At 40.5% G+C, this 62945-nt stretch overlaps 3 protein-coding genes across 5 annotated transcripts in view; 1 reads left to right on the forward strand and 2 right to left on the reverse strand.

The window, feature by feature from the left end:
* mgat3a (beta-1,4-mannosyl-glycoprotein 4-beta-N-acetylglucosaminyltransferase a) overlaps positions 1-7953 on the forward strand; it is a 46675-nt gene extending 38722 nt beyond the window's left edge. The window contains exons 2-4 of one of the 2 annotated variants that reach the window (XR_013816226.1): positions 1627-1852; positions 5027-7256; positions 7542-7953. Coding sequence is in view for 1 of the 2 variants with exons in the window: in XM_079812734.1 (XP_079668860.1) it covers positions 1627-1852; positions 5027-6292 (1492 nt within the window). In the remaining variant the exon portion in view is untranslated. Of the gene's footprint in view, positions 1-1626; positions 1853-5026 lie in introns of both variants that reach the window. The other variant, XM_079812734.1, reaches the window with a different exon arrangement.
* Positions 7954-16746: 8793 nt separating this feature from the next.
* On the reverse strand, positions 16747-34476 carry c1qtnf6a (C1q and TNF related 6a). The gene is made up of 3 exons (XM_079830218.1): positions 34416-34476; positions 30915-31087; positions 16747-17945 (listed from the first exon to the last, which is right to left on the reverse strand). The coding sequence occupies exons 2-3, from the start codon at positions 31081-31083 to the stop codon at positions 17398-17400; spliced, it is 717 nt and encodes a 238-aa protein (XP_079686344.1). The 5' UTR covers positions 31084-31087; positions 34416-34476; the 3' UTR covers positions 16747-17397.
* Positions 34477-43297: 8821 nt separating this feature from the next.
* Positions 43298-59927, reverse strand: il2rb (interleukin 2 receptor, beta). Of its 2 annotated transcripts, XM_079819962.1 has the most exons (11): positions 59714-59927; positions 57078-57220; positions 56548-56638; positions 55447-55552; positions 54918-54987; positions 54736-54823; positions 50179-50312; positions 49792-50014; positions 49590-49689; positions 47144-47228; positions 43298-46246 (listed from the first exon to the last, which is right to left on the reverse strand). In XM_079819962.1, exons 3-11 carry the CDS (start codon positions 56624-56626, stop codon positions 45545-45547), a joined length of 1587 nt encoding a protein of 528 aa, XP_079676088.1. In that variant the 5' UTR covers positions 56627-56638; positions 57078-57220; positions 59714-59927; the 3' UTR covers positions 43298-45544. The 2 variants fall into 2 exon arrangements, with proteins under 2 accessions (XP_079676088.1, XP_079676087.1); XM_079819961.1 differs by lacking the exon at positions 57078-57220.
* Between the last annotated feature and the right edge of the window lie 3018 nt (positions 59928-62945).

Raw genomic sequence — 62945 nt, forward strand, 5'->3', positions numbered from 1 at the left:
ACAATAGTAGCCTATGTATTGTAGATGGTGAAAGATTCTTTGCTATCTTGCATTGAGAAATGTGATTTTTGAATTGTTTGACAATTCTCTCATGAAACTTGGCACAAGATGCTGAGCCATGACCCATCTTTGCTTGCAAAGACTGAGAAGCTCTTTTGCACCCAAACGCAATACCCTCACCTATTACCAATTCACCTGCTAATTGTGGACTGTTTAAAAAACTTTTACTTTGCCTCTGTGCCAAACTTTTTGGAGTGTGTTGCAGCCATAAAAATCAAAATGTGTTTATATTTACAAAATACAATTATGTTGGTCATAACTAGGTTCCTCAAAAATGTTTTCTGTGATTTAATCGTGATTAAACACAATTAAAAACACGTTTTTGTAAGTTTTAATATTTTATAATGTAAGAATTTCACAGTTAATCTCCAAATGAATGCAGAAACAACATAAAGGCCGTATATCTTAAAGTCTTGTTTAATGGCATCTTTTTATGAAAAAAAATAGTATCACTGATACTAATACAGCTACTGATGTCTTGAATTTTTTTTTTGAACATTAACTATAGCCATTCAACATTACAGTGTAATTGAAACTATAATTCTTTTTTTAACATTAGGCTTTTAAAAATATACCAGTGTTTAATTTAAGTGAACTTAAAACAATCCTCACATAAACTGTTAATTGCGTTAAATATTTTTAACACATTAAACAAAAAAAAATTGCATGTGTTAGCGTTGACAGCACTAATATATACTGTATATACAGTTGCAATCGAAATTAAAACAATTCAAGTAAACTATTATAGAAAGTTTACCAATACACATTTGAGTGATTCTGAGAACATAAAATTGATGAGAAATTAAAAAATTATTCAACCCCCAAAAGTCAAATTTTGTGCAGAATCTTTCATTCTTTAATAATCACCTCCAATAAACGCTGCCTGTAAGTGCTTAGAAGCTTCTGTCACGTCTCTGCTGCAATCTCGGCCCATTCCTCGCTTGAAAAAGCTTCCAGATCACTGATAATCTTTGGTTTTCACGTTACGACTGCTTTCATCACATTCCACCAAATATTTAAATGAGATTAATAAATCTGAAGACTGTACAGGCCACTCGAGAACATTCTATGACTGATCCCTGAACCAAGCTTAAGTAAATTTGGACATGCAGTGTTCTTCTTATACTCTGCATTGAAATGTTTTTTCCTCCTTTCATCAGATCATCTTGCAAGTCTTTGGCAGTAAATTGAGGGTTTTTCTCAGTTGCTCTGATCAAACATTTTATTCCCCATTATCATAATGTGCTTTTACTTCAAAACCATCAATGGTTTTCTGGTACAACAAATTAGACTAAACTTATGAATAAGGCTGCCAGCTGAGTCTCTTTTAGTGTTTTGGAAATGTAGTGTTTAGGAACTTTTAGTGTTTTGGAAAACTTCTTGTAGCCATAGACTTTCTAATGTAATAAAACAATTTGTTCTCTGCTGCTATTTAATTCTCTGTTACTTTGACAGTAATACGCTTACGCTGGGACATTTTACATTAGCACCAACTGGATTTTCAACTGCATTTTTGAAATTGTATGTTAATGGCTAAGTTTGTTGTTTTTTTCTTCTGTGTTATAGGATAAGAATACGGAGGCATAAGGTCTTCCTGTTGTGCTTACTGGGGATTTTTGTAATTTCCTTCCTCCATTATTACAAAGCCCTGCACAATATTTCACTGCTGCAGGAGCTCTCATCTCCGTCCACCCATCTAAAGACTTTGAAGTTGTTCAGTGGGATCTTCTGGAGTTTTCCGGCTACTGACTTCAACTCCCAGAATGACATCTACAAACACAGCCACCTGAAGGTAGAGGCGATGAGGGTGAAAAAGTTTCTGGTTGGGTCACATAGTCTCATCTTCAGACTTCAGCTTAATATATACAGTATATATAAACCGATCAGGCATAACATAATGACCCGTCGAGGCATGGACTCCACTAGACCCCTAAAGGTGTGCTGTGGTATCTGGCACCAAGATGTTAGCAGCAGATCCTTTAAGTCCTGTAAGTTGCGAAGCACATCCCACAAATACTCGATTGGATTGAGATTTGAAGGCCAAGTCAACACCTCAAACTCTTGTTGTGCTTCTCAAACCATTCCTGAACCATTTTTGCTTTGTGGCAGGGCGCATTATCCTGCAGAAAGAGGCCACAGGCACCAGGGAAAGCCGTTTCCATGAAAGGGTGTACATGGTCTGCAACAAAGCTTAGCTAGATGGTACGTGTTGAAGTAACATCCACATGGATGGCAGGACCCAAGGTTTCCCAGCAGAACATTGCCCAAAGCATCACACTTTCTCTGCCGGCTTGTCTTCTTCCCATAGTGCATCCTGGTGCCATGTATTCCCCAGGTAAGCGACGCACACGCACCTGGCCATCCACGTGATGTAAAAGTAAGCGTGATTCATTAGACCAGGCCACCTTCTTCCATTGCTTCATGGTCCAGTTCTGATTTTCATGTGCCCACTGTTGGCGCTTTCAGCAGTGGACAGGGGTCAGCATGGGCACCCTGACTGGTCTGCGGCTATGCAGCCCCATACACAACAAACTGTGATGCACTGTGTATTCTGACACTTTTCTATCAGAACCAGCATTAACTTCTTGAGCAATTTGAGCTACAGTAGCTCCTCTGTTTGATCGGACCACAGGCCAACCTTCGCTCCCCCCGTGAATCAATGACCCTGTCGCCAGTTCACCACTGTTCCTTCCTTGGACCACTTTTGATAGATACTGACCACTGCAGACCGGGAACACCCCACAAGAGCTGCAGTTTTGGAGATGCTCTGACCAAGTTATCTAGCCATCACAATTTGGCCCATGCCAAACTCAATCAAATCCTTACGCTTGCCCATTTTTCCTGCTTCTAACACATCAACTTTGAGGACAAAATGTTCACTGGCTGCCTAATATATCCCACCCACTAACAGGTGCTGTGATGAAGAGATAATCAGTGTTATTCACTTCACTTGACAGTGGTAATAATGTTATGCCTGATTGGTGTGTGTGTATGTATATAGATATAGATATAGATATAGATATAGATATAGATATAGATATAGATATAGATAGATAGATATATTAGTCATGAAAAATGAAAGGACACCCTTTTGAATTCTGTGGTTTTACGTGTCAGGACATAATAAAAAATCATCGGGTCCTTGGCAGGTCTTAAAATTAGGTAAATACAAACTCAGATGAACAACAATACATGACATATTGTACTGTGTCATTATTTATTTAACAAATACCAGGCCATTGGATAAGCCATGGGTGACAAAGCAAGTGCACCCTTACTGCTTCTATGGGAATTAAGAGGGTAAGTAGCAGTCAGGCACTGCTAATCAAATGACCTTGATTAATTTATCACCAGCAAGTGTGATCACTTCTATAAAAGCAGAAGTTTTGGCAGTTTGCTGATCTGGAGCATTCAGGTGTGTGTTGAAACACAATGCCAAAGAGGAAAGACACTTTATCTATAGGGAAGCAATTGTTGCTGCCATCAATCTGAGAAGGGTTCCAAGGCAATTACCAAACAATTTGAAGTACATCCTTCAACAAAGATGAATATTATTCAAAAGTGGAAAACATTCAAGACAGTTGCCAATCTTCCCATTGGACGTCCCAGCAAATTCCACCCCAAGGTCAGACTGTGCAATGCTCAGAGAAACTGCAAAAAATCCACGAGCTTTGATGATTTGGGCTTGTTTTGCAGCCCCGGACCTGGGCACCTTGCAGTCTTTGAGTCAACCATGAACTCGTCTGCATACCAAAGAATTCTAGAGTCAAAATGTGGGGCCATCTGTCCAACAGCTAAAGCTTGGCCGAAATTGGGTAATGCAACAGAACAATGATCACAAGCACATCAGCAACTCTACACCAGAGTGGCTGAAACAGAAAAGAATCAAAGTGTTGCAATGGTCCAGTCGAAGTCCAGACCTCAACCCGACTGAAATGCTGTGACGGGACCATAAGAGAGCTGCGCATAAACAAATGCCCACAAACATCAATGAACTGAAGCAACGTTGTAAAGAAGAGCAGGCTAAAATTCCCCAGAACGATGGGAGAGACTGATAAAGTTATATAGAAAACGACTACTTCAAGTTATGCCTGCTAAAGGTGGCTCTACAAGAAATTGAGCGTCAGCGTCAGTTCTGGCAGGCCAAGTAGTCAAGACGCTGCTAACGCTATTGGTAACAACACTGTCTCATCAGCTGATTTGCATCAGCTGTTTCAACTCCCCTCGTTACTAATGGCTACGCTAAAAGCAGGGCGCCTATTTAAAGCAGATCAAGTTCGCTCTTACTACTAGCTGCTCGCTGCTTTGCAACCCGCCACCTCCCCACCTCCTCCTGTCGTGTATAACGTGGCATTTGTTTATGTCATCGTTGCTGCTCTGTTCATAGGGGGAGTAGTTAAGCTCTCCCAGTCCTAAACTGGTAAGCTTTCCCTGATGCTGCTGCTGTCCTCTGACTCTCTGCTATTTCATGGTGCTCATGAAAGGTCAGAGGACTCCCTGAACAGAGCCATACCGCCAAAAACAAATTTAATTCAGAATTCATAAACTGATTGCAATTCAATAAAAATTTCTAAATCATTTTTATTGTCATGTGTGTTCTTGACTTAATGGACCTGACAGAAATTTTATTATAGGGTGTACTTAGTTTGGTACTTTCCATTTTGGCCTAGTCTTTGTTAGATAAATAATGACACAGTGTAATATGTCATGTGTTGTTAAAAACCAGATGATTTTTTATTATGTCTTGATATGTAAAACCATACAATTCAAGAGGGTGTTCTTTCTTTTTCACATGACTGTATATATATATATATATTATATTATTATATTTTTTCACATGACTTAATGTATATATATATATATATATATATATAATATATATATAAATATTTGAGTGTCCAAATAACTGACAGATTAGATAACAATAAAACTATATATAATAATAATCTTCTTTTCCTCCAAACAGGCTAAACTTGACTCAAATGTGATTCTGACAGATCCTCCAGATGGAACACTTCATAAACATCCCTTTGTACTCCATGATGATTCCACACCCTTTTTCATCCAAACCAAATCCGGAGCTGTGTGCTACCGTGAGGGGACGGATATGGACAACTCTGCATCTCACCGCAGGTTACTGCAACATAACAACAAGAAAAACACCTCCAAAGACAACATAATAAATGCAGGCAAGAAGGTGGTTCGGTGTCCCTGTCAGCAGGGTTGGCACGGCCCTCACTGTGGCATACCTACAATTGTGTATCACTCCAATCTCCCGTCCAAGTCAAAAGTAACACCCAGAAAAGTTCCACGTCGAGTCATCAATGCCATAAACATCAACCACGAGTTTGACCTACTACACGCTCGATTTCACGAACTCGCAGATGTCGTGGACGTGTTTTTGGTTTGCGAATCCAACTTTACCGCGTATGGTGAAACGAGACCTCTTTATTTCCTGCAGATGATCCTAAACGGAACGTTTGATTACATTAAGCACAAGATTCTGTACATCTTCCTCGATCACTTTCCAGATGGCGGCCGTGCGGACGGCTGGATCATGGATGATTACCTGCGCACATATTTGACCAAAAATGGAATGTCGAGGATTCAGGGCCTCAAATTGGACGATGTTTTCCTCATCAATGATGCGGATGAAATTCCTGTTCGAGATGGAATCCTTTTCCTTAAACTCTACGACGGCTGGACGGAACCGGTCGGGATACACATGCGCAAATCCCTATATGGATTTTACTGGAAGCAGTTCGGAACGCTTAACATCTTATCTGCTTGCACGGCAGCTATGCTCTTTAAGGTTTACAAGAATGATGGGATTCTTCTTCGGCGCCGGTCCTATTATTCCATGTCGGGATTCCGGGAATATGAGAACTCCACTGGACGCATTCTATTACCGTGGGCCATTGGAAGCCCGGTTCACTATGCTGGATGGCACTGCTCTTGGTGTTTCAAACCAGAAGGGATTTATTACAAGCTCATATCAGCCCAGAATGGAGACTTCCCACGTTGGGGCGATTACGGGGAGAAAAAGAATTTAAATTATATTAAAGAGTTAGTACGGACAGGGGGTTGGTTTGATGGGTCTGTGCCAAACTACCCACCCACAGACACCGAAGAGCATATGTATGCTCCCAAATACCTCCTGGATAACTATAATAAATATAGCTACTTGCTGGAGAACCCATATGCCAAAGAGAAACATACAAAGTTAACCTGATGGTTTGTATCCTAATGGTTTCTGGATTAATAATGGCGATTTTTTATATATCGGGATTGTGGTATAAATTGCATTAGTACACTTTGATTCTCAAGATAGGTCAACACTAAAGCTCCGGAGGTTGACGCCACACAGCCTAAACTCCGCCATTTTGGCAGGCAATCAGGGGAGTGCTAGAGCGGCTGTAGCATTGGTATCTATGAAATAATTTAAAACCGGACTGTTTAAACCTTACTATTTCAACATGATGGACATGATGGACAAAAAAGCTGATGTGCACCAGGATGCCAGAACAGGCGGGGGAACGCAAAGGGGAAATCCTTTTATCGTAGTACGTTGTTGAAATGCCGTGAATTTCAGTTCATTCTTCATTCTTAACTACTTTTGCCTCACGTAACTAATGATAAAAATAAGTTCCCATTACATACGATACTTAATCATGAATAACAGAAGTGCTTTTATAAATAAATAACATTCAGAAACTGTAGGCTTTTTGAAATGAAATTAAGGATCAATAAATAAATACTTAAACAAAAAAATAAGAAATGGCATTTATTAATTATGACATGCACAACACGGACCTATGGAACAGATGCACACAGCAGCGCTGTTTTGGACGGGTTCGTGTTAACCGCTAACATATAACGTTAATCTGTTCACATGTTTTCTCCCTTAAAATGTAAGCGCACGTAGGCCTATCTATATGTCAGCATTATCATATACGTGTAAAGAATTGAAGTCTGTCTGTCACATCGGTTCTGTGTCTGGCACTTTGTGGGACTTTTATGTTGTAGTTTATCTGTGCATTGTCTGTTATCTTTTGTGTCCTGTTTTCTGTGGAGTTTTGTAGTTTTTCATGTTGATTTGTTTTCCGAGGGTTTCCAATTCACCACTACCCTTGTTATCTTGTTAGCCTTGTTCCCTTGTGTATACAGTATATACCCCAGTGCTTCAGTTGTTCTCTGTCGGTCGTTGTTTAATGTTTGCTGTTATGCAGGTGTTCTCGGTTCTCTGTTCCCTGTGTTTTCTTTATGTTGGCTCAGTGTTATTTTGTTCCTGTTTTTTTATATTTTGATTTTCCTTGTGTTCCGTGTCATGTAAAACAAGAGCGTATTGATGCAGTTCAGTCTGCCTGCTATTCTATCTGTTAATGTTACTCCTGATCGGAGGCTTCCGTAAATATTTAGTTTATACATAGATTTCAACTAAGTTTAATGGTGCAACGCAAAAATATTTAGTAGTGCATAAGTTGTAACTTAGTGCCCATTTACATCAACACTAGGTTAGTTGTAACTTGCACACAGCTGTCATGTGAAAAGCGCCCCGGGGGCATTATAGGGATTATGTAATGTTTAATCTATTAAGTTTTGCTATATGTACAAGTCTATGTCTTTTGAATTAAAGTGCGCAGTGAACTCTGTTGCCTTGAAACTCATGCTGGCGCTGACTGTTCCTGCCTGTCAAAATGGCGTCTAAACAGAATGGGTCACGTGACCTCCGGAGCTCTATTCTCTCCATTTTTTACAGTAAAAATATTTAAAATCAGCATGATGTCAAAATGGACAAATTTTCTATGGAATATTGCTGTAATTATCCATTCATTATTTTTTTAATTCATGTGCTCTCATACTCTTAATCAAAATAAATTCCTCTCTTGCAGCATCTCTTCTCTGATGTGTTTACTGGCACGAGGGCGGGGCAACTTGTCACTCACATAAGATCGACTAATAGCAAGCCACAACAATTCAATCATTTCCCCATGGACAAAATCAAGTCCCGCCCTACATTTTTTTTTGTTTGAGAAGTTCTGTCATGAAACTCTAGATGGCACAGGCTAATAGGTCCTTAAAGGTGGCGTAAGTGGTATTTCAAAACTGCAGAGTACCAAAACAAATGTATAGCCAATCAGCAGTAAGGGGCGTGTCTACTAATGACGGGGAGAAGAGAGCGCTCAGTGCACGTCATTATTCAAAAGACACGACGCAGGACGGACAATAGCCGAGCGACGACAGAAAGAGAGAGATGGCAGATAAAAAAAACAAATGTGGAAATGTGAAAGAAGGCTTACGATCAGGCAAGAAGTAGGACCTGTAAATATCAGATCAGCTTTCCAGCGCTGGAGAGAACTCAAGGAGCGAAGGCTGAGGCACCTTTATTACTTCTCAATAGGCGAGTGACATTGATTTTGTTTTGTTTCACAGAACTAATATATGCTGGCTTTTGCTTGAATATGGTCATGTGTCATGTTTGCTTGCTTGTCCATTTGCAATCTTATTGTCGTTCACTTCAGCGATGATAATTACCCATTAATTTCCACACCGAATAAGCCTGGAGCATCTAAACCTCCTCCACTGTCTGTTTCAAGCGTCAGCTCCCAAAGTGTGTCATAAAAGTAAGATAATATACTCCTAATATATGTTTGTTTCCTTTGGTTCCTCTTTTCGGGATCAATATAACCCTCTAATCTTGTCATATTTATAATATGTTTGTTAGTTGGTCTGTCGTGCTCGTGCTATCAAGTTTTTCATGAGAACTGTGTTTGTGTTTTTGCGATGGAGGGGATGACTTTTTCACTGAACATTCGACCTGGATTACCATAGTAACACACATTGCTTTCACTTATTGATGACATCATACCCTCAGCCGGCTGGCACAGCAGATTCCACCATAACCGTTGCCTGGGTTATGTATGTGTGAGGCGGAGCTATCAAAATGGGGCGTGTTTGTTTTCAAACAGTCGGTTACCAGAAAGCACTTACTCCACCTTTAACTCAACTGCTTGCAAACACATCATCTATAGGGCACATCTGATTGGTTCCTGCTGTATCAGTAGCCAATGAGCTTGCATGCTCAAACTTCAAATACTTGGTTAACATTTGCCTTATAGGAATACAACACACTTTCAGAAACCCTCCATCTTCCCCAGCTCCACCTGTATAGATCTGCTATGGGTAATTCATGTACGCTATATTGTACAGCAGCAGGGCCGTGCAGAGAGTTCTTCAGAGGCAGGGGCTCAAATGTAAAAAAGGGGCAATATGTAGCCTAAATATATATATATTAGGGGTGTAACGGTACACAAAACTGACGGTTCGGTAAGTACCTCGGTTTTGAAGTCACGGTTCGGTACAGCAGTTTTACAAAATTGCTTTTTATTCATTTTTATTCAACAGTGGTTTAATGAAAAAAAAATGTGTCTGTCCTTAAATGAATTCAGTTATAACTAAAAGTTTCTTAAAGATAATGCTGTAAACTATATAGGGAGCCCTTACATATTAAAGATTAACAACAGAGCCCAAACTATTAGCCTAAATTCATTTGCTATTTATTTTTAGATATAATAATCAACACTCATAAGCTTCACAAGGCAGTTTTTGCATTAACATCTAAATCTAATCATTATTATTTTTTCTCCAACTCGTTGAAATATAATCATTTAGTGGCTGTAATTTTCATGACAGGTTTATTTAAACATACATTAAATAAACAAGACATCACTAACAGGCTAAGTGGTATATAATGAATATATACATGGCTAATATAACGAATATATAGGCTATAGTGCATGTATTCAGTGAAAGTGTTAATCTCTCTAGTGAACTCACAGCTGTGGACACTGAATGACTTCTGAGGTAAATGTGATTCTACATGACATTGTTTGTTTACAAGCTGTTTTATTGTCTTTCCGCGGTTGAAACACCGATGGAGCGATTACACAACATATAATACGTTTCAGTAAGTTGTAATGTATCCTCAACATACCTTTAGATATTCATTTCTTTAGGAAGAGATGATCGCGTTCACTCGCGCTGCCGCTTGAAGTTGAAATGATACGCGTCTATCTGTCACGTCACATAATAGAGCGTTAAAACGGCATTTATCGTTTGAATTTCGTGATAAAATGGACTGAATACTTAATATGTTCGTGTGGGAACTCGGATTGAAGTGTGTTCCGCGCTTTAAACAGGCCGACTGTTAACTGTTATAGATTGCATTCATAACCGTTCGGTACACGCGCGCACCGTACCGAAAGCCTGAAACGTAGTTCGTCTGTCCATGTAGTTTTCAACCGATTTATGAATAAGAACAGAAAATTACCGCTCCACTTCACATGCCCAATGGAATTTGAACTTGCTTTGCCAGATCACGATTGGTTTGTGTATATACATGACAAACGGGCATTGAATTGTGTAATACTTTAAAATATATAATATATAGATTTGTAATTAAATCAACACATTAGCTCTGATTATGGATGGAAAAAAATAGGCTATTGGTTTACTTTTTTTCCGTAAGGCCACACACTCTCTGAAAGGACCATATTTGGCTCGAGAGCCGCTTCCGAACAGAGGAAAATCAGCAATCAATCAAAACGCACGCAACCCATAGCAACGCGTTATGGCAACGCCTCAACAGAAATTGTCCGACTTTTGAGCCGTTCGTTACTATTGTATACATTGTCATCAATGTCATGTTATAATAATCACATTTATTTAGTTTTATTGACCACGATAATATCATTGATATTTGTCTGAGAGGGGCACTTTTGATTCATTTTGAAAAAGGGCAGGGGCTCGAGCACCCAAAGTCCCCCCCCCCCCCTGCACGTGCCTGTACAGCAGTATCTTGTCTTACATGCTCGCAGCAGCGTGTTGTGTATGTATTGGCAGTAGCAAGTCCTGTACTTGCTCTCAACACTGTCAAATCCATATCCATGCCAAACAGTCAAAAGTTGTCATGACAGAACTTCCATTTCATGCTGACTAGATAAGATGAACAAGATAAATAATATAAAAAAACAATAATTTATATAAACAAAATAATTTGAAGACTTGTTTTTAAAGAATATATCTTTCTTTTTTTACAGCGTTGACAAATGTTGTGCTTAAAACATATTTGATAAGATATATTGGGGGTAAAGAATTATCTTACAAAGTTCTGCAAGTGAAATGTTCTTGTTTATACAAGGTGATAAAACAAAAATATCTTAAATTAATGAGCATTGTTTATAGTCAAATGATTTTTACATTTGAAACGACAATGATATTGCAGCTGTAATGCCCCTTTCATGTCCACTGAACTATAATGGCCCACCAGAGTCTGCAAGAATTCGCTGATGGCTTGAGTTTCAAGGCTTTCACAGGGTCTGTCATGCTCTGTGGGCTTGGATACAGATACGTTAAGCATTAGCCGACAGTATCACTGATGTGAATTGTAGATTGTGCTTTGAAACCGGAACTCCTGTCAGGAACTGAGTTTGCGGTGTCAGCGAAGTTAGCAGCAACTGGAGAGAAATTATGAGATAACAAACATTAGTAGCCAAAGACAAATATGGGAAGTTTTAGAAAATATATGGCATTGAAAAGGGCATGAGGTTCAAAATGAAGTGAATTCAATTGTTCATGCATGTGAATTCAATTATTAGTTCATGCATTCCATGCAAAATCAAACCCATGACCTTAATGCTGTTAGCACCATGCCTTGAGCTGCAGGAATTCTTTCACAAAGTTAACTTTCACTTTGCCAGTTTAAATGCTTAGGCATTAAAAGTTCACTGCTTAATTTAAATGCAGCTTTTTTTAAGTGTTAACTTGAATACAGGTCTCATCCATAATGTTTCCTCTGTGCCTTAAAGGGATAGTTCACCCAAAATTGAAAATAAAGTCAGTAATTACTCACCCTCATGTTGTTCCAACCATGTAAGACCTTCGTTCATCTTCGGAACATAATTTAGTATATTTTTGATGAAATCTGAGAGCTGTCTCACTCCTCCATAGGCTTTCAGAGGGAATGAAACTTGATGGCCCAGAATAGTAAGTAAAAACGTCATTTAAGGAGTCCAAATGACTACCGTGGCTCTGTATTAAGTCTATCATGCGACGAAAATACTTTTTGAGCGGAAAAACAACAAAAATAACGACTTTATCCCACTATTATTGTTGTTCAATTTGAGCCTCTGACGAGAGTTCGCGGGAGTGCCACGACGCACGCGCGAGAACTGAGAGTACGGCGTTCTTCTTCTACTACTAGCCAGTAACAAGTAGTAGTAGAAGAAGAACGCCGTAATCTCAGTTCTCTACTTACTATTCTGGGCCATCAAGTTTCATTCCCTCTGAAAGCCTATGGAGGAGTGAGACAACTCTCAGATTTCATCAAAAATATACTAAATTATGTTCCGAAGATGAACGAAGGTCTTACATGGTTGGAACAACATGAGGGTGAGTAATTACTGACTTTATTTTCAATTTTGGGTGAACTGTCCCTTTAATATTGTATGTGTATGTGTCGTTTTATTAGAAACACAGTCGAAACAGCATTTTTTGGAATGTACTTTTTTTGCTGTTAATGGATAAGAAATCTCTTAGGCCTTCTCTTTTTCTTTCAATTTGAATAACAAAATAAAGACATAGATCCAGTTCATTTGTAGTGCTGTAGTTCACTGATACCTAGTTTTATATAATTAGTTTAAAGGGTTTGCTCACCCAAAAATTTAAATTCTGTCATTCATTACTCACCCTCATGTCGTTCCAAACCCGTAAGACCTTCGTTCATCTTCAGAACACAAATTAAGATATTTTTTATGCAATCCGAGAGCTTTCTGTCCGCTCCATAGACAGCCATAAATTTAAATGATCTCATGGATGTGGCTATTGTGTTTTGCGGCTATGGTGACACCAGCTGCTGCAGTAAATGTGCCGTATGCGTCTTTGACATGGTCCTTTTATATTTACCTGCTTTAAATGCATATTGCTCACCTTGCACAGTTTCCCTAAAATCACTGGGGTGGCAGTGGCACCGGGGCTTGGGCCCGTCATCGCTGCTTGCAGCTATATTTTGGAATTTACTTTGTAACTCAAAGTTAATATATAAATGCTTGCAGAAATCAAAATGTGAAAAACTTTACTTGATTTGCGATGTTGAAAACTGTGAAAATAGTCCATATTAACCTCTTTGTTATTGAACTTTTGTATTAAAAAAAAATCATACTCATAACCCTGCTGTTGCACTAAATTGACCCGGCTGTGGTATTACACCGTTATACTGCTTCACTTTTGCTTTTATCTCAGGTAGAAATCTTGCCAAGTTGACAAGGTTTAGAAATCATGCTGAATTGTCACTGGCTCTAGTCACTCTGTAGGTGTGTGGTTGCTTTCTATGGGACCAGAGGGCAACAGTGCATTTGTTTAACCGAGACCCTCACAGGGGCAGAGAGCCGGAATAAAATCTGAGCTGCTTTGTCTTTTCCCCTTCCTACATGGCAGAGATGCAACCAACCCGCTCAAATGCTGGTTATGAAGGACTTTTGCCAGTATTTGCAAAGACATCTGTACACTCTGAATACATTGTTAAATCTCTTAACAACACCTCTCTGCTTAAGAGGAAGAAATTACATACGTTTAATTTCTTGTTACTGATACTTGTATCTGTACAATAGCCAAACATGCAAATTAATGAAGTTGGTTACACTTCAAAACCAAATTGTTTTTTGATTGTCTCTTGATCACATACTTGGTACATTTTGTTATCTCCTTCACATTTGTGGCTGGCATGTTCCTTTTCCATTATATAATTTGATTTGTAGTTGAGTGACAGAGAAAATCAAGTAACTGTTGTTTACATGAGAAATGTTCTCGCAGTGCCAACATTTTGAACTATTGTACTTACTGTAGATAAATGAGATGCTATAATCTGTACTGTAATAATGCATGTTGAATGTCTTTTTTTTCTGTCTGTCCAACATAAAGTACAGCAGTTTCATGAGTCAAGTGTTAACATACTACTGCAGTCATTGTTTCTCCATAGTTTAATGATTACTGTGCAATTACTGATATTTCAGATTGCATTTAATGAAATAAGACTGTATTTTTCATGTCTGGTGTACAGGAATATTGGAAACAATGTGGATCATTTTATGCAATAATGTTGTCAAAATCAGAAGGCAAATGTATTGTTGCTTTTACAAATGATTTGTGTAGGAAGTGATTTGTTTGTATGGAATATGTATTTGAAAAAAATAAAATCAGACTTTGAAGTCACCAATATGATTATCTCCTTTATTGTGGTCATAATAACATGCGTTTTTTCCCATTCACCACTAGAGGGTGTGAGAACAGCAGCATTTTTTTTTATCTTCAATGGTTGACATTGAACCAGAGTTAAAGGAATAACACTATACATTTAGAATTTTTTTAAACCATGTTGTATTTTTGTATCAAGGCTGAACATTTCTAGCTTCTGCATCGTAAGAAAAAAAACAACAAATCACGTTATCAAGTCCATGTCAGTGAAATCAACCCTTTATTGTGTCATTTAAAATCATCAATTAAAAAAAATTACATCCTTACAGTACATTAACAAAGTACCACTGAGATGTTCATGTACAAACAAAACCCTTTTTAAAATCACAGTCAAGTATGTCATGTATAGCACCTGATGTGTTTAAAATTACATTTTTAGCACCTGATTCCTTTGGTAACAATTATGTTATTTTTTTCAGAACCATTTCTTTACTTATCTCAGACTCAGAATCACTACATTCCTGAGATCCAGATTCTGCAGTCCAGACTGAAGCCGGATTAAGATACTAAACCAACTACCAGCTTGTATTGAAGACTCTTTTAAGTCATGCATTGGGGCAGAGATCTGTACCATGTGGTTTTAGAACATTTATTCTCGATCTCCCTCTCTATATTTCTATCATCTGAGTCTCTCTCAAGTGGATTCTTGCTACTGAAAAAGGAAAGCCACATACATCCTGTTTAACATCAACAAAAAGCCCCCCCTCCTTCCAATAAACAGAGCCAGACACCAACCCACACACACACACACACACACACGCACCCACGCACACACACACACACACACACACACACACACACACACACACACACACACACACACACACACACACACACACACACACACACACACACACACACACACACACACACACACACACACACACACACACACACACACACACACACACACACACACACACACACACACACACACACACACACACACACACACACACACACACACACACACACACACACACACACACACACACACACACACATGCACACACACACACACACACACACACACACACACTCAAAGCAAACTTTCTCAGGGCTCTCTGCCCATTTAAAACGGGCAAATTAAATTTTCTTGAAATACACTACTGTTCAAAAGTTCGGGGTCAGTAAGATTTTTGTTTTGAAAGAAATTAATAATTTTATTCAGCAAGGATGCATTAAATTGATCAAAAGTGACAGTAAAGACATTTATAATGTTACAAAAGATTAATGCTGTTCTTTTGAACTTTATATTCATCAAAGCCTGAAAAAATGTATCATGCTTTCCACAAAAATATTAAGCAGCATAACTTTTCAACATTGATGATAATAATAAATGTTTCTTAAGCACCAAAACATCATATTAGAATGATTTCTGAAGGATCATGTGACACTGAAATCGAACCTCAAGCTTTTGAACAGTAAAATCCCTGACCAGATGTCCTTTAAACTCATCTAAGTCATCCGTCAGCTGATTTTCAGACTTGATCAAATTATCATCAGAGACATTGGATCTTTTAACTTAGGATGGTACGCAACAATGACCTAGCAACCATCTACAACACCCTAGCAACCACACAGCAATCCACTAAACACCACCCGGTAACACCCTACAGCAACCTCATGCTTCAATGTGAGGAACTTGTTTTGTTACGACTCCAGTTGCCAGTTAATGTCTGTTAAAGGTCAGAAGGGACCAGCAGCAGGTTCAAATAGTCAGTCACACCATGTAAACATCCTTTCACAACTAACAAAAACCAGTTACCATTGCCCAGACGCGGCTGATAAATCTGTCTGATTTGAAAAAGTCTAAACACAGACCCAAATATCTGGGCTATCAGTGGTTCTCAACTGGTTTGGCTTCATATTTTAATCCGGAGATCAGAACTGTTTATTATCCAGTAGTAAACAGAATTGTGCCTAAAGTCTAACATTTGTACTAATATTACCATGAATTCGAGCATTTCTATGGTTTGATGCTCTTGACAGCATTCAATAATTCAAAACATGTGGTTGACACCAAACCCCAGATCTGATGTAGTCTGTAGCCATACCCAACAAGCAATAGCCGTCATTACACCGTCTCGGTTAACTGTAGACCCGATATAGTCCGGCTATGAGGAACCCACTTCTAGCCAAAATAACCTTGAATTTGGTTACATGCCATTTTTGACTAAATAACTTGTGAGATGATATTCCATCATTTAAGCAAAGTCAACAGTGATTACAAGGTGTTTGGTTTCATTTCTTTGGTTAGACGTCTATTACATTTACACCGACAGCCCAAATTTTGCCTAGATGTCAGGGCTGTTTGGACGGTTATTAGACGTCTTTTAAGTGCAAAATTGCTTGCTGAGTATTTTCTTTTCCTTTGCATATATTTGTGTTCAGTGTTCGGGGGTGTTGACAAAGATTGTGTCAAAGATCAAGGCCTGGTAGTTGTCAGTGTTTTTGAAGATAACGTGACACAACCTGCCCATGTGGGCATCTGCCTAATGAGACAAGCTCATTAGCTTGTCAAGCTTCTACCATGTGACAAAAAATGACACCAAATTACCGTATTTTGTATAGTATACTGTTAAGTATGGATCCACAGATTTTTATGTTAACAGCAAAAGATATAGGAAGTGTTTTCTCTTCCTTTTAAAGTTTTATTTTATTTTATTTTAGATACAGGTGTTTATATGATTAGCTGCATTTTTCATTTGTATTTAGCATTGATGTTTCATCAGAACTGACCTGCGGCCTATTTTTGGGTCGTGATCCACCAGTTGAGAACCGCTGGACTTCATTTTAGACATGGTTTCCGGTTTGCTTCATACAAGACTCCTGTGGAAGTGTGAAAAGTATGATTTCTCTGCACTGCATTGGGGTTTTTGTTTGGACTGCAGAAATCTAATATGAAATGTTTGGATGCTTTTATAGTTTTGTTCAAGTTGCTTCACCGCTCAAGCATTTTGGCACATTTTCAAACATCTTGTCCATAATCATCCCTTTCATTCCTTCCAGCTGTGGTTTCTGCTCTCACTCGCTCTCTGGTTTGATGAGGTATCCGTTAAAGGTGATGTAAATGTCCACGTCGTCGCTGTAGATGGCGTTCTCACGCTCACGTTTGTAAAGACGGACCCAGACCTCGTCGCCCTCCTGTAGAGACAGCATGACGCTCTGGCTCTGCATGATGGAGCGGTCGCTGGGCTGAGCATAGACTATGGCCTTCTCGCTGTCGTTCTGCATAATGTGCAGGTACGTCTCCTTGAAGTTCCACGTGTGGATGTTCACATTGAAGAAGTAGATTCCCGGGATGTGGCAACGGTACTTCCCAGCAAACATGTCAAAGTGTTCGGGGGTGTTGACGAAGATTGTGTCAAAGATCAAGGCCTGGTAGTTGTCAACACTGTGAAGGGACTTCCGTCGGCCGACTGAGAAAGCAGAATGCTGAGACTTGCAGGCGTCACCTGGGGCTCCGGCTTGTCCCTTATCTCCTTTAAGGCCTTCAGACCCTCGTGGTCCCGGGGAACCCTCAATCCCAGGCTTCCCAGGAGTGCCCCTTTCTCCACGGTCACCCTTGTCACCTTGAAAAGATGTCAGAAATGTCACAATGATGCAGAAGAAAAAAGAGCTAAAAGCTTAAAGTAAACTGAATCATGTCTTAGGCTATAATTCAGGTGGACATTATACATTTTTTTAATTATAAACATTTATAATGTATATATATATATATATATATATATATATATATATATATATATATATATATATATATATATATATATATAATTCATTGCAGATCAATGATAACTGAGAGATGGACAAATTAATGCTCCCCAAAAACATGTTGTGTCATATTTGACATTTACATTAACATGAAAAAATGGCTGAACTATCAATCAGAAGACAGAAGGCACGAAGTAGATTGTGTACAACAGGTTTTTCAGCAAAGTTTTGGACATATTGATAATTTAAAGGCCCTAGAAATGTGCATATTAAATATGATACAGTAGGCTATAATATATTCATACATTGGCATTATGCTTATTGTTCAACAGAATTAAATATTCACAATGAACACCCTTTCAACATGAAACCAAGAAATGAGACCTATACACTTTCCCTGCCTCTCCCCACAGCCTCTCAAATGTTTGTTTCCCCCAGGATACGTCACCAGTTATAAGGTTAAAGGTCCCATGGCATGGCATTTTTCTATTATTTTATAATGTTTTACATCATAAAATGTCATAATTTAGAAATAAAAGGCATTTTTTCAATACTGATGTTTGCCCTGTGGCTCAATGCCTTGTTTCAAGAGGCGTGTCTGCTGTGAGACTTCAGTAAAAACGCCCACTGTTGTGATTGGCTGACATCTTTGCATTTGAAATGAGCGGTGGGGGCGTGGTTTAACGAGGTCTATGAGGCACGAGCTGCTGCCAGAGAGACGGATGGACCGGAGTTCACTTCACATCAGTTCTGTCAGTCTCAGTTCAGTGAAATGTTGTAGTTACAGCATATACTTCAGGTTATTAGTCTATTTCTAGTCGGAGGGACTGTCACTCATGTCAGAAAGTTAGTAACTTTAGTAAATTATAGATCAGCGCTGACTGGAGATGCGAACCGTTTAGAACGATTCAGTCCGATTTGGTCAACTGATTCGGTTCACTAAAAAGAACCGGTTCAAAAGAAAGATCGTTCGCGAACCGGACATCAGTAATGTACCAGAGACGGAGCTCAGCGATTGCTAACAAAGTTATTTATAGTAACTACTGAGTTATGAGAGCGCTGTCAGTCAGCGCGAGTTTATTGTGTTTGTATCTGAGAGTTCTGAATAAACACGAGTCCCAGTCACACCGAGTCCGTCTTCATCATTATTACCAACTTTGTAACACATGCAATGTACCATTACAGCTGTCGAGATTAACGAGTTACGAGTAAGTGTTGATAATAGCATTATTTTTAGATATGTTCCTATCATATGAAAAGCGTCAGTGACGCGCGTGCATTGAGTACACAGCGCAAACAAAGACACAAAAGCAGTAATCGAATGTAATCCAGTTTATTGTGGGGAAAGCTGCCTAGCCCGGATATGCTCACGCTTACCCCCCTTCTGCTTAATCTCGCGCCGCGTTTGGTGCCTCCGCTGTGGGCCAGATGCAGTACTGGGGGTCGGGGATGTTGAAGGCTGACCGGTCAGTGCAGCCCGAGCTTCGGGCGTGTGTGAGGTTTATCTCTAAAGATGTGACTCTGCTGATGTTGAGCAGAAACTCACGACTGTATGTAGAACAGATAGACGCGACGAGGACGTACAAAAACACTGACTCACAAGATAGAAAACGTCTCGGTTACGTATGGTAACCCTCGTTCCCTGAAGGAGGGAACGGAGACGTACTGACGAATTGGGATCACTTCTGGGAGCCCCTATCAGCTTCGAGCTATCTAGAACCGGCCAATGGACAATTGGCGTGCGAGATTTGCATCTCGCGCCCCGCCCCGCGCCGCGGGTATAAACAGTAAGCGAGAGCGAATGCACGCTGTTTTTCACTGAGGAGCCACACGTAATGGCTCAACCTGCAGTGATGGTACAGCAACTGTGGCGACGGGACGTACGTCTCCGTTCCCTCCTTCAGGGAACGAGGGTTACCATACGTAACCGAGACGTTCCCATTCAGTCGGTCACGTTCGACGTACGTCGGACGTACCGACGAATTGGGATCCCCTATGGAAAACGCCATAGTTACTACCACTTCCAGCGCCCAGCGATGAGCCCCTCAGACCCCGATCTGATGCGGGCGGGAAAGTTCACGCAGGGAGAGTCCAAGCTGCTGTTCCGCAAGACCCATTCAGCTGACTGTATTGGATAACACTGGGAAAGCGTGCCTGTGAAGGCAGCTGCGGAAGCCACATCATGCCCAGAGGGAGTTAACATGTGGAGAGTACACGTATGGGCTGGCCGTGGGCAGCACAACATACGGAAGTCCCAGGGGTGGCCCCGGCCAATTAGAGGAGGGGGACAACACGTACCTGGGACGGCAGAGGACACTCTGCCGAGGGAAAGACACGGGCTCGCCGTAGGGAGCCGTACCGTGGAAGAATACACACATGGGACCGCCGTGGGGGTCACTACATATGGAACCCAGCCTAACACAAGTTCCACCAATGCATACGAGTGTTAGACCTGGCGTTGAACGCTCTGCCAGGTCCGACTGCCGTGAGTTGCGGAGGACTCAACAGGGTTCGCCGATCCGGGGAACTCGACTGGAGCAAAATAAGCGCACGCATCCGTCTACCATAGGGGAGGGAATGGCGCAGCAAGCCGACACTAGAACGGGGACTTCGGTGTTACTGACTATGGGAAGTGAGCACGCAGGAAGAAACCGGCTCTACACGGAGGCTATAGAATCTAGCGAACGTGTTAGGTGTCGCCCAGCCCGCAGCTCTACAAATATCTGTCAGCGAGGCGCCATGAGCCAACGCCCAGGAAGAGACAACACCCCTAGTGGAGTGGGCTCTTAACCCGAGCGGGCAGGGCACGTCTTGGGACTGATAAGCCAAGACGATGGCATCCACTATCCAGTGGGCCATCCTCTGCTTGGAGACAGCCTTTCCCTTCTGCTGTCCTCCGTAACAGACGAAGAGCTGCTCTGAGGTCCTGAAGCTTTGCGTTCTGTCCACGTAAGTCCGGAGAGCACGGACGGGACAGAGAAAAGCTAGGGCTGGGTCTGCCTCCTCCGAAGGCAGCGCTTGCAGGCTCACCACTTGGTCCCGGAAGGGAGTAGTGGGAACCTTGGGCACATATCCAGGCCGGGTTCTCATGATCACATGAGAGTTACCGGGCCCGAATTCCAGACACGATTCGTCGACCGAAAATGCCTGCAGGTCCCCTACCCTCTTGATGGAGGCCAACGCAGTCAGGAGTATTGTCTTTAACGACAGAACTTTCAACTCAGCTGACTGCAGAGGCTCAAAAGGTTCTCTCTGTAGTGCAGTTAGCACCAGAGTTAAGTCCCAAGAGGGTATGGAGGGAGGACGAGGCGGATTTAATCTCCTCGCTCCCCTAAGGAACCTGACGATCAGATCGTGCTTACCTAGAGATTTTCCATCTACGAGCTCATGATTAGCGGCGATAGCGGCGACATAGACCTTGAGGGTGGAGGGAGACAGCCTTCGCTCCAACCCATCCTGTAGAAAGGTAAGCACAGATGCGATCGAACATCTTCGGGGGTCTTCTCGGCGAGAAGAGCACCAATCGACGAACAGGTTCCACTTCAACGCATAGAGGCGCCTCGTAGAGGGGGCTCTTGCGGAAGTGATGGTGTCAACTACCGCTTGCGGTAGGACACCTAGAACTTCTGCGTCCCGTCCAGGGACCAGACATGGAGTTTCCAGAGGTCTGGACGCGGGTGCCATAGGGTGCCCCGTCTCTGAGTCAGGAGGTCCTGCCTCAGAGGAATGGGCCAGGGAGGTGCTGTCGCAAGGAGCACTAGTTCCGGGAACCAAGTCCGATTGGGCCAATACGGAGCGACCAACAGGACCTGCTCCTCGTCCTCCTTGACTTTGCACAGTGTCTGCGCAAGAAGGCTCACTGGGGGAAACGCATACTTGCGTTCTTCCCGGGGCCAGCTGTGGGCCAGGGCATCCGACCCGAGGGTCACCTCGGTCAAGGAATAAAACCACTGACAGTGGGTCGTCTCTGGGGAGGCAAACAGGTCTACCTGTGCGGCCCCGAAACGACTCCAGATTAGCTGGACCGCCAGGGGATGGAGTCGCCATTCTCCCGGAAGTACCTGCTGACGTGACAGCTCGTCGGCCGCACGATTGAGCAGGCCCGGAATGTGAACAGCATGAAGCGACCTCAGATGCTTCTGACTCCAATAGAGGAGATGGCGGGCGAGTTGCGACATGCGACGGGAGCGTAGACCACCCTGTTTGTTGATGTACGCTACGGCCGCAGTGTTGTCCGTCCGGACCAGAACGTGCTTGCCTCTGAGCGGCACTTTGAAGCGGCTGAGTGCAAGACGAACTGCTAACAACTCGAGGCAATTGATATGCCATTGCAGCTGAGGCCCCGTCCACAGACCCGAAGCTGCAAGCCCGTTGTACGTGGCACCCCAACCCGTGGATGAGGCATCCGTGGAGACAACGGAGTGCCTGGACACTTGTTCTAGGGGAACTCCCGCCCGGAGAAACAGAGGGTCCGACCACGGGCCAAAGTTTTGGCGGCACCTCGGAGTCACTTGGACGCGGAGGGAACCGCTGTGCCACGCCCATCTCGGGACTCGATCGTGTAGCCAGCGTTGAAGCGGTCTCATATGAAGCAATCCGAGCAGCGTTACTGCGGCTGCGGATGCCATATGCCCCAGGAGCCTCTGAAAATGTTTCAGTGGTACCGCTGTCCTGCCTTTGAACGAATTCAAGCAGCTCAACACTGACTGGACGCGCTCCTCGGTGAGGCACGCTGTCATGGCGACCGAGTCTATCTCCATACCGAGAAAAGAAATCCTCTGTGTGGGACAGAGTTTGCTCTTCTCCCAGTTGACCCGAAGTCCCAACTGGCTGAGGTGACTGAGCACCTTGTCCCTGTGTTCGCACAACTGCTCCCGCGACTGGGCAAGGATCAGCCAGTCGTCGAGGTAGTTGAGGATGCGAACGCCATGCTCTCTCATGGGAGCAATGGCCGCCTCCGCAACCTTCGTAAAGACGCGGGGCGACAGGGACAGGCCGAAGGGTAAGACGCTGTACTGATATGCCCGTCCCTCGAACGCGAAGCGCAGAAAGGGCCGGTGTCGAGGGAGAATCGAGACATGAAAGTACGCGTCCTTCAGGTCGATCGCTGCAAACCAATCTCGGGGACGGATGCACCTGAAGATGCGCTTCTGCGTTAACATCGTGAACGGCAGCCTGTGAAGGGACCGGTTCAGGAATCGCAGGTCCAAGATCGGTCGTAACCCGCCGCCTTTCTTGGGTACAATGAAGTACGGGCTGTAGAACCCGGACCTCATATCGGCTTGAGGGACCGGCTCTATCGCGTCCTTCGCCAGTAGGACAGCGATCTCCGCCCTGAGCACGGGGGCGTTCGCCTCCACTACAGTCGTGAAGTGAACGCCCCTGAACTTGGGGGGACGCCAGGCGAACTGAATCGCATAGCCGAGTCTGATGGTACGGAGGAGCCACCGAGACGGGCTCGGAAGTGCTAGTCAGGCTCCCAGACTCCGAGCAAGGGGGATCATCGGCACCACAGACGTACCCGCAGCGGGGCAGCGAGGCGGAACGCAGGGATCCGGCTCGGACGGCATGGGAGCGGCCCGGAGCGGGATCTGAGTGTGCTGTGCAACACTTACCTGCATCCGCGGAGGGGACGTGCGAGTGTGGGGAGGCCCTTTGTGTGCGTCCCGACAGCCAGCGTCCCCTGCTGGCGAAGGGAGAGGTACTTGAGGGTGGCGAGGCATGGGAGCGTCGACCACCGCCAAGCGCGCTCTCTTGGCACCCAGAGATATTGGAAACTGCTCTTTTATTGTAGTTTTGGGTACAGACAAACAAAAGATTTTCCCCCAGCCCTCCTCCGGGGGAAGGAGTGGTGCTGCAGCCATCTCCCTCAGAGCAGTTTCCTCCATCTCTGGGTGGCCCGTCTCAGGGCCGCTTGCGACGACGCTTGTCACCTGGCTTGGCAGCGGCCTGAGCGGGCTGGACGTCCTTCCCACGGCCGGCCCCACGGCGACGGCTGGTGGAAGGCTACTGCGGCGCCTTGGCGGGGGCGGAGGCGGCGGCGGGTGGACGTCCTCGGCGACGAGTAGTCGGAGGCGCTGCCGCCGGCGGCGGGGTGGAGGCAGCAGCGGGCCGCCGAGCAGGATGTGTTTGATCGCCTCCGTCTGCTTCTGGGCGGCCGAGAACTGCTGGGCAAAGCTCTCGACCGCGTCGCCGAATAACCCAGCTGACGAGATGGGGGAGTCCAGGAACCGATATTTATCGGTCTCCCTCATGTCAGCCAGGTTCAACCAGAGATGACGCTCCTGGACCACAAGCGTGGACATCGCCTGACCGATGGCACGGGCGGTGACTTTCGTCGCCCGGAGGGCGAGGTCCGTCGCCGTCCGGGGCTCCCGGAGGAGCTCTGGGTCAGGCCTACCCTCGTGCATGTCAAGGAGTGCCTGGGCCTGGTGGACCTGAAGCAACGCCATGCCATGCAAGGCGGACGCAGCCTGTCCGCAGGCCTTGTAAGCCTTCCCGGTCAGACCGGAAGAGAACTTACAGGCCCGAGACGTGGGTCACCGCGCCAGTTATAGGCGGTCGCCGGACACAGTTGCATCGCGACGGCGCGCTCCACTGGCGGAATCCCCACGTAACCCTTGGCTGGCCCGCCGTCGAGGGTAGTGAGGGGGGAGGAGTCACTCGGCCGGTTTCTGGCAGAAAAAGGTGCCGTCCACGACCTTGTGAGCTCCTCATGCACCTCCGGGAAGAAAGGTGTCGGGGCGGGACGCTGAGAACCAGCGCGACCCACCCCGAGGAACCAATCGTCCAACCTAGAGGGTTCGGGACACGGTGGAGGGTTCCACTCGAGCCCAACCCTTTCGACGGCCCGGGCAAGCATAGCAGCCATCTCAGGGTCCGGGGCAGCCGTTGCCACTCTCCCAGAGGGAGGCAGTACAACTGACCCTTCATCCCCCGAGGACTGAAACTCCCCCTCCGATGCAGCGATCGACATCTGTTCGTCCGCTGGAGCTCCAAAAGTCACCACTGGTCTCCCGTGGGAGGGTCCAGCGGGTTCCCTTGGAGGCTCTACCGGCTGCGGAGCAGAGGGAATAGGGGCCTGCGGAGATTCACTCGGCGGGTTTGCCCTAAACGTGATCCTCAGATCACCCTGGCCATCCAAAGAAACAGGTCCACCCGGGTTAGGGGCAGACCTAGTTCGTGGGATGGGTAAGGGGACTCCCCCAGCCCGGAGGTAGGAGAGTCTCGATCTTAGCTCCGAGATAGTCATGTTCCCGCAGTGGGAACATGAACTATCCACAAACGCCGCCTCAGCGTGCTGTGTGCCCAAACACGTGAGACAGCGATTGTGACCATCAGCAGGGGACAGGGAACGACCGCATCCAGAAACGCACGGGTGGTAAGACATCTTGAAAAAGACGGCACGTCACCCGTGAAGCTCTTTTTGTGAGGAAAAATACTCGTCGTAAGATGAGTGAGTCCTCTTCATATGCCTGTGTGGCTCCGAAGTGAATGACAGCGTGCATTCGCTCTCGCTTCCTGTTTATACCCGCAGCGCGGGGCGGGGCGCGAGATGCAAATCTCGCACGCCAATTGTCCATTGGCCGGTTCTAGATAGCTCGAAGCTGATAGGGGCTCCCAGAAGTGATCCCAATTCGTCGGTACGTCCGACGTACGTCGAACGTGACCGACTGAATGGGAACACGAAAACACCGTTCTGTCGGGAGAGAGAGAAGCCGCTAGCCTGGCGTGGCCATACTCAATTCTAGTCAGAATTTGAGTCTGGTACCGCTCCATTGAGCTTTGATTATGGGGCGTGTTTCAACCGAACCAGGAAAGACCTCAATTGGATAGACCCACAACCAATCAGAGCAACGGAGCGACGCGTAACGTTAGTTGTCAAATGTCAACAGAACTCAACTGCACTGTTACCAAGTCCGTGTTTTTCTCCATGTCCGCGGGTTGAAGCGACCCCAATTATGTGATTATATAAACCCAGGAATGCGAATTTTAGCAGGCAACCTTGCCAAAATAACATATTTTGCCAACCAAACGTTTTGAGTAGCAATTGTGCGCGACATTGCAAAAACACTTGGAAACCCTGTCTGCACGCACGCATGATTAAGTAACGTTACAAGAAAAACATGAGTGTAAACGATCTTAGGCAGTAATAAAATAATTTAAGGATACACAGAGTACTTACCAACACGATCATCGTTTCTGAGAGAAATAGTAAAGGTGAACGCATATACGAACAAGTTCTCCGTTTAGGATAAGAGCAAATTCAACCCAAGAGCCTTCGATGACGTGGATGATTACGTTACTGTTGATCATCTGTCCATCATCGTCTAAAGCCCGCCCTGACAATTTCATTGGTCCGAACAGTTTCTGTTCGGGCATAATTCCTCCTCTATGGAGCGAGTCCAGACCGAATTGCCCGAGCAAAACATTTTGTGGGCGGGGCTAAATTCGGCTGGCATCCAGGTTAAGAAGCCGCACGAATAATAAATAATTAACTACACATCAGTAATCACTGATCACAGATCAGAAGGAACTGAAAAAAGACTTCTGTTTTCATTTGTACATCCAAACACTGAGAAACTGCCAGCGTTCACTCGTTCACAACCCATGATCTCTCGAGCGTTTGCATGGGCGTGCCAGATTCTCTGGGCGGAGGAAAGGGAGGTAACCGTTCCTGCTTGGACGTCAAACCAGGAGACTTCAGGATTGCTAGTCTGGTCTGTCATTTTCTCAAAGGCAGAGAAAGACAGCCAGAACTCGGTTTTACACCGATCAACATTTCTATCCACTTGGGGACATTATTCAGGCTAGGGGAACTCTTTATGTTGAAAAACCTCATAAAATTAAAATGTCATGCCATGGGACCTTTAAGTAACAAGATTCTCTTCAAACCTTTGCTCTGTTATGACAGCAGTTGATCTGAAAACCTGTAGACTGTAGATCAAGACAATTTTTCCTAATTCATACAATGGATGATACTTAAAGGGATAGTTCACCCAAAAATGAAAATTCTGCCATCATTTACTCATTCTCAAGTTTCTTTCTTCAGTTGAAAATAATATATTTTGAAGAATGTTGGTAATGAAACAGTTGACGGTAGCCATTGACTTCCATAGTAGGAAGAAAAACACTATGTAAGTCAATGACTACCATCAACTGTCTGGTTACCAACATTCTGTTCTCGTCGTTGATATGTTCAACTGAAGAAAGAAACTCATACAGTTTTGGAACAACTTGAGAGTGATTCAATGACACAATTTTCATTTTTGGATGAACTATCCCTTTAATGCAATACCTAATGTTAATTAATTGAACCTAACTTTAAAATGGTCCTTTACCAATGTTTAAAGCTGAAAAGGCACAAGCACTAAAATAAATGTGTCAAATCACAGCTTCTAATATTTTGTTTTTGCAGTAACTGAACTTAAAGGGGTCATAGAATGACATTTTTGTACAAGTTAATATGATTCTTTAGTGTCTAAATGAAAAGTTTGTAATATACTTTAATTAAAAATTCTCATTAGTATTGTAAGAAAACACTCAATTTACCTGGTCAAAACCAGCTCAGTTTTCAGTAAGTCATTTCAGTGTATGTGACTTTAAATGATAATGAGCTTTGCTCACCCCGCCCCCTCTGCTCTGTGGGGCGTTCGGTTCGACACAACACAACACCACAACACACGTGGAGTGTTGCCTTGACAACATTTGAGGGTATAGGCTTGTTCGACTTCACCCAGCGATGCGCAGACCGATCGGCGGCTGACTTGAAGCAGTGCATGCCGGTTAGAAATTTTGTCCGACTTGAGGCAGCGCCGACGCCACGTGACAGTGACGTATGTCAACAAAGTGCCGCGAGAGCGATTCGAGAGCAGCCGGCGATTACAGCCGGTGCAGTTTCTCCAGAGCAGCTGCTCGAGGCTGCAGGGGCTCTGATGACGACACAGCCGTTCCACGATTGGCCAGATTCACCGCATGACAGCGATCACGTGTGTTTCGTGTTTATTCTAAAACCTTCAGCTCCACTAATGCGCACAAATCTGTTTTTTATAACAGTAAAACCTCCTTTCATGTAGTCGCGATGTTATGTTGTCATGTTTATCAAAATATAACTGATTAAAAACATAGACCCCACTTCATTGATAGTGTAGGCTTAAATGTTGAACTTTATTCTTGTACAAACACACCCTGTATTAAGCAGTACATGAAGTATTACATGACAATAATGTCTCTGAAACATCTGTATATTGCCAAATATTGCATTTATTTCACTTCAGCTGATAAAGTATGCAAACACAGCGCGAGCGTCACTGCGGGAAGCAGTAAGTGTCCGACTTCATGTCTCCGTTTGCAGCTCCTCCCCGCCTGCACGCGGCTACTCTCGCCGATCAGTTGATTCCAGCCGCAGCCGATGTCGAACACACCTTATATTTTCGAGAAATAATGACAACGGGAGTCTCTGAAGACACATCTAAGCAACCTTATCAATTTGAACCGGAGTCGGACCAGGAACAGATGACGAACCCATCGAAGTTTGAACAGGACGTTTCTGAATGGTTGGTTAACGTCATGTCACTTTGATCTATCTTTGTACTGGCAGAGTAGCGTAGTTGCTATGTGTTTACTGATGTGTTAGTTCATTGACAGATTGATGTTATGTTATAAGATTTTTTTTATTTTTTACATTACTTCTTAATCAGTAACAGACACCGTTATAAACCATGTACAAAAGTAAGCTTAGTGTAGTGTTACCACGTTAACTTTATCACCCGAGTACACAGTTTGTAATAACAACCATAACGCGTTGTTCATTATAAACGTGGGATTATGAATTATATTGAGAACGTCATACACAGAAAGCATGCCGTAATGTAACTTACCCTTTAAACTTTAGCCTCATTCATCGTGAAGCGTGCAAGCGATTTGCAAAGATTAATATAAAGGTTAATAAAACGTTACACTCACACATCTTCGATCTTCCTGAGGTGCAGCAGGAACACGATCCTTTTTTCAAGAGCAGATTATTAGCAAAACCTGCTTTATACTGACGCTCGTTTATAAAGCAGTCTGCTGAGAAATGATTCGCGCAAACATTGACGTTGATCGGGGGGAATATTCCCTTCTAAAACAAAACTCAGCAGCCACTGGGTCTTCAGTGGTTCGGATTTAGGAACATCAAAATGACTGCTGTGTTCGTTATTACACCCAACAACACAACACCACAATCGCTTAGACGCCATTCTGCTCCAGCGTATCAACAATGGCGGACTGATGACAGCTCGCTCAGGGCGGGTCTGTGTTGAAACGCTGCTGTCAATCAACAATCTTAGGAGGGGCGTACACCGTGTAACGTCACACGGTCAGACGGCTCGATTTGAGACAGGGGAAAATATATAAGGAGATTAAAAAAAAACACTGGATGTATTTTTATCATTATAGGATGGTTGTGTACAGGCACTGCCAACACACATTTCCGTATAATCAACTTGTAAAAGTGCATGTACCATTCTATGACCCCTTTAAAGTTCTTTTGTCCAATTTTGTCAACATTTGGCAGCTCAAAATTTCCACAAACCACATTTCCTGCATGCTTCACTTCCGTACATCAAACACATACACATATGTGCGTGCACAGACACATAAAACAACTCTCGCAACGGTTTCAGCCACATCAGCACCTTTCCTGCCAGGTTCGTCACTTCCTGTCCACCAAGAAGGCCTCCAGTGGAGCAGATATTTCTGAGCCAAGAGAGAGGTTAACTGAGGCTCACAGAGGGGAAGAAAGCAGCCGAAAAAACATATATTCAAACCATTCAGCTCAAAAAACACAGTATTTCATAATTAAATTACAGTTAAGTTCAGTTTGAAGTTCAGATCCAATATCCCACAATGCTTGTGCCAGACAACAGACAAGCAAAAGATTGGGAAACAGGGAAAAGTGAAATCCAACAAGGATCACTGAGGTCAAATTTCAGATATAGGCCTACTCTGAGAAAAGGTTCTATATACAACTTTAAAGGATTCTGTCAGGCGCTTCATATATAGAACATTTTAGGGCTTCTTATCATGGTATCCTTTTATGGGTTTGGTTGAATTAATTATTATAATTTTATGAATTATTATGAGACGGCTTGTAAATATACTTTATTACTAGGAAAATTAAATATTGTATGCTATCAAAATATTGTAATATGAAAGTATGCAATATTTAAGGCATTTCTTCTTATATACACTCTAAAAAAAAAGGTTCTATATTGCACCAAAAATGGTTCTTGGCTCGTAATCATAGGGGAACCTTTTTTAGTGCTATATAGCACCAATTTTGGTGCTTCAGTGGTTCTTCAGCGGTTCTTCAGAGGTTCTTCACCGGTTCTTTGACTAAGGTGCTATATAGCACCGCTAACTATGGTGCCATATAGCACCGCTACCATATACAGAACATGTTAAGATATGGTGCTATATAGCACCAAAAGTGGTTCCTCTATGATTACGACGAAGAAAGGTTTTTTGTGCCATACAGAACCTTTTTTTTTTTAGAGTGTAGTGCCTTTTTGGCATAAAAGAGTTCTTTAAAATTGAGTCCTAAGGGTTCCATATAGAACCCCATTGAACCTTTATTCTAAAAGTGTACAGTGAGATTTTCAAGGTTCTCCCTGCTGATGTTATTTGACTCTGAAACATCGCCTGTAGACGCTTTTGGTGGTGTTTCTTAATAAACAGCATTCAGGTTTGCCTTTGAAAGGCTAGGAATAAGCATGCAAGGATTTATTAGCTGCACAACTTCTTTTTGTCGTGAGCTAAAGCACTTTTTGAAGACTTTCGGGTACCTTTGAGAATGGTCATGTTGATGTATGTGCGGACCTCAGGCATGCTTTCTCTTAAGGTTGCAGCGTCATCTAGTCGTGGGAGGTGGTCGCAGCATCGGCGGCAGGGTGGTTGAGGTACGGAGACTACCAGATGTAGAAACAGACAGGCAAGCAGTTGGGACCCAACCATGGTGCTGAGATAAAAGAATAAATAGTCACTCCCTATAATAACGTCCCACACACTGTAATTCATTCGCTAATGTGAGACTGTGTATTTATTAGTGGGATCATAGACTGGATTAGTGTAATCCTGAAAAATAGAAATAAAGCTTCTGGGTAATGCTGGGTGGAATGCAGAACTGATAAATGTAGGCCCCTTCAGGACAAATGAATGTTTTTGTTGGTCTGAGTCCAACCTGCACACATGAATACAGCTAATCTAACAGAGTTCAGTCTGACAGAATCCAGCTCGTATCTGCCAAAGTTCATCTGCTAATTCTCATGAGATAAAATGCTTCCAAATTCATATTTGCTGAGAATGTATCATGTTAAAATACTTTCTGGACTGACACTAATCATAGGTTGAATGCCCTGAAGAGTGTGAAGGCTGCGTTGCATTTTCATGGAATCATATAGCGCAGATCAGATGGAGACTGCTATGCAATTATTTAAATGAACCTTTGCCATGCTGTCTATGATTATGGCATAATCTACTTCAGATAAACTGGCACAAAGCTGGATGTTTATGTAGGTCAATCATCTCTTCCTGTCTAAGTGAGCAGTTCTTGGTCAGAAAAAGTAGACCTTAATTCATGGCTCAAATCAGTGGATTATATAAACATAATTTAATCAAGATGAAAAGCCTAAAAATCACATTCCTTGTCGGTGAAAGACGGTGGTTGACCGGCAAAGGCATATAACCCAACATCATTCAATAAGGCAAAATGGAGAATTATTGCTAAAAAAAAACAAGGTAGAAAGATTGTATCCATGCTACTATTGAGGATACAGGAACTGCAACATCATGAATAAACGATTTTTTTCTGTTTTCAACATTGATAATAATAATGATAAATGTTTCTTGAGCAGCAAATCAGCATATTAGAATTTCATGGATCATGTGACTCTGAAGACTGGAGAAATGATGCTGAAAATTCAGCTTTGAATATATTCAAACCAGGGCTGTCAAACAATGAATCGCATCCAAAAGGGCAACCTGTGACGTTCAATAAATTGTCTTCTAAATAAATTGTGTTTACATAATATGTGTGTATACTGTGTATAATTATTATAAATACACACAAATGCATGTATATATTTAAGAAATATTTTCATGTATATACTGTATATATATATTTATATAATTTATATTATATATAAATATTTTATATATAAATATAACAGAATGTTCTTAAATGTATACATGCATGTGTGTGTATTTATGTATAGGCCTACATAATAATTATACACAGTACACACAAACTTTTATTTTGGATGCGATTAATCGCGAGCACTTATTCAAACAGAAAACATTTAGGCCTACTTTAATTTGGAAAGCAGCAGCACAGCTGAGAGGATCTGTATTACAGTACACTCTAAAAAAAAAAAGGTTTTATATTGCACCAAAAATGGTTCTTGGCTCGTAATCATAGGGGAACCTTTTTTAGTGCTATATAGCACCAATTTTGGTGCTTCAGTGGTTCTTCAGTGGTTCTTCAGAGGTTCTTCAGCGGTTCTTCAGAGGTTCTTCACCGGTTCTTTGACTAAGGTGCTATATAGCACCTCTGAAGAACCGCTGAAGAACCACTGAAGCACCAAAATTGGTGCTATATAGCACTAAAAAAGGTTCCCCTATGATTACGAGCCTTTTTTTTTAGAGTGTACCAAGCTCTTCTTTGTGCTGAGCTTTACTTTGAGCGAGAGGATTTTTATGACCGTCAGGCAGGCTCTGTATTACATCAGACTATAACAGGCTGCTGAGTCTGACATGTTGAGACCCATAAGAAAATGGGTAATTCTAGCATGAAACGTCTCAACAACTCGCTAAGTCCAAATTAAAAGGGATAGTGATAAAACTTTTCGTTATAATGCAAATTTCCATTGAAAGATGTACATTGACTTGTGTTGAATAATCATGAGATAAACTCAAATTCATACAAAAACAATCAGTCCTTGACTAATTGATAAACAAACCAACAAATCACATTCTATTCCAAGGGTTTTCAACCTCGATTATTTTTTTGTACAAATAACAAGTGCACATGAAATGAATGCATATTAAATATGTATTAGCAAAAATACAATATTACATTAAAGGTACACTATGTAACGTTTGACCCTCTAGCGGTGAAAAAACTAAACTGCATACATGAACGGAAGGATATTGTTTTGGTTGTGCTTCGTCTCTGCGTGACTGTGCGGATGAATACTGTAATCCTACTGCTCATAAAACACACACTACTAGGCTTAAGAGATATAATCAGTTAATAGAAAGGATCTCAAGCTGACTAGCTGAGGACGTTACTGTAGCTTTAGCCATTAATAGACATGGTAATTCCTTGAAAATAAATTCCAGCGCAGTGTTGTTTCAACAACCATAAAGAAATGACCCGTCACAATGCTTAACAATGAACTCTGTAAGAGAGCTATATGACAATTTATCTGTTCAGTAAAATACCTTACTCACCTGCTGAGTAATAAAAACGCCATCTCCGTGTCGCATTTACAACATTTCAAATCCCCCAGTTCTCTCCATCTCCGAAAAGTGTTTATTTTTTTGGGTGATTCCGGAGGTTTGAGATTTACCTGCACTCGCTTGTTGTTTTTTTTAACTAACCTATTCCACTCCCACACCGTACACGTGTCAAATAGCCGGAGCAACTGACGAGCTATATTATATGACGAGACACGCACAGGCCAGTGACGTATACGCATTTCCCACGAAAACCATCCCGCCCGGTCTAAAACATAAACACTTATAATAAACTTACCATAGTGAATCAGGGTGAGACAAATACACATTTTGGAAGAAGATTTGATAACGTATTGGCTCATTATTTAAAATGTTTGAACAATCGTCAATTCAATAACAATGTATGAAGTAAAATGTTAATATTTTTAATAACCTGCAGCAACAGAATTAAATAATTTATTAAAAACATGCTAAAACAAAATATCCACATGAAGCCTGTCTTCCTGCATTACTGTACTGTAAAACAGCAGGCAGATTTAAGCCGTGGCAGAGCATGAAAGCTTTGCACATGTTCTCCGTCTCGGCAGCTGTCCATCTGCTGGAAAGATGTTAACTAGCTCGCAAAAACTTTCTGAGCACTGTAACTTACAGATCACCTTGATGAGGCTGCACAGTTTGCTTATACAAAAGTGCCACTAAACTAATTTTCCTTTATAAAAAGCCTAAATGAACTATAATGCAGTTTTTTCTGGTGTGATTGTATGTGCATATATGTGTGTGTGTGTGTGTGTGTGTGTGTGTGTGTGTGTGTGTGTGTAAGCAAAACTTACAGTACTTGTTGATGCGTTTGCTGCTGCAGTTGGGTCAGTGTGCTGAGAAGGGAAAAAGAGAAAAAGGAAAGGAAAAAATCCTCGGTCAGCTCATTTCTCCCTCCCTCTTTCTCTCTCCCTCCCTTTCTTGCTTTCTAATTCACCCTCATTGCCTGTCTTCCATCCCATTCCTGAACATAAACTCAATGAGCCTCTAGACAGACTTTCCTTTATTTCACTCTTCTTCGTTTTCGTCCTTTCTGTAATATAAAGTGATGGTCAAAACTGCTCCATCGGGAGGTAAATCTTTCTGTCCAAACAAACCGTTTCTTTCAAAACTTTCACTGTTTTATATTAGAACAGAGTAAACTATGTGAAGTCTCACAACATTTGTGAACATAAACATTTATAAGCACACACAAACACTCACTCAGAAACTAAATGGGGCCTGTAGCATGTATATTTGCAGGATGTGGCTTGTATAGCCAAGATTTTGGTCTTTGGAGACCCATGTTCATCTCCTAGAAAAAGTTCAGGCAAAATGTCCGCATAACTTACTAGCTCACCATGCACTTCTATGGAAACACACATTCATTTTTATATCATATGGTGGGATCTTTCCATTGTTAATGGTACCCTGTAAACCCTAACGCTCAAAATAATCAATTGGTTTGAGTAGAGCCAACTCAAATTAAACAAATTAGTTCAATCAAATTAACTTTTATGAGTATTTAGAACTTTCTTTTTCTTTTAAGTTCACAAAACTGACACATTTTAAGTAATTTGAATTGTTTCATTGTTTTGAGTTTTATGAACTTGTTTGTTTTAATTTAGACAAACTTAAATTTATCTGAAACTGCATGGGCTGGGATTTCTATTTCCCAGCATGCTTTGCCATGACGCTCAAAAAGGAGAGTAAATGCTAAAATTAAGTGTTATATAATGTTTTCTGTGCAAGATTAATGGTAGTGTTAAATGTTTTGCTATTTTAGTTCAGAAGGGTTTCTGTTGGTGACGAGTGCGTGAGCTTGGTTTGAGAACAGATTTCTGTTAAATGTTTATATATATTGCCATACTCTTTCAGCAATTATAAAATATTAAGTTGATTACTCTCATTGGAATGTATAAATTAGCTTACTCAAATATTTGAAGTTAAGAGGAATTAAAATGAAATGAACATGAACAAAATCAAAATCTGCCAGTTCTGCCTATTTAAACTTTACATTTCTTTACTTAAAAAATGTATGTAACCGATTGCTTTTTTTTTTTAGTTTTGCCAACCTATTGAGATTTACAGTGTATTGTATACACTGTATTCATACCAAACCACATAAATCTTACCTACATTTCCATCAACCATCCCACAATTAAGACTAAATCTGACCTGCACACACATTTACTTATCTAAATTAGAATTAACTTTATTCTATACCTAAAATATACTTGTTTTATATAAAAAAGAATTTGCCTTGTAGATTTCCCTGACCATACTCTTAAAAGAAATTAGGATAATTAAAAAAATATAGTGTAAGAAAAGAAGGGCTTTTGAGGTTCTGTAAATATTAAATGTAACACACACCCTTTGAATACACATACTCATCTGTTTAGCATTAGTGCGTCTGGGTCACTGGTTGAATTCCTGTTACTTATGCAATAGCAATCATCTCGTTCTCTCCATATGGAAAGAAAATTAAGGTCTGTCATTGACCTCTGATTGACAACAGGCTGATTTTGTCCTCTACTCAACCCATGCTGCATTCCTCTCCATATGCTTCCTCATTTTCCTATCAGTATTGTTGTCCAACATTCTCCTCTGTGGCTTTGCATGCATAATTTTTCTCTGTTAACATTGGGATCTGTGAAAAACATTATTGTGAAGCTTTTCGTTTTGGATTTAGTAAGAACTCTCTGGAGTGTTTGAATATAAAAGAAATTAAAGGAATAATTCCCTCTAAAATCTGTCACTGTCAACACTGTCATCATTTACTCACCAATTCCAATGTCGTTTCAATCCAATATTTCTTTCTTCAGTGTGGAACACAAAAATAAATGTTCATTAATTTCCCCTAATATCATTCATTAAAAAAAAGAAGAAATTTTATTTGAGAAGAAAAATCTTTGAATTGCAATATAATAAACTGAATTTCAAGGAAAAAAGTCTGAATTGTGAGATATACACTTGAAAATTACATTTGTATTATTTTGTTCCATGGCTTCCATAGACTGCAACTGTTAAAGGTAGGGTAGTTTCTGAACGGCTAGTAATAGAACTTTGGGGCGGATACAAGGTTATTTTTATTTATTAAAAAAAAAAATTCCACGGACTGGCCCACCATGCAGGGACAGCGGCCTATTGGTTTGTCTTCTGATCTGACAGGCCAAAGCGAGAGAGACTATACTGTTTGTTTGTTTTTTAAAAAGATCATTTTTAACTGGAGTGTATGGGAAACTTCAAAAGGCTTGTATCCGCACAGCGCTGTCGCTGACGAACATGCGCTGCGTTTTTGCCGATCTGTGTAGTGATAAACAGAGCAAGTCACTTGACTTGACTCGGCCTTAGTACACGATGTACATGTAAATAGGAAAATGTTGGCTTTATTTTGTCACTTATTGAGCAGCAGGCTAGCTGGAGCCATTGACCTCCAGTCTTTGTGCTAGGCTAGCGGTGGGTGCGTCAGACAGCGTTATGGCACGCACGGAGATGAGAATGGTATGTATGGACTTATCTAACTCTGGGGAATACGGTGATTAAGCTAAAGACCCAAAAAGTCGGCGTGTTCCTTTAAGGACAAAGCTTTTTTCTCTTTAAATATGTTTTATGAACTTTTTTATAGTTCTAATTAATTTGAATTGAAGTAAAATGTTAATTAAATGAGAGCCTCATGAAAGAATATCTGTGTCTCTTACATAAATTAGGTGTTAACTCTTTAAAAGCTATTATTGTTTTTAAAGGGGTATTTTCAACCCAAAATGTCATCATTTACTCACCCTAATGCCATTACAAACCTGAATTACTTTTTTTCTGTGGAACAATCATTTGTTTTTGTCCATACAATAGAAGTCAAGGGCAACCAAAATTGTTTTTTAAAGCAGCACTAGGTAGGTTTTGCTCTCGGGGTCCCCCTACAGTTGGGAAACAGTATTGTCCTCTACTACTGTCGTAAACTGTCATTCTACATCAGTGGATGCATTACACGTGCATTTGTTAACATGACAACCATGATAGCCCTGAACACTGCGGGAGGAGTTCACCTGTCTATGGAGTTCACATTCAGGTGTTCTGCTTGCGTCGCGTGTGAAATGTCTTCATCCCAGGTACAGTGGCATATGTTCAGCATGTCATACGATTATAATTTCATGGGTTTTATTTTTTTCAAACGCCAAATGATCGCGATGCTCACGTTTACAAGCCAGCGTCATTATAGTAGCCTAGTCTATTGTTTCCCGTTTTACAGAATCTATATGATACTTCAATTCAATGTTTGAGTGGTAGGTAATCACCATATCGTCAATATTATAATATCAAGCTACCATAGATGAATCTGCAAATGTGAAAAATCGATTTGCATTATAGCTTGAGGCAAGACAAATAAACCAATATCACAGACATGTTAGGTATCCTAAAATATGATTTTGTACGTCTTATCATATGTATTTACTTGCAAGAATGTAGCCCCTCCTCCTCCAGCTCACGCCCGCGAGCAAACGCTGGCCCAATGTTGATCCTCGTCCTGCCTTTAATCCGATCACTTTCTCGTTTCCTCTTTTTGCTTTCCTCCGACAAAACCTTTGCTTTCTTATTTTTCTGTGCTGCTTCGGCCATGACTATAACATTCGGCAAACAAATAATAGTTTGGCTCGCACGTCCGAATTTAAGGAAGTGGGGGTGGTGGTGGAAGTGGTAGTTCTTTTTTCTCGGGTTACTACCCGAAACCCGAAGTTTAAAAGTACGATTAAAAATGATACAGACCCAGTCAGGCTATGGCAGACGTGTCATTCAACCTATTGTAAGTCGATGTATCATCACAAGAGGTTTCAAAATATATTATAAAGGTTGAAAAGTTACCTAGTGCTGCTTTAAATACAATATCTATCATTTTTTGTCCCAGTCCTCGTTTTATTTATTTATTTATTTAGTTAGTTAGTTACTTACTCCAATTTAAGGCCCTAACCCCAGCAAAACATTCACGGGGGAACTTGTGGGCCGGGTGGGCTGGGTTTGTCCAGGACCGAATATTAGCCCCAGTCCAGCCCTAATTGAATCCCACCCTTCAGAGCATCTTAGCCATGCCTGCTCTAAAACACATGAACACACACAGCAGAGTATGCAAAGCATCACGAGACCAGCGACATCGCTAAATTACCTCCTGTCTCAAAGCACATAATGTTACAATAACAACATAAACAACTTACAGAGCTCTTACTTGGATCACCTGACTGATGCAGATTCTGAGTCTGAGTCTGAGGACGTCACAGGTTGCTCTCTCGTAATTATGGCTATGACATGGCGTGAACGCAGCCTAAGCTCATTGTTTTGGTTCAGAAGGAGGAACTGTAAATGGAAGCTGCTGTTTGTTTGTTGCACTTGATGACTGACGTCTGTCTACAACTCTTTTTGGTCCTGAGACTTCTACAGAAGACATGTTTTAATATTTAGACCATTTCTATTATTGATTGCTCTGCTATCAGGATGTGAAGAGAGTTTCATCCAGTATAACAAAAAGTGTTTACTCTAACTTTAAATTGTAATTTTCCGCCCACAAATCACGTCACCCAAATGGTCTATTAATGCATGACAAGCCCTGCTAGCATGGAGATTGGTATATAAGGCACAATTTTTCACCACAAAATTGTTTTATTTGGAATAACAAAAACATTAGCCTGGATGCCAGCCAAACTTAGCCCCACCCACAACAGGTCGGGAAGTTAGGTTTGGACTTGATCCGTTGTGGAGCAACTATGCCCAAACAGGAGCTGTTCAGACCAATCAAATTTTCAGGGCGGGCTTTATACGATGATGGACAGATGACCAACAGTAATGTAATCATCCACGTCACCAAAGAGCCCTTGGGTTGAATTCGTTCTAATCTTAAATGGAGAACTTGTTCGAATATGAATTCACCTTTACTATTTCTCTCAAAAATGATGATCGTGTTAGTAAGTACTCTGTGTATTCTTAAATTCTTTTTGCAAAGATTGCTTACACTCATCTTCTTCTTCTACTTCTTCCAGCGTGTGTGGGTCCGGTTGAAACGCCTCAGAATCACAGCCCAATGGAGCAGTATCAGACTCATATTCTGACTAGAATCTGAGCATGACGACGTCAGGCTACAAAGACATACTGTTTAAAAACAAATCACTATTCTATCTTGGTTTAATATAGGGATTATTTCAATTACCAGTTAAATCAAGAGAGTTTGCTATTGTTCTTCACACAATTCCAGTGTGATGTTACTCTTAAAGAACTCTAATTCATTGGAAATCAATATGGACAATCTTTGTGGCACAAAACAAAAATGTAGCATAAGGGTATAAGAAATGCTCTTGGTTCTGTGTCGTTTCCTGCAGCAAGATTTATTTGGTCTTTCATGAAGTTCCTAAACGACGTAACTTAAGGAGGAGCGAGCCCTAAGCTTCCAATTAAAAGCCAGAGTTTTTAAGCAGCTGCTTACCTCTCTTCAGTCTCAGCTGTTCCAGCATCCCTCCACCTTCCCAAACTCCACCTTCATCTTAGGTGCCTTGCCCTATGTAATCATATCTTATATTTAGTCACAGTGGGGGTAAATTCAGAGCACGAGTTGAAGCTGCTTCTTTGAGCCCCTCAGTGGACAGCAAGCCAAATACGTTTACCTATACCTTAAAGATTATTATGGGCAAACAAACTCGTTAATTTATTTGGTGATATCTCTTGGGTCAAAGATAAGTTTTGTGTTAATAACAAAATTAAGGCTTCATATTTAATATAGCTGTAAATTGTGTGCACTACACTCTAAAAAATGCTGGGTTAAAATAACCCAAGTTGGGTTGAAAATGGACTAACAAAAGGGTGGAAAAGGGTCTATTAATGCATTGTTGCGGAATAAAAGTATTAAATTCTTTCTTTAAAAAACAAACCAAAAATCCTACTGACCCCAAACTTTTGAACAACAAAAAAGGGGGGACAGCTGCTATGTTTTCATCCCGTTATATAATTCATATATTCCTATAAGCGGTCTGTCTCCTCTCTACCACAGTCATGCGCTCACTACTGCCTTCTAGTGGAGAGATCCACCGTTAGAACCAATTTCCTCAAAGACGGTAAAATCCAGCAGGAGCACAGTATTATGAGGATCAGAATGCCAAGCGTTATGACAGGGATCGCCAAACACAACAACATACTCAAAAAGGTAAGTCACATAAGTTAAAAAGCATGTTATCTTCTACTCCTCTCAGAAGACTACTTTGTTATGGTTCACTGAGTTCATTTTTCAGGCCACACAGGGGAGTAAACTTGACTTTGTCTGGTTACACAAACCACGCTCCACAGCAGTGAACGGAAACGGCCTGGCACTTATAAATGTCAGACCACATACTACATGCAATAACTTCACTCATTCACACGCGCGCACACACACACACACACACACACACACACACACACACACACACACACACACACACACACACACACACACACACACACACACACACACACACACACACACACACACACACACACACACACACACACACACACACACACACACACACACACACACACACACACACACACACACACACACACACACACACACCTTTTTTTGTAAAGATGACACTGACACCATTATATTTTTGGGGATTTTATTTCAGTCTCAACAATAACATGTACGTAAAAGCTATGACTATCAGATAACTAACTTACAATAAAGTAAATAAAAATGTTAGAAACATAAAACAAGTATCAAATAAGTGCATTCTTTGTTAAAATAAAAATGCAATTTCATACATTCAACATATACATTTTATTTTAATGGGAAAAAAATGGCTAATTTTTGAGCTTTCTTAAAGGTACAATCCAGAAATGATCAAATAATACCACTAAAGTCCTTAAAATGTTCGGTTTGAAAATGTACAGATAGCAGTATAAATGAGTGTTGTAATATCCCGAGAGATTTTTACCTTGAAAAGCCTTTACGCTTCTGTATACGTGTATTGTGGTATAGAGTCCAAATGACACCCTGAATTTCTAAACAATTCACATTTGAAAAGCAGCATTTATACCATCTTCATAGCAATCAGTGGCATTCAACATGAAATAACAGTAAATAGCAGCTAAAAATCAAGTAAATGCTTTGCACTCGATCTTGAATATTTAAAAAAATGTTGAATTTGGAGACTTGAACAAGTAAATCAGTTCATGAAAAAATGAAATGTTAGCAACATAAAAGGTTAGTGGTGACAATTACCATTAACAATTAAAGTTATACAAGCTATATTCAAATTAAACATTAAAAATTAAAAACGTTATTAAATCAGTAAGGCAGACAAAGGGATAATTCACACAAAAATAAAAATTCTATCATATATCATCATCCTTTCACTGGAACTAAGGGGCCTAGCCCAAACCCTGAAAAACAACCCCACACCATAATCCCCCTCCACCAAACTTTACACTTGACACAATGCAGTCAGGCAAGTACCGTTCTCCTGGCAACCGCCAAACCCAGACTCGTCCATCGGATTGCCAGACAGAGAAGCGTGATTCGTCAATCCAGAGAACACGTCTCCACTGCTCTAGAGTCTAGAGCTTGGATGCAGCTGCTCGGCCATGGAAACCCGTTCCATGAAGCTCTCTGCACACTGTTCTTGAGCTAATCTGTTGGCCACACGAAGTTTGAAGGTCTGTAGCTATTGACTCTGCAGAAAGTTGCGGACTTCTGCGCTGTGTGCCTCAGCAGGCGCTGACCCCTCTCTGTGATTTTACGTGGCCTACCACTTTGTTATAATACCACTAACAGTTGACCGTGGGATATTTAGTAGTGAGGAAATTTCACGAATGGACTTATTGCACAGGTGGCAACCTATCACAGTACCACGCTTGAATCCACTGAGCTCCTGAGAGAGACCCATTCTTTCACAAAGGGATGTCCAAGATATATATGTGGTGGGCATTGATTAATTTTTTTAATCTAGATGAATCTCACTGTAATCTTGGAATTAATCTAGATTAAAATGGGTGATTTGAATTCTGCCAAAGGCATTCAGAATATGTGTGCTCGTAAGTGATCGTTTGTCTTTTTGTAGTTTGAATAATAAATAACTTCTGTCCCTTTAAGACCTGACACACGCATGGATCCCAAAACACTGTTGTGAGCTGTTACGACTGTGTTTACGTTAAAACTCACCAATATGGGCATTGAGACATTTTTGAGTGTTTTTGACCATTAATAAGATGGAAAAAGGAGCTCATTTTTGCACTTGTATGTCAGAGGCTGCTTTATTACGGTATGTGTGTGTGCGCTTCAGATGCGAGCGCGAAATCTGCAGGAATTAGTAGAATTAACGTTAAGTGCAACCCCGCGGATTTGAATACACACCGGTTCGAAGACTCGTTCTCTCACCCCCTACAGTGCAATTCGGCTAGGTATACATCCGCACTAAAATATCAAGGTGAAAGTCATCATAGTTTGCGTAGTATAGACCCAGCTCCCAACCCAACTTTGAGAATAGATTAACGGCAATATTTTTTTTATTTTTCGCCCGATAAGAGTCTCACGTTAATGCAGCATGTTAACGCCGATAACTGCCCACCCCTAATATATATATATATATATATATATATATATATATATATATATATATATATATATATATATATATATATATTCACACTGTGAGTAAATGATGACAGAATTTTCATTTTTGGGTGAACTATCCCTTCAAGACAAATTAAAACACAAATGTAATGCTTCCTAGCCTGACAAGCCAGACCCAAATCAAGGTGTTGGGTCTGGGAACACACCATTGGCAGGGCTCAATCCGAGGGGCGGGATAAACGGTTGTCTTTCAAATTCCCTCTGCATGCAATAGGATAGCGTTACAACCAACCAAAGCAACGAAGAAGGTGAAGCGGAGCTAGTTGATAGATTAAACTTTCGCCGTATCCGTTCGGCAAAACTCTGAACACATCTTCCTTTCTTAAGAATGACTTCAGTGCCGTTCTTTGTTCTTTTCTCAAAGAAAAGCTTAACTCCAAGTCTTCCAGAGTCGCGGCCAAAGCTGTTTCGAAAGACCGCTGTTCGCCAACTTCTTTGTTTACGAGTAGCACACAGAACCAACGCAACTCTGCCGTCCTTATGTTAAACCCGCCTACCAACTCTATACACGATGTGATTGGCCTGACCAGAGTTTGGTTTTTCCAGCTCGCTAGCCAACGGAGAGTTGCTAGACTACCCTGGCTGCAAATAACATTTGCTGCCGCTAGGGTGCGTCTAGATTTCTTGGCTAGATGCTTCCTTCATATGTCAATGTTAAGGAACATGGCAGGAATGTTCTGGGTTCAGAATGTTAAGCTCTATCAGCATCTGTAGCGTTCTGCCAATTTCCACTGACAAAGATTTCATCGTGTTGCTCAGTTTGTAAAAAAAATTATAATTCAGTAATGCATTTACAATGGAAGTCTGTGGGGCAAGACTTTCCAGAGGGCATAAAAAAAGAAATGTGATGCTTGCAAAAATGTGTTATTTGAGCTGTAAATTTGTCCTGATTGCAGTGCCACTGACGTTCAAACAGAGCTTTAATTGTATTTAACCCAGAACATGCCTTTAATCTAGCTTATTATGTTGCTGTACAAAAGTATATAAAATAAAATAATTATAATGCATCTTTTTGTTGTTTAATTCGTTCAAATGGAATATAGTAATTAAAAAAAATATAGTTATACAAAATTAATGCATATAAACTGTCTATGGGGAGATGGGGCAGGTTGTCAAAATAGAGTCGTCACAAGGGCTAGTTACTATAAGGTTTGAGTCTAAAGTCACGTGTGTATGGGTTTTTCTTTATAGGAGTGGCTCTTAAAGTAGAATATTTTTTGTGAATTCTGTCCCCCACCAAGGTATTTTTCATAAATTTCAGGTCACATGTTTTCATAATAATAATAATACGATACATTTATATAGCGCTTTTATGGGTACTCAAAGCACTTCTGGAAGAGGGGAACCATATGGAAGAGGGGAACCAGCTTATTGGTAGAGAGGAGACAGAGTGATGAAGCCAATCAGTAGATATGCGGATTGATTAGGAGGCCATGATAATGGTCCAATGGCCAAATTTGGTGAGGATGCCCACACCACAACTGTAACAATTACAGCACAGTGAAATTACTTTAATAAACCTGAGCATTTAATGAGACAGACGACAAAACAGCACACGCTTATAATTAATTAAGTTTATCTTTATGATTATCGTTCTTGGTGTGAATGGGCCTTATGAACGGTTTTGTTCAATTTCACTCAAACGCCAAGCCTGTTTAGGTTCCCCTTGTGATAACTTACTTACCCCTATGGGAGTGTGAAAATATCTTACTATTGGGGCATGTTGTCACAGAAGGTCAGTGTGTGTTTAATGTGTATTATTTCCTTCAATAATAAATGTAGAAATGTTTTTATAGCTTTTTTTGTAGCCAAATATTTAAGGTACACTACCATTCAAAAGTCTGGGGTCAGTGATTTTTTATTTTTTTGAAAGAAATTAAACCTTTTTTTCAGCAAGGATGCATTAAATCAATCAAAAGTGACAGTGAAGACATTTATAATACAAAAGATGTCTATTTTAAATAAATGCTGTTCTTTAGAATATGCTATTAATCAAAGAATTCTAGAGAAAAAAAGGCGCATCACGGTTTCCACTAAAATATGAAGCAGCACAACTGTTTTCAATAATCAGAAATGTTTCTTGATAATTAAATCAGCATATCAGAAGACGGAGAAGGAAAATGTGACACTGAAGAATTATTTTTATCCAAAAAATGCAGCCTTGGTGAGCATAAGGAACTTCTTTTAAAAACCTGAAACATTTGAACGGTAGTGTATAGAAACTGACTATCAAAAATAAGCCTACCCAGAGGCCCCAATCTCCCCAATACAGACAGAGACGGACTGGGCCTGCGTTCAGATGGATTTGTTGCTGTATTTCTGCATCTCCTTCAGGGTCAAATATCCACTCCCGCAAGGCTCAATCATGGAGGAGGATCTGACCATGGTGCCCTCTGCAGGCTCAGAGGTGGAACCACAGCTGGGTGCTCTCACAGGTTCAGACCACGGTGTGATGATGGGCACCGGAGCGAAACTCTCTGCTGTGCGAACAGCACCGAGGGAACCCTGTGACAGTGACATAATGAACGAAACCAGGGCGTGTCCTTCCGCCGTGGCCCTCTCTTCGCCATTGATGTCTTCATCATCTTGGTCTTCCTCACCATTCTGGGAATCTGGGCTCATCGGCTGTTCCATCTGGTAACTTGGGGTTTGCAGGCAGTCATATGAAGACCCAGGCGACGAGAGAGTGGAGCTTGTTCCTTCCTCAGGTTGATAGGTGAAGTACACGGGGCAGGATTCCAGGTAAAGAGAGCCTGAATGCGATTTGCTATAGAAGTAGCCCATGTTAGAGAAACCAGATGATGAAGCTTGGCTGGTGCCGCTGTTCTCTTGTCCGGAGTCCATGTGACTAGAGTGAAAAAGCGCAGCAGTTGACATCTGAGCATCGGGATCCATCAAGGACAGGTCCCAAATATCAGAGATCTCTACAGGGGAGATGTCGTCACATGACTGAGGGGTAAGAAATGGCCCAACAGAATTCTGACACCCGAGCCAATTCTGTGGACAGGTAAGAGGAAATGCATGTGGTCAGTGTGTGCGTTCTTTTGGCTTGCTGAAGGAAGATATGAGTCAGCATTTGCAAGAAAGGCGGATCTAGGCCACATCTGTACACTTGGGTGTGTGTGAGAATTTGTACTGCTAATATTTTGCATTGGAAGAAAAACGTGTGAACCTGAGAATGTTATTACATTAATGCATGCTCAAATGCGTTGGTGTAAATTCACAACACAGATAGTGTAAAGAGTGAATTGCCACTATACAGCTGAAAACAACAATATCAGTATATGCTATCGTGAGTAAGGGGTGAGTATGATTTAAAAAAAAGAAAGAAAATGAATACTTTAATTCAGCAAGGTTGCATTAAATCGATCAAAAGTGACAGTAAACACATGTATAATGTTACAATAGATTTCTATTTCAAATAAATGCTGCTCTTTTGAACTTTCTATTCATCAAAGAATCCTTAAAAAATTATCATTATTTCTACAAGAATATTGTGCAGCATAAGCAGGGGTTTCAACACTGATAATGTGTCTTGAGCAGCAAATCATAATATAACAATAATTTCTGAAGGATCATGTGACACTGAAGACTGGAGTATCAAGTACCACAGAAATAAATTACATAAAAAAAAGACAAAAAGTGTGATTAATTAGTTATTGTTTTAATCGACTGACAGCACTATTTTTATATAATATAATAATGATATTATAATATATATATATAATACTACTGTTTGTGACTCATAGTTGATCAGTCAAATGCAGCCTTGATATTTCTTTTAAAAACATTAAAGCATCTCACCAACCCCGGTAAGGTTTGAACGGCAGTGCATCACTTTGGAAATTAGTTTTGAATAACATCTCCTGAGTTACTGCAGGAGAGTAAACTCACCCGGAAGTTTCCACCGTGAACGGTGTGAAGAGGCTGGAAATATCTGGAGGGGTCTGGAACATGTTGATTGTTTGGTTTTAATAACCTGCAAAGAAATAATAACGCTATTACAGATGCACAAATAAACATCAGGTACAAAAACCAACGGGTGCATAGCTACACGGAAATACTGTAGGTAGAAACACACACCTACACACTACAGATGCCTACACAGCACTTTCCACAAATAGGGTAAAAACTAGGTCTTGAACGTCTTAAAAATGAGGTCAAATATTTGTTCTAACAACTAGGTGTGTAACGATACCCTCATGTCACGTTTCGATACATACCCGTGATATGATATGATATCATTGCGATACATCAAAACCTATGGTAAAAGGTTAACAAAAATGTACTGTTGATTTAAATGCTACATTTGGTATTATATTGGGGGTGAAAATAATAATTAGGCTTTGACTTGGTGCTGGTAACCCAATGCACAGGACAATGGTGAAGCCAGAATAAAAATATTCATGATTCTGAAGCTGAAAATACTTTATTATTCTAGACGAATATGCACTCTGTCACTGACTAGATGTATTTAAAATAATGTAGGCCACTTTATACTGGTAACATAAGACATTTGGCATTATCAGGACCCACAAATATTCCCCCATTGTATTATTTTACATTATATTCAACATTATATATAATATTTTAATGTAGTACTGACTATAGTAAAACAAATTTCTCACACAGTAATTTTAACTTTGAGTGAACTATATACAATACAGATCATCATTATCCACGATACATATTGTTGCATTTTTGTATTGGGATATATCGTGATGCAATATTGTTACACCCCTAATAACAAGGGTTTACCCTTCAGAAAATATTCGTCCTCTCCAGGAGGTCAAACTAAATATTAATACTTTATTTTCTACAAATGATCTACATACACACAATTACAAACTTTGGAACATGTCTTCATCATATATAAAGCTATGGACGTAGTGTCCGTGATGTCACCCGTAGGTTTATAAAGAGCATTTTTGAAGCCCAAAGTTGGCGGAGCCGGCCATCACCATCTTGCCGTGCGTCACTCCCGGATAACCGAAAATGGGTAAAGAGGCGGGATGTGCAGAGCTGAAGTGACGTAATGACTAACAGACAGCAGACAAACGGCAATCCACCTGTCACACCCTTAATTATGCAGAACTTTAAGGCTTTATATAATGTAAACGGATGAGTTATAAAAAAATTCACCGCCCTCACAGTTGTCATGAAGGGCAAAATTAGCTGTATAGACCAAAACCACTTTTGTACCAGACAGTAAACTTTTTTTTTTCTGCTGTAAAGTTTTAACATGGGGGGAGATACAATTTTGACTCTCTTTTGAAGCCTGTCTCTAGCGCCCAGTTGAGGAATTGCAGTTTAAGTCACTTCCGTATTGGCTCCAAGAGAGACCACAGGAGGTTGCCCCTTGGTCTTAAAGGGTTAGTTCACCCAAAAATGAAAATTCTGTCATTAATTACTTACCCTCATGTCGTTCGACACCCGTAAGACCTTCGTTCATCTTCGGAACAGAAATGAAGATATTTCAGTTGAAATCTGATGGCTCTGAAAGGCCTCCATTGGCACAATGCATGGTTCACTCTCAAGACCCTTAAAAGGTACTAAAGACGTCGTTACAAAGTCCATCTCACTACAGTGGTTCTAAAATAACTTTATGAATCGGCGAGAATAGTTTTTGTGCGCAAAAAAACCCTAAATAATGACTTACATAGTGATGACGATTTGAAAACAAGGCATCATGAAACTTCGAAGCGTTATGAATCAGTGAGTCGAATGATGATTCGGATCGCGTGTCAAACCGCCAAACTGCTGAAATTTGGCGATTCAAACCGCTGATTCGACTCGCTGATTGATAACGCTTCGAAGCTTCATGATGCCTTGTTTTGAAATCTTCATCACTATGTAAGTCGTTATTTAGGGGTTTTTTGCGCACAAAAACTATTCTCGCCGATTCATAAAGTTATTTTAGAACCACTGTAGTGAGATGGACTTTGTAACGACGTCTTTAGTACCTTTTAAGGGTCTTGATAGTGAACCGTGCCATTGTGCCAATGGAGGCCTTTCAGAGCCATCAGATTTCAACTAAAATATCTTTATTTCTGTTCCGAAGATGAACGGAGGTCTTACGGGTGTCGAACGACATGAGGGTAAGTAATTAATGACAGAATTTTCATTTTTGGGTGAACTAACCCTTTAATACAGTTTAAAACTCTGATTTGTGTCAATGTGTCAATGATTTGTTGAAAATAAATATTTTTTTATAAAAATTTAATTTAAACTTAATTTTTAAATATAAAAAAAAAAGAGAAAAAAAAAAAAGAGAAAAGGGGCAAGAAAAAGTAAATGACGATGGGTTACTAAATAAAACACATACACATCTAATACTCACCGGTTGCTTTTCTTTGCCTTATAGATGACCAAAGAAAAACAAATGAGAACAAGAAAGATGTGGAGGCCAATGATCAGAACTACACGTATATCATCAGATTCTGATGGAGAAAAAAGACAGAAACTGCTGTCATATAATATATTATGATCTTAACCCACAAACAAATATTATTATATAATATTACTGGGCTTGCAAGAGGTACCTAGTGATGATTCATCACCACCTGGTTTCACTGGTGGCTTTCCAATCTCAGACCTCCAGGACACAGTAGGACTCCAGTCGCTCCATTCCCCCCGAAAGTAACCAGCATCTTTGGGTTCAACAGGCTTCACTCGAACCCTGGCCTGGTACTCTTCTCCTACAGTCAGTAAACGGGGGTCCAGCAGCACGGAACTTCCATGAGAGATATTCCAATGGCTTGCCATCTATAGCACAGAAGCATACGCAATCATACATGAACATACACAAAATAAAAAATACACTCAAAATAATTTTGTAATTGACTTGAATTGAGTCACTGTGTACAGGATGCGTTCAAATTAATTAATTCAATAGGTAAATGTTAAATAAAACATAAATGTTTGCTTACCTCCCAGCTTGTATTTGCAGCTGTAAACTGCAACTGGAATTCATAATCTGTTATGTATTTTGGAAAGTTACTGCCTTTACTCCAAGTTATGTTAACCCTGCTTACAGTGGGCTTATCTGGTGGTTGCGTCTTAACTGTCATTCAAACAAATAAATAAAAACAAAAAAAGGGAACAGTTAGGCTACATAGCGACACCAAAGTCATCATGGGTTCAACTGTTCTCAAGGAATCCAAAAAATTCATAAAATGTATACTTTGACTGTGATGCAAGTCACAAATGCATACATGTAAATGTAAACCAAAAAGGCAACATCTCTTAGCAATCAGTGTGCGGATTACTGTGGGTTTGCGGGTTTGCAGTGTCTTGACACCTTTAATTATGGCTTGAAGGACAAAAGAAAATCCAAACGAAAGGTTCGATACGTATAATAAACAGATTTAACCCTCTGGGGCTCTTCAGTCAAAAATGAAAACTTGTAACGAAATATTTAACTTTTTGAAAAAAACTGTTTTGCTTCATTGGAATGGGAGGACACTTGGTGACTTTTGTCGCATTAGCTATGTGAACACACAACAATCATGGACATGATTCAGATATGTTAAAGGGTTGGAAAAAAGTCACACCTGGCTCTTTCGCAGTCAAAAATTACATGCATGAATGAGAAATACAAAAACTCGGAATCTTTTGATAGTACAAACTACAAATCAGTCACTGTGCAGAAAAAAAAGTGCACAACAATGAAGGGGTGACACTCTAAAATGTCAATAGTGCAAAATAGACACATCTACACACATATATATATATATATATATATATATATATATATATACAGTATACACAACAATTAGGCATAACATTAGGACCTAATTATGTCCTAATATTGTGTTGGTCCCCCTTTTGCTGCCAAAACAGCCCTGACCCGTCGTGGCATGTACTCCACTAGACCCCTGAAGGTGTGCTGTGGTATCTGGCACCAAAATGTTAGCAGCAGAACCTTTAAGTCCTGTAAGATGTGAGGTGGGGCCTCCATGGATCGGACTTGTTTGTTCAGCACATCACACAGATCTGGGGAATTTGGAGGCCAAGTCAACACCTCAAACTCATTGTGCTCCTCAAACCATTCCTGAACCATTTACCATTTTTGCTTTGTGGCAGGGCACATTATCCTGCAGAAAGAGGCCACAGCCACCAGGGAAAGCCGTTTCCATGAAAGGGTGTACATGGTCTGCAACAAAGCTTAGGTAGGTGGTACGTGTCAAAGTAACATCCACAAGGATGGCAGGACCCAAGGTTTCCTGGCAGAACATTGCCCAAAGAATCACACTGCCTCCGCCGGCTGGCCTTCTTCCCACAGTGCATCCTGGTGCCATGTATTCCCCAGGTAAGCAACACACACGCATCCGGCCATCCACGTGATGTAAAAGAAAACGTGATTCATCAGACCAGGCCACCTTCTTCCATTGCTACACGGTCCAGTTCTGATGCTCACGTGCCCACTGTTGGTGCACCCTGACTGGTCTGCGGCTATGCAGCCCCATACGCAACAAACTGCGATGTACTGTGATTCTGATACCAGCATTAACTTCTTAAGCAGTTTGAGAAACAGTAGCTCTTCTGTTTGATCAGACCACACAAGCCATCCTTCACACCCCACGTGCATGGTGCATCAATGAGTCTTGGCCGCCCATGACCCTGTCGCAAGTTCACCACTGTTCCTTCCTTGGAGCACTTTTGATAGAGACTGACCACTGCAGACCGGGAACACCCCACAAGAGCTGCAGTTTTGGAGATGCTCTGACCCAGTCGTCTAGCCATCAGAGTTTGTCCCTAGTCAAACTCGCTCAAATCCTTACACTTTCCCATTTTTACTGCTTCTAACACATCAACTTTGAGGACAAAATGTTCACTTGTTGCCTAATATATCCCACCCACTAACAGGTGCCGTGATGAAGAGATAATCAGTGTTATTCACTTCACCTGTCAATGGTCATAATGTTATACCTGATTGGTGTATATATACCAATATATATACAGATATATATACAGTGAGGAAAATAAGTATTTGAACACCCTGCTATTTTGCAAGTTCTCCCACTTAGAAATCATGGAGGGGTCTGAAATTGTCATCCACTGTGAGAGACATAATCTAACAAAAAAAATCCAGAAATCACAATGTATGATTTTTAACTATTTATTTGTATGATACAGCTGCAAATAAGTATTTGAACACCTGAGAAAATCAATGTTAATATTTGGTACAGTAGCCTTTGTTCTCAAACGTTTCCTGTAGTTTTTCACCAGGTTTGCAAACACTGCAGGAGGGATTTTGGCCCACTCCTCCACACAGATCTTCTCTAGATCAGTCAGGTTTCTGGCCTGTCGCTGAGAAACACGGAGTTTGAGCTCCCTCCAAAGATTCTCTATTGGGTTTAGGTCTGGAGACTGGCTAGGCCACGGCAGAACCTTGATATGCTTCTTACAGAGCCACTCCTTGGTTATCCTGGCTGTGTGCTTCGGGTCATTGTCATGTTGGAAGGCCCAGCCTCGACCCATCTTCAATGCTCGAACTGAGGGAAGGAGGTTGTTCCCCAAAATCTCGCAATACATGGCCCCGGTCATCCTCTCCTTAATACAGTGCAGTCGCCCTGTCCCATGTGCAGAAAAACACCCCCAAAGCATGATGATACCACCCCCATGCTTCACAGTAGGGATGGTGTTCTTGGGATGGTACTCATCATTCTTCTTCCTCCAAACACGTTTAGTGGAATTATGACCAAAAAGTTATATTTTGGTCTCATCTGACCACATGACTTTCTCCCATGACTCCTCTGGATCATCCAAATGGTCATTGGTAAACTTAAGACGGGCCTGGACATGTGCTGATTTAAGCAGGGGAACCTTCCGTGCCATGCATGATTTCAAACCATGACGTCTTAGTGTATTACCAACAGTAACCTTGGAAACGGTGGTCCCAGCTCTTTTCAGGTCATTGACCAGCTCCTCCCGTGTAGTTCTGGGCTGATTTCTCACCTTTTTTAGGATCATTGAGACCCCACGAGGTGAGATCTTGCATGGATCCCCAGTCCGAGGGAGATTGACAGTCATGTTTAGCTTCTTCCATTTTCTAATGATTGCTCCAACAGTGGACCTTTTTTCACTAGCACGACTATAACACAGAGCAAGTTTTTGCAAATGTGTGAACTAAAATCAATAATTGAGCCACAATGCAGTAAAAACCACGAACTTGCTTACACAAAAGTACAAAACAGACACACACACTCACTTGCACACACACATGCACGCACACAAATTGGTGTGGCTGTAACAATAGGGAGCCAAAAGACTCAAAAAGAGGTTGAAATCTGATCAGACCCAGATTGATTAACCTGTGATCAAGCATACCTGTTCCTTTTCGTTACATTTTTATTGGATTTTGATTTCTGAATTTTATGTGTAACAAAATGTCCTCCTCTGTGTTCAGATTTGACTGTAGTAAAAGGAATGCACAAATTGACACTTCAAATCAACATTTCAAACAAAACAAATTTAAACCTTGTCAAAATTAGTCTTTGAAAATATCTAAGTATAAATCCAAATCTATAAGCCACTTTATATAGAACTATATAGGAATCTTGTGGTTACACCACGGCATTACATACATTTTTCTTATTTTACTTCCACCAGATGGTCCTAATCTATCTTCAAAAATTCGATTTTAAATGCATTGTCTCTATTTTAACATGGATTACTATTTTAATTGGAACTTTAAAAATATATATATATTTGAAAAACAAGTCTATTATTTTCAATGGGGGAAACCTAGCTAATAAAAATTATATAAATATTGCATAGTATCATAAAATCCCCTCAAAATTCTAAACAATAATTAAAAAATATTATTGAACAAAGATATATTAGCTACCTTGGTTTTCCTGAAAACAAAAGTTACATTTCAAGGCTTCAGTCACTTTTGACCACAAAGAAGCCAAGTGTGACCCCTAAACGAAGAGGACCTGAGGGTTAATTCTACATATTACATAAGGAGCATCTCAACCACATTCATCAGAGTGCGTATTTCACGTTGCGTCAGACATTCATGAACGGAAGTCACATTTGCAGAGAAGTAACCATTGCAACAGTGAACAATACAAGGTGCGTCAAAAAATTAATTTATCACATTTTTTTATAGATCTACATACCAAATTTATGCACTGTTTACCAAGAAATGCACTCTTTTTGTGTTAATTTTTGCGAATTTTGTCGAGAGCACTTTATTCCAATACCAAGTTTTTAATAAAACAACAACAACAAAAACCTTAACCATGTTCTCACCAATTTTTGAAATGGCCTTATTATCAAATTAATTATTTTGTATTGCAATGACAATGTTTTGTTCATTTAAATAGCAAAATGTATTTCCAGGCAAGTTTTTATTTTCACTGTGTTACAACTATCCCTTCTTTCCTCTAATTTCAGTCGTTCTGTATGTGTTTTTACATTAATCTGCCATTTTAAACATATCTACAACTCACTAATACCAGAATTAATCCACTTACTGTGTCGGCTAGGCTGAAAATGCTGATTAGTTCTGACAGATCCATTACAGGTTACACTCAACCAGATTTTGTTAAGGAAGAAAAAGTACTGTGTGTGAGAGAGAGGGGAGCATAAGAAGAGAATGCATGCTGATCAACTGGTGAATAGTAATTTGACTTAAATTTGATGTATTTCTACTCACTTTTTTCCCATAGGTTAAAGAACAACTTCTGGTAGAATGTGATTGACTGCTCAGTGGCACCAGCTCACATCTGCACACAGATTCACATTTGAGAAGGTGTATTTATCAATATTAAAGGGATAATTCACCAAAATATGAAAATTCTGTCATTAATTACTCGTTCCAAAATGTTCCAAATCCGTAAGACTCTTCATTCATCATCGGAACACAAATGAAGATCTTTTTGATCAAATCCGAGAGATTTCTGACCCCACATAGATGGCAATTTAATGAACACTTTCAGGGTCCAGAAAGGTTGAAAAGACATCTTTAAAAAAGTCCATGTGACTCCAGTGGTTCAACCTTAATGTTATGAAGCAACGAGAACACTTTTTAATAAGCTCTCAGATTTGATCAAAAATATCTTCATTTGTGTTTTGAAGATGAACCCAAGTCTTGCGGGTTTAGAACGAGATGAGGGTGAGGAATTAATGACAGAAATTTCATTTTTGGGTGAACTAACCCTTTAAATTTGTCCATTGTCACAAACCTTTCTTCTTTGTACCCCGTAAGATCACATCGCTGGCCGGAGTAATTTGTAGAGCTCCACACACAAGAAATCTTTGTCAAGTAGTCGCTCACACAGGAAAGATCTTCTGTTTTTGGTAAAACCAGAGGACAAATGATATTAGTGAATAGAAAACATGTAAACATTTATTTTGTCTTTCAATACTTAAAGGTAAAGTTAAAGGGATAGTTCACCCAAAAATTTAAATTCTGTCATGAATTACTCGTTCCCGACCCGTAAGACCTTCGTTCTTCTTCAGAACACAAATTAAGATATTTTTGATGATATCTGAGCGATTTCTGTCCCTCCATTGACAGCCTACGCAACGATTGATGCAATGCAAGTGCTTTGTTTGCACAAAAATGTAATCATTTAACACTTTATTTACAAAATATGAATCTCCAACATGCAAACAAAGCACTCGAGTCGCTTCATAAGATGAGGTCAAGCCACTGGAGTCACATGGATTACTTTCATGATGTCTTTACTACCTTTCTAGGGCTTAAAAGTGGTAGTTGCGTAGGCTGTCTGTGAAGGGACAAAAAGCTCTCAGATTTCATCAAAAATATCCTCATTTTAGTTCCAACGATGAACGAAGGTCTTACTGGTTTGGAACGACATGAGGGCGAGTATTTAATGGCAGAATTGAAATTTTTGGGTGAATTAAACTTTTAAGAAATGAGCTTAAAACAAAGAGATTGTTTCTAAACAACACAGATGCACAGCAACATACCCAACTAAAATTATTTGACTGCCAGAACATTCCTAAAACAGAACTTTTTAAATTTGGTTAGTTAGGAAAGCTCTTTTCTTTTACAGATATAGAATTATTGTTTGCTCTAGGTTTGCAGAACATTTCCTTAAAAATAATTATTAGGGGAAATTATGTATAAATTATTTTATGGTTGTAAAGATAAAGCCTAAAAATAACCATTTGGGAACATTCTCCGAGTTATTTTTTTAGGTTAAAAAAACTCCCTACAACGTTATGGGAACATTTTATGATTGTAAAAATAAATGAATAAATTACTAAAGGGGAACCAAATACTAATGTTAGGGGAATGTTCTGCGTTTGCTGGGTACCTGTTGGTGTGTTATCGGACTTTCCGGTTCCATAAAGTATGATGAAGATGAAGAGAGGAGTATACCAGTAATCCTTCATCACTACTTGGATCTGAAACACACATATGACATCTTTTGTATACAATAATATTTGACTTCTTTTCTAAACAATGAAAGTAAATGGAGATAGAACAAAAAAAAGAAAGCTAAAAAATTATTTAAAAAAGCACCAAAAAAAGCAGCCCATATGTGCTCTTTCATCGCAATTCAGTTTCATTGTACGGACACGATTAACTTGGACATTCTGCAAAACAGTTCTCATTTTTGAGTCATTCAAACACTTCAAAATTAATATACCGCACAGGTAGTAGCCTAACACTCAATATTTCATCCATAAGTGATGCACACTCCATAAGTTCCACCGCTTTGAGTTACTAAGACTAGCTGAGCTAATTGAATATCATAATGCCTGCCTTATGTTTCAAACTGCCAACAGGCTTAACTCTGGATTGAGTAGTCTTGTTCCCATCTCCAGCCCCCAGCATACATACCTAACGAGAATCAAACCACTTGTATCAGGAAAATGTCGCCGACATGTGCGCGCCAGTATGAGTGTTGTCTGTAGGGGGCCGCAGATTTGGAATGGGATTGATGAAGGCCTCAAGGTGTCCAAATCTCCAACTTTAAAAGACAACTAAAAAAACATTTCATATTAACCTATATCTAATATAAAACTGTTTTCTCATGGACTACTGGGATGTATGTGTATGATTGTATGTAACGTTATGTATGTCCTGGTGCGCTCTTTGCTGCTCTTATTTGTATACCTTTGTCTGAACCACTTCCCTTTCATAAACCATGCATGGGCCCCCACCTATAAGCTTTCCTAACTTCCTTGGGGGACCCATTCACACTACCCAATTGATTCTGTACCCCCAACCATATTATTGTAATGTTTTGAAGTGGTATTGTGAATAAACTTAAACTCAAACTTAAACTAAGCATATTAACTCAAAATCTGGCTTTTAGGTTAACACTTGGACTCAGAACAGTACTACTGTGGTTGCCGTATTAGTGTCTAAATAATAATATCTATGATGGTATCTGGTGCGGTAATCAGATGATATGATCTATGGTTATTTATTAATAATCCAGCAGCAAAAAGCTATGAGATCACAAATTGTCGCTATGGCGATACAACGAGCACAACCACAAATTAAGCTGTCTTTTACCTGTGGTTGAAAGTGTGACACATAAAGAAATGCACACAAAATTACTGGGAAGGAGAGCTAAGTTTAGTCACACTGAACTGGGATGGTAACACAAAGATTCTGGGTTAAATGCTATGACCTGATATGATCCAATCTATGCAATAAAATAATATTTTGTCCGTTTTATCATCTGCAAGGCAAAAGCAGTTGACCTGTTAATACTAGCACTTATCATATTTCTATTCTATCAATTTATTTATTTTGTATGCTACGTGTACTGTGCTAGACAAACTGGCACTAGTCACATCACTTCCATATTGTTGCCTATTGTTGATTTGATTGCTTCTATTGTTCTCCTCATTTGTAAGTCGCTTTGGATAAAAGTGTCTGCTAAATGATAAAAAAAATGGTTACAAAGCACTTAGCACTCCACTCTTCGGAAGCTGATTCATAGTTATGCAGCAAAGTACAATTTTTAACCCAGACAGCAACATAGTGTCGGCCCAGATCCGGGCCACATCAGGTACATCTGGTGGATTCAACACGTACCTTGTGGGCCGGATCTGGGCAGACACTATGATGCTGTCTGGTAAACCTTTTCATTTATCAAAATTTATTTTTATAATTTTTTTAACATTTTTAATGTATTCATTTATCCTTTACTCACCCTCATATCTTTCTAAACTTGTATGACTTTCTTTTTTCTTTCAAAAGAAGAGAAAATATCTAGAACGACAAAACGCTGAAAAAGGTAAAACGGCATGAGGGCGAGGACAAAATTTTAATTTTTAAGTGATTCTAAATGTTTTTACATAATTGTTGACAATTTTATTTGCTCTATTTGTGCATAATAATGCAAACAGCCAATCAGCCAGAGGAGCTTTCTTTTGTTATTTTTTTTATTCAGACTTTCACTTTTAAATGGCATGGCTGTGGCTTTTTACCTGACAGGATGTTGCCCAAAGAAAACGGTAAACTGCAAAGTGCGCATATTGAATTCCATTGCAAAATTCTTGACATGAACTTAAGATGCGCATATATGACGCAAGCTAGCTTTGGCTCTTTTGCTGAGTGGGCCATTGTCAGCAGCGCACCCCTCTTTGTGAGTGGGTGGTCAACCTGTATACAGGCAATTTCCACTAACACTATAATGACACGCACAGCTGCAACCATAAGGTGACTTCTTGTAAAAAGGCGCACTTGTAGACTGCTGGCGCTGAAGATACTTTGCCTGTCGAAGCAATGAGAGGTACTGTGACAGGACACTCTACAGCGAACACTGACGGTGCGGTTTTAAAAGTGAGCGCTGAGTAATTTTGATAGCAGTTTATTTGACACAGACGTTCGAACCTCAACTTGTGATCTGAGTGATCGCTGCAAACATCTGGTTCAACACTCTCAGTTTCACAAAAGGCTTCAGCACTTCCTAACTTCTTGAGTTATACTTAAGAGCACATGAAGTTTAATAGGAACTTACTTGTACTTTGCATTGGTAAATTAACTAAAAAAGTTTATTTACCAATGCGTAATGAGTATTTATACCTCTCATTTATTTACTAATGAGTGCCAACCCATTCAATGACCCCAAGCATCTGGACACTAAAATCACACTTAAAATGATGTCTAAATATCATTGCATCAGACAACAAAATAGTAAAACAAGTGGCACCTGCTAAAGAAAAATTCTCAGAACTCACCTTTGAGTCATTTTGCGATTAAGCAGCAAGGTGATTTTTAGTGAATCTTCCAGATTGATTCACATCCACAAAAAGTCACAATACATTCCGTCTTTAACAGTATATCTATTGTAAAACCTTTCAAATTTCTTCTTGTGAAATGTTTTGAAGCAAATGCTTAGTGTAGTATATAATGCAAGGACATCCGTTTTTAATTGTGGCTTAATTGCGGCTCAGTTGTCGTCCGATACAATACATCGTTGCTCAGCAGTTATTTAATCTTGGAAGTGTAAGACTTACCCTTTGCCTTCAGCTGTCTGCAGAGGCACCATGGATGCTGAGGTCTGTCTGTCTACCTGACCACCTACCCTTCATCCTCCTTTCTTTACTGCTCTCGTGCTATCTGCCCCTCCCCTTCTACCTCCATCTGTCAGGAGGATCTCTCTTTCTCTATCACTCTACTCCTTTCTGTTACTCATCCGACCTCTCTCTCTCTCTCTCTCTCTCTCTCTGCAATTGCATTTTCTTCCTCTCTGCTCGATATATGACTGAGTAACCACAATGTTTCCTGACATGTTTACAAAGCATGAAAAGCTAAATTAAGAGGTCAGAGGGCCCGAAGAGAAAAAATCTCATCTCTCATCTTTCTTTGATGCAAGGATGTTCTCATTTATTCTCGTTATTTATATGTAATGTATTATTTATATATTTTATTGTTGTCTTAGTATAACACACTTTTGTGACAGTCTGATTAGTTTGATTTTAGAGCAAGCTAATTACATGTTATTAGGAGAGGTCAGGAACATTTAAATTTTTTGGCTTTTGATAAGAGTAAATATTAGCCACCTGGGCCCCACGCTGGGCTTGACACGGCGCCTGAGCGGTGCTCAGAGCACAAAAGTTTGATGAGGACCACATCCTGTTTCATACAAACTTTTTATACCCACAGACTACACACACAGAAAACATGCATATAAACAAACACATGCATGCATGCATGCAAGAATCCACATGCACTGACAAATAGGCTCTGCTGAAGCATAAGGATAACCAAAATTATGTAGAGAAATGAAAAGGAAAAGCATCTTTGCAACAATCTGTGCATCTAATTCAGTATGTATAAAATACCTCATTTACTAAATTTAGCAACACATCATCAGTCCATGAGTAAATTTGCTAAACTAGTTTAGTATTAAAGTGATGTGCACATCGTATCAAGCAAATACACACCACAGTTACAGCTAAAGTCTGTAATTTCTGCATCACTATACCAAAAAAAACAAAAACAAAACAAATTTGTGCATACTTATGCACTATTCTATGCCATTTTGTAGTATGAATAGTTCAAGCTGTTTGTTTACTCCGGACGCTCCCCGCATCTGCCATTGGTCGATCAGACCGATTGCCCCATCCTAAACTCAGTCAAGGAGTTGATATTGCAGTGTTGGGTTGGTTGTGAAGCTCAAACAAACAAAACAATGTTTTGAGCGATCACATGAGCAGTATGATATCGTAAAATCAGCTTGTATTTAAAGCTTCTACTTTTTCTCCATTTTCTCTAATCATGGTTATAGGTTTAGGGTTTGGAAAAGGGGATTAAAATGTATTCTTATGTTTGCTGTATAAGTTAGCATATACAAAAACAAAATAAGTATAAGATAAGAATCCACACGATCGGGAAGGCGATAGATTTTTTCTAAGGCAGATTTTGCATCGGGTTCAAGCCGATTTGCACGTTTACCAACAGAAACCTGCTTGGTTTGAAATATAGTATTGCTACACTATTGACAATGAACAATTAATACAACTTCTACTAGAAAAATCAAATGGCTACGAATGGTTTAAACAGATAGTTCAACGATCCATTAATGTGCTGTCACATTTACCACAGCTTGGCAAAAGTTTTGCAGTCATATCAATAAGAATCTGTGAATTTGAACAGGAATAGAAGAAATAGAGTGGGATGACATCATAATACACATGAGGTCATTGTTTATATTTTTGTGTCATAAAAAAAAGCAGAAGGAACAACAATGATCCTCCAACAGTTCAATTGCACTTACAAGCCCACAGCAACATGCACAACCTCAAGGTTTGTGTTTTAACAGTTTGGTATCGTACGCAGTTAACAGTTTGTACTATGATGATTCAAGTGTTTAAAGTCCTCAAAACTAAATAAGAACAATTGACATTTGGTGCTACACCAGAACAGGAACTCAAAGTTTGAGGTGAGCTGACAAGACGCGTAACATGCTGCTCTGGTAAAGGTCAGTTGTCTCAGTGAAGGGAAGGGGGAGGGATTGACACTCATGCAAAACAAGAAAACAGCCTCGGATTGCAAGACCGCAAAGAGAGGGTGTTTGAGGGGTCTTAGGTAGGTGTTAAGAGTGTTTGTGCATATGTGTGAGGGTTGAAACGTCAACTTACATTCAAAGCACTTGTTGTTTGCAACTTGACCTGCAATACCCAAAATAAACCAAATGAATTTTGCGTTTTACAACTTCACCATATTACCATTAGGATATTATCATATAAGTACCACTTTTCAACAAGGCTGTAGTCTATATAATACACAACAGTGTACATACAGTATATAAAAATAACACATGCTGTTCAATTACTGTTCATTTGTGATGCATAAAGAATTAACTAATTTTAAATCTACAAAACCAACCTACTGTAAAGTGTCACCATTATCTGAATCAGTTTTTACAGGTGATGCTAACACAATAATGTTTTTAATATTACAGCAGCAACAACACCTTTTCTCTTTCTGTTCTGCATTTTGCTTCTGCTCTAGTTTATGCATTAATCTAGCTAATACTTACAACAAATATTGTTGGCTCTAATGAAAAATTGCTTGTGATGGTCCTCATTTTGCAAGTGACTTAAAATGACGGGATAAAGTTTCTGCTGAATGAATACATGTTCATGTTTAATGGCATAACATTTTTTTTTTTTTTAAAGGACAAGAATGAAAATGAAAGGATTACGCCATGTTCAATACAATAGAAAAGAACAAACTTTGACAGCATGTGTCATCCAATCGATTACCCCAGAAAAATATTTTGTATCTAAATTATGCAAAAAGAAAATATGTATAGAAATGTAGAATTAAATTTTCATGTTTTATTTTTTTTGTAATTTGTTAACAACAGAATATTTCCTGAAATCGACAATATGGCATTATAAGCTTCACTTATACACTCTAAAAAAAAGGTTATATATGGCACTAAAAGTGGTTCTTCGTCGTAATCATAGAGGAACCACTTTTGGTGCTATGTAGCCATATCTTAACATGTTCTGGATATGGTAGCAGTGCTATATAGCACCTTATCAAAAGAACCGCTGAAGAACCACTGAAGCACCAAAATTGGTGCTATATAGCACTTAAAAAGGTTCCCCTATGATTATGAGCCAAGAACCTATTTTTTTTAGAATATATGCAACCTGGAATATTACTGTTAAATAGATAAATAAAACAGATAACATTTTAAATGTGTGGAACAAAAAAAAAACACACCTTCCTTTT

The sequence above is a fragment of the Gobio gobio genome, assembly GCF_949357685.1.
Source record: "Gobio gobio genome assembly, chromosome: 1".
Classification (NCBI taxonomy): Eukaryota; Metazoa; Chordata; class Actinopteri; order Cypriniformes; family Gobionidae; genus Gobio; species Gobio gobio.

What these genes read in the sequence shown, in the direction of transcription:
- c1qtnf6a (XM_079830218.1), bottom strand. Translation starts at nt 31,083, where the DNA reads ATGGTTGGGTCCCAACTGCTTGCCTGTCTGTTTCTACATCTGGTAGTC. An exon ending in CAACATGACCATTCTCAAAG is followed by an intron (nt 17,946 to 30,914) that starts GTACCCGAAAGT and finishes CATCTTTTCAAG; the next exon opens with GTGACAAGGGTGACCGTGGA.
- il2rb (XM_079819961.1), bottom strand. Translation starts at nt 56,626, where the DNA reads ATGAAGGATTACTGGTATACTCCTCTCTTCATCTTCATCATACTTTAT. An exon ending in GTCCGATAACACACCAACAG is followed by an intron (nt 55,553 to 56,547) that starts GTACCCAGCAAA and finishes TACCAAAAACAG; the next exon opens with AAGATCTTTCCTGTGTGAGC. An exon ending in TTCACGGTGGAAACTTCCGG is followed by an intron (nt 46,247 to 47,143) that starts GTGAGTTTACTC and finishes ACCTGTCCACAG; the next exon opens with AATTGGCTCGGGTGTCAGAA.